Source organism: Sander vitreus, chromosome 7, assembly GCF_031162955.1.
Source record: "Sander vitreus isolate 19-12246 chromosome 7, sanVit1, whole genome shotgun sequence".
Lineage (NCBI taxonomy): Eukaryota > Metazoa > Chordata > Actinopteri > Perciformes > Percidae > Sander > Sander vitreus.
In genome coordinates, this window is record NC_135861.1 from 6317095 (window position 1) to 6371431 (window position 54337).

Genomic DNA, 54337 nt, shown 5'->3' on the forward strand with positions numbered 1-54337 from the left:
TTCATTTAGTCGCCCGTCAGTGGCGTCATATAACCTTTCACCCTCTAGTTACTCGTAACTTCCGTCAAAACAAGGCACCCAGATGATATGTTCAGGAGTAATTGTAAATCATACAATGTCACAGTAAAAAATACTTTAATACCATAATACTGCTTTTTCTGCCACAAGGCATCATTTTATGATTAATGTCATGCCACTTTGCAACACAGTAATACAACAGAAACCTTATTTATTGATACATATCAATATCGATTAACGTTACGTTAACGTTACTACAATGTGTTGGTTGACAAGTAGCTAACGTTAATGCTAATGCTTGGTGGATAACATTAGGGTTACAACATCGTTCAACATGCTCATAAAGTTATTTGTAGTATGATTGTTTTGACCACGGATAAAAGCAGCGCCGGGCTTACCTACGAATAAGTTCACTAGTAACATTAACGTTAGCTGTATAGATAGACGAATAACCTAATGCTAATTTAGCCAGCTAGCTAGCGCACCCTGGTCTGTCTGCCTCACTCCCCCCCGGCGCAAAGACACTTCATTCGGGATGAGTGCTGACAACACCCCCGGGACATAGGTAGTTACCGTTAGCCCCTAGCCAGCCAACAGCCACCCAATATTACAGCAATCCTTATCTGTCCAGCACTTAACTTCAGTGCCAGATGCTAACGATGCTAACGGCAGTTTAATGAAGCGTCGGGAAACAGGCCATATCAGAGCCAGACATCCAGTCACAACAGCAGCCATCCACAACGTTAGCTGCGTCTTCGTTAGCGCTACCGGGGTTGGTGCCAAAAATCTCCTCCCTGCCAAATTTCTCCTCCCTGCCAAATTTTTCCCCCCTTTGCGTTTAGCTGTCTTTACAGTTAGCTAAATTAACCCGACAAAAGGTGGGTTAAGCACCAAAACGAATAGTTAAGATTACAGAAACGTGAAGGGGGAGATCGTTCTGGGCAGCTTGGAGATGTTCTGCTGCTGGACTGCTGGCTAATGTTAGCTTACTGGCTCACTAGCTAACTGGTCAGCTAGCTACCAATACAGATCAAATCAATAAAAACGTAATTATGTTGGGGACAATGCAGCTATTTTCTTAGAATGACATGAATAAACATTACTAAACGTAATGTGAATAAACTTGAATGGGTGCACTCGCCCGTGAACAGCTGCATTCTAACCAGCGATGTGTTTAACAATAAAAACTACAACTCCCATAATTCCCATAAAACTTCCCAACGTCATCAAACGCCTGTGTTTACAATCCATTGTTTTGGTTGAGAGACCACTAGTGGCAGAAAGTTACATATTGTACGTTTAAGTCCTGTATGTCCTAATCTTAACCTAGGAAAAACTCTTCTTTCCTACATTTACCTCTATTACTTTTTACTTTGACAGACCTTTGGATTTTGAAATATTCTCTACCCTTATTGTCATTAATCCAGGATGTCATTCTTGCCAAGATGTCATTATTTCATGATGAAATATTGATTTTGCTTCTGACCTCCCAAAACTAATTTCTAAAATATCATTATAATTTTTGTTTAATGCACTTAAAAGCAAGCTTATCAGCAATCTAATTTCCCTCTACTCCAACATGTGCTGGTTTAAATGACAATGTACACTAAACATATAAGTCAAAAAATTCTAAATTGGACAATTTTAAACACAAATCTTAACTAATTAAGTTCAATAGCCTTATTCAAAATATTGTTGCTATGACATTTTCTTTTTCTCAGCTTTTTATTTTCCATAGTGCACGCACATACAGTACATGACAAACACACACACACACACACACACACACGCACACCTTGTGTCATTACAGCCACTGTGAGAACCTTCTTGTTACTTTTACTGTGTGTGCGTGTGTGTGTGTGTGTGTGTGTGTGTGTGTGTGTGTGTGTGTGTGTGTGTGTGTGTGTGTGTGTGTGTGTGACAGAGGGCGATAGAGCAGGTGAAGTGGGAGTATCACAAGGCCAACAGCTGCTGGTGTGACCAGCAACAGGTGCCCCAAGGTAAACCAGACATACAGGCCATCAGAGAGATACACATTTACTCAAATATCTCTTTGCTGATACTTTCACCTACACTATATCTGCCCACAGATATAGTGTAGGTCCCTCCAGTACAACTACTACAGTAATAAAGGCTGAGTAAAGAACTGGCATGGCAGCGTGGCTGGCAACAGGGGACAGGGACATTTATTTATAGTAACAGTACAAGTTTCCATGATATTTTCCACCACGCAGGCCAGAGAGCCTGGAAACACATCTATCATAGCTATCAACCACTGCGCTTATCATCACACAAGCACCAAAGCTACTCTGTCTGCAGCAGCTTATAAAACACTGCACGGACCCAGACTCTCACTGTCCTGAACAACGCCTCATTCATGTCTTTTTCCTGGTAAATAAAACCAGCAGTGTGGTGTGTGGTATGCATCAGTGTACAGCATGCTAATCGTATTATCTATTCTGAAAACAAAGTCAACAAGCTATTGGGAGAATATGCATTGTATGTGCAGTTAAATTAGTGAGTATAAAGACATAAAATTCTTCACTATTCCAAAATAGCTTCATCAAATGGTTCTATGCTCCTGGTTCTGCGACTCAGTATGTATGCTAAATGGAGCCCACCTCACTCCCATGTCATGCCATAGCATTGGCATGAAGCCTATAGTATAAGTCAGTATAATATATAATTTCTCATGAAATCAAAAGGAATATTTCATTAAGTTACAAGTGTGATACTTCTAACCTTAGGCTAAGAGATTCTGGCTTTTGGTAAACTCATATTTTAAACCCCACACTCCCAGTTTGTAAGGCAGGCTTTTTGGACTAATATATATATATATATATATATATATATATATATAATTATTATTATTATTATTATATATATATATAATTATTATTATTATATATATATACACACACACACACACACACACACACACACACACACACACACAGTGGGGAGAACAAGTATTTGATACACTGCCGATTTTGCAGGTTTTCCTACTTACAAAGCATGTAGAAGTCTGTAATGTTTATCATAGGTACACTTCAACTGTGAGAGACGGAATCTAAAACAAAAATCCAGAAAATCACATTGTATGATTTTTAAATAATTAATTAGCATTTTATTGCATGACATAAGTATTTGATCACCTACCAACCAGTAAGAATTCCAGCTCTCACAGACCTGTTAGTTTTTCTTAAGAAGCCCTCCTGTTCTCCACTCATTACCTGTATTAACTGCACATGTTTGAACTTGTTACCTGTATAAAAGACACCTGTCCACACACTCAATCAAACAGATTCCCACCTCTCTACAATGGCCAAGACCAGAGAGCTGTGTAAGGACATCAGGGATAAAATTGTAGACCTGCACAAGGCTGGGATGGGCTACAGGACAACAGGCAAGCAGCTTGGTGAGAAGGCAACAACTGTTGGCGCAATTATTAGAAAATGGAAGAAGTTCAAGATGACGGTCAATCTCCCTCGATCTGGGGCACCATGCAAGATCTCACCTCGTTTGGCATCAATGATCATGAGGAAGGTGAGGGATCAGCCCAGAACAGGACCTGGTCAATGACCTGAAAAGATCTGGGACCACAGTCTCAAAGAAAACCATTAGTAACACACTACGCCGTCATGGATTAAAATCCTGCAGCGCACGCAAGGTCCCCCTGCTCAAGCCAGCGCATGTCCAGGCCCGTCTGAAGTTTGCCAATGACCATCTGGATGATCCAGAGGAGGAATGGGAGAAGGTCATGTGGTCTGATGAGACAAAAATAGAGCGTTTTGGTCTAAACTCCACTCGCTGTGTTTGGAGGAAGAAGAAGGATGAGTACAACCCCAAGAACACCATCCCAACCGTGAAGCATGGAGGTGGAAACATCATTCTTTGGGGATGCTTTTCTGCAAAAGTGACAGGACGACTGCACCGTATTGAGGGGAGGATGGATGGGGCCATGTATTGCGAGATCTTGGCCAACAACCTCCTTCATTCAGTAAGAGCATTGAAGATGGGTCGTGGCTGGGTCTTGCAGCATACTCTCTCAAGAGTACCTATGATAAAAATTACAGACTTCTACATGCTTTGTAAGTGGGAAAACCTGCAAAATCGGCAGTGTATCAAATACTTGTTCTCCCCACTGTATATATATATATATATATATATATATATATATATATATGTATATATATATATATATATATATATATATATATATATAGACTCCAAACCTAAGCTGAGATAACCCTAATGACATCATTAGTGTTATTAAATCAAACTTGTCAAAGCTCCCTTCAGAGCCACAGAGGACATTAAGCAAGTGTTTTCAGAGTGTGAGTAGTGCTTCTCATTACGAGTAAACTGATCTATATGTGTAAGTGGAGTGGCTGTTTAAAATCCAGTTTCCTATTATTGCCTTTAAAGTAACTTTAACGTTGGAAAAATAATCCTATTACACACTATCTGGCAGTATCATATATATAATTATTTATCAGCTTGTTCCAGCCCATCACAGAAGCATTATGATGTTTAAGCAGACTGAAATACTCAAACCTAAAAGACTCCATGATTATTTTTTTTTAAGGCTGCACATTTCCATCCATTAAACACGTATCCCCAAAATTCGATGTGACATGGCATCTTTAGAAACTTTGGAATTTCCACTAGAATTTAGAAGGGCCAAGGCTGGTGATATTGATATTTATGGTTTTTAATTCCTCTTACATATGTACATCGTTAAAATGGGTCATAAATACAGTAGCCCCTACTCTATAGTTTCATTTTTAAAGGTAGCTCACTGAGCTTCCAAAAACAGGAGTGAAAAGTGCATGTGTTGGTTACTATTTTCATGCTGCACAGCAGTTTGTAATATTTGCCCTGCTGATGGGACCTGATCCTGAAGAGGCTAAATTCTCAGTTCTCAACTTACTATATTCACTTTTGGAAGTAAGTCCAATGCCCAACGCAAAATCCAGGTGAGTTAAGAGTTTCCCCTCACCTCTGCCATTTCGGTTGAGGTCATATCTCATAAATGTGTGCAACTACTAAAAGCATTTATATGGATGGGGAATATGCAGAAAAACTGCTTGACCTAAGTGTTATCACATTACAGTGGTGGAATGTTATGTGGACACTCTCTCAGCCAAGCACGTGCATTAGAGAGAGGTTCTACATGTAATGCCTTTTTCTACATAGACTGACAAGTGTGACCATGGTCTAGCTAAGCAATTTAAAAAGAGATCATGTTACAAAATAGCTATAAAACTATATATAAAACACTGCATGAGCTGGTGTTCCTTGTCTGTGATGCTTTGTTTGAAATAAATGTCTATTTTGATGATGTAACTACATGAAGTTCTGGCAAGTCTCTACCCACAGCACTGCTCAACAGTTCAGAGCAGCTCTGCAGTGTGTGTGTGTGTGTGTGTGTGTGTGTGTGTGTGTATGTGTGTGTACGCTCATATATATCTACTTATATATACAGTATATATGCCTGTGCATGCATGTGCACCATGTCTGCATGGAGGCGTTAATGAGGTGCTGAAAATGCCAGGGCTCACACAGCCATGGTGATCTGAAGCCAAAGAAAACCACAAAATACATACTGTCCACATTAAAAAAAAGGCAGAAATGTATAGGAAAACATAAGGAAAGGCAATCTTAGTCTTTCCTGGTTTTGATTATAGTTAATAAGAGTTGAAAATAAACAGTGAGGAGCTGTAAACACGATTTTCATAACCTCCTGGGGCTTTTGACCTGAATAGAAAGAAAAAGGAATCCATAACTATAACATGGATCATGTTACTAAAAACTTAAATAAGACCAGGACTTAAAGCCTGTTACAGACAGATCTTCCTAACAGACCACCATGCTGTTGATACCTCCAAGACTCACTGCACCTCTGCTTTCCTACTTTAAGATCTTGGAAAATTGCTCTTCATACTTGTCAACTCTAATATCTTGACATTTTTTACAAGCCTCTTTGTTTTGATTGCAGCAGTTAGGAGCACGTCTAACCTGTTCAAGTGTTCTTATAAAAACAAAGTCTCTCCACTGGGGTCTGCATTTAGCTTCAGTATAATGTTGCATGTAGGTGAAAATGTTGCCAAGCAATTGCCTGTTTTAGTAAAAGTCTTTCAATTAATAATAAAGACACAAACTGTACCTTTTCTGTCTCTTTAATCCATGCTACCACCTAGTGGAGTAATTGTGAACTGTCAATGAGTAACAACTGGTGGGTTTGGAGAGAGATAAAAATGTGTACTTGATTGTGATCAAAAACGTAGCTAGGTAGGCCTACAATACCTCAGTAAAAATAAAAAAAATAAAATAAAATAAATAGAAAATAGGCTATTGACGTTAAGAAATGCTGAGCAGTAAAAGTAGCCTACACAAAAACAATTTTAGTAACGTGAGTGAATGGAACTTGAAAACATTCGCTATATGAATATTGTGATGTATGATTGTGTCAGGGGTTGGGGCAGGAATTGGAGGCAAGATGACATTATTGACCTCAAAACAGGACAGTTTTAGTCACTTTCTGCCTTATGTTTGTAGTCTGAATGGTAAATGTATGGAGGTGTACAATATGGTTCTTCGCTAATTTGAAAAAGATTGAAGTGAGGGAGATGAGGGTGTAGTGGCGATCGCAAATGTGGGTGTTTGTGTAGGCTATTAGTGAATGATTAAAGAAATGTCCCTGTTTCCTATCTAAGACACGATACAGTTATGTGGTAGTGAAAGAGGGACTTCTCTGCTGTAAATAACAAGTTAACAACACCCTCCACCCACCCATGGCATGACCAATCTGCCCCAGTCTCTCAGTAATCACAGTCCGCAGCTCCTTTGCCCACAGCACGGGGTCCCTATCCCTTTCGGCTGCGAGCCACCAAATATCCTAAACTGGAGCGAGCCACTAAAGACGTATGCAAATGATATGCGATGACATCATCAATATGCAAACGAACGTATGGCTTCGTCTGTAAATCAGTGGATACATTTTTTTGGAGCGTCAGAACCATGGATGTATTAACCCCCGCGAAATTACTCGTTTCACTGGCAGAATTTGATCCACTCGGTCTGATAACATTGAGAAAGTCGAAGAGCCGCACGATTAAATTTAATTAAATCCCCATTCAAGTTAGGGAAGCGTCAAACCGGAAGTATCCATCCTCGGCCTATATATGTCTACGGCTTGGCCGGCGGACTTCTCTAGTGCACCTGCTCGGAAGCAATGCTGATTCTCTAGGTATTTTTTTTGGCGCCACTCACCAAGTCTCTTGTTGAACATTTCTTTATTAGGAGTAACCCCTTGAGATGCACCATCTCGTTTTCGAGGGGGTCCTTAACAATAATTGAATATACAGTACAATTATAATTGGACACAACAGTTAACAAAACAGAAACAGACAAGCAAAAGTACAATCATAATTGGACACAACAGTTAACAAAACAGAAACAGACAAGCAAAAATGAAACTGGATACTACTCATAATATTAGAAGAGGTGTTATGGTGTTGTAGAGGATTAAGGACAGGTACAGTTGGTACTGTAATAGGAAAACAGGGCATTTTTAAAGGATGGGAGAGATAGAATGGACCTAATATTTATAGGTAGATTATTCCAATCTGAGGGGGCTTTAAACCTAAAGGCTTTCTTAGCTGTTGAGAAACATACAGCAGGAACAGAAAATAAAAGTTGTGTAGAGTGTCTCAAGAGGTAGGTAGAGGAAAAGGGTACCATAAGCTGTTTAAGATAGCTAGGGTAATTGCAATGTATACATTTGTAAATAAACAGCAACCAATGCTGATGTCTTCTTATTGAGGGTGATGGAAGAGCAAGTTTTTCATACATAATACAATGATGAGTAGTAAAAGGACATCCAAGAACAAATCTACAGATTCTATTGTAAGCAACATTGAGAGGGAGCAGATTAGAGCTGGGTGCAACCTGATATACATCAGCATAGTCCATAATTGGTAAGATAAGTTGTTGCACAAGTTTCTTTCTAACAGTAAGAGAAAAACATTTTCTGGATCAGTAGAGAACACCAACACCAAAATTGATTCTTTTTAAAATATAATCAATATGATACTTAAATGAGAGCTCAGAGTCTAGCCAAAGTCCGAGGTATATGGTGTGTTCAGCTTTTTGCAGTGAACTACCATCATAACATGTAATTACACGTGTGACGTTTTAATTTGGATTTGATGGTCTGTGGAGTTCCAAAAATCATAATGTGAGATTTGGTTTTGTTAAGTAATAATTTATTTCTTATGAGCCAATGTTGTAGGCTATCAAAGTCAGACTGCAGAGCTGATTCGATTTGTAATAAATTAGTTTTGGAAGTGTATAATACTGTATCATCTGCATAAAGCTGAACACAACATTCACAGCAGATTGATGGAAGGTCATTAACAAAAATAGAAAAGAGAAGTGGACCAAGAGATGAACCTTGAGGGACACCTCATTGCTGAATAAATATATCGGATTTGCATCCTTGTATCATTACACATTGTTTTCTGTTATGGAGATAAGAATTGAACCAGAGTAGTGCGTTGCGTGACAGACCAGCAGAGAGCAATTTATCCAAGAGCAAGTAATGATCAACTAAGTTGAATGCTTTTGTTGAATCAATAAAAATTGCACCAGTTAGTTGACTGCTATTAGATGCAGAGCAAATATCATTTGTAAGCTTTAATAGTGCAGTGGTTGTTGAATGATTTGATCATTGAAACGGCGATAAGATATTGCACTTATCTAGATAATGGGACAGTTGATCATAAATAAGTTTTTCGAAAACTTTTGCAATAGAACAGATGATTGAAATTGGTCGATAATTATTGGGATCAAGTACATCACCGCCTTTATGAAGTGGAGTGATACGGGAACATTTCCATATGGCAGGTATTTCACGTGTATAAAGACATATTAAAGAGATCACATAGCGAATACATAATGATATGAGCTGATAATTTGAGAAATCTGGTTTCAATGCCATCCAACCCAGGACCACTGCTCATTTTTAGAGCATTGATTGCATTTTGTGTTATATGCTTGAAAGAGAAACTATTACTGGGCAGGATATTGTTTAAATAGTAATCAATAAAAAGAGTTTATTAGAGAGCAATTAGTAGTGGGTCTTGTAAAATGATTTTATAAAATTATATTTTTATTTTATTGACTGTTAGTTTTCATAACTGTGAGTTATTGACTGTAAGGATTTCTTGGATGTATTAATAATATCTTTAATTGTATTCCAGAACTGTTTAGGATTTTTAAAGTCATGTACAAGGGATTCCTTATAATAGTTAGATTTAGCATTTCTGGACATAGTTTTACTATGATTTTGCAATTGCCTATACCTTTCCCAGTCAGTCGGATCTTTGGTTTTATGAAAGTTAGCCCAGGCATTATCTCTCTGTCTAAATATACTTATAAGGTCAGATGTTATCCATGGAAGATGCGCACCCTAACTTTAGTGGTTTTCATGGGAGCATGTTTATCTACAACATTAATAAATTCAGAATATAGAAAGTCCCATGCATTATTTACATCTGGAATAAGATGAAACCTATCCCAATTAATTGAAATCAGGTCATTTATAAAATGGTTTATATTTAATTTCTTGTATTGCCTAATTCTAATTAATCTGGGTGGTAATTTTAGCAATTTAATTTTCCAGATGCAATATACAATGGCATGGTCACTGAAACAGTCGGACATAATCCCTGCTTTAATGAATCTGTTTGGATGAGAAACCAATATCCAGTCAAGAAGAGATTGACTGCGAGGGGTAACACGGGTGGGTTCTCTGATGAGCTGGGTTAGGTTTAAGTTTCCAAAAAGGTTTCTTTCTTTTGAGGATTTATCAGTCCAGTTCTTGTTAAAGTCTCCCTGTAAGATAATTTCATTTCTGCACTTAATTGAATTAATATTAGATATGATACAATCAAATGATTCCGCTTGTGCAGAGGGAGGTCTATATATGTTACCAATAGTTATGTATTTATTATCATGCAGGGTTATCTTTACAAAAATGCACTCAAAGTGAGATGGATCAACATCAGGGACAATTACCTCAGAGACCAAGTGAGAGGACATATATGTGGCTACACCACCACCCCTGGAAGCTCTATCAGCTCTGTAAATGACATAGTCTTTGAGATCTATTTCATTACTACCTATTTTATCGGTGAGCCAGGTTTCAGATAATGTAATAACATTTGGTTTGTACTGTTCAACCCATGCTTGAAGTAGGTTGATTTTTGGTAGGAGGCTTCTTATATTGAGATTAATTATTTTTAATCCTTTAACACTATCCAGTATGAAGTATAACATTTAGAGACTGACCAATGACAAGATATGTCAGAGCTAGGAAAATCCAAATAATCAGATTGGAGATTATGAGATAATAATAATCAGTAACATGTATATACATGGATAGAACACACAAACAAATAAAAATAAATAAATAAATAAAAAAGACGAGAGAAAACAAACAAACAACAAAGACCAACCCATGGCCACCTGAGCAAAACACTCAGAGAGAGGAATCACAATTTGCGATGTGAGCACAGGTCATAATGTAAGGATAAACTAAATATGCAGCAAGTGAAACAGAAAGAGAAAGAGTGACCATATCACTAAGGTGCCTGATAGACATCCATTAAAACAGCTGCTACATAAGGCTTCATTAGCAGAGAAAAAAAAAAAAAAAAATGAATCCATTGACAAGTCTCTGCATTAATATATAGTTTTAATAAAGAAAAAAAAAAGTAATTCATTTACCACCAGCCAAAACTAGTCAAAAGGGTGCCAATTTTCATTTATATTTTCATTCCTTCTTTTTTACGACATTAGGGCTCTTTACGGCAGCAAAACAAAACACGGCTCAGTGGCGATGCATGACCTGAGTGTAAACAATACTCAAAAATATCGGCATAGTAGCAAATTATAAGATATAACAAAAGCATGAACACCTATATTAATTCCAAGAGTCAGGCACTGTGACTGGTCATACATTGACATGGCTCTTTTTGCGACTTCTTACCAGGTTGTCGTAGCATCAATCTTGAGGAGGCTGATGAAAGGCTAGAATCTAGCCTACAGAGTTCATGGAGGAGTTAGCAGAGGACATAAAGACAGCTTCTGCAGCTTTGTGGTGAGTAAAAAGCTGCTCTCTGCCATCAGAAATCACACTCAGTGTGCAGGTGTTTCGGAGGGAGAACCTCAGTTGGAGTTCACGGAGCCTCCGCTTAACCGGGTCAAAGGAGCGACGCCTTTTCGTCAGGTCGGCACTGTAACAAACTGATAAAGATGTGACTCCCGTTAAATAGCAGCTCTTTTTTCTCTCGGGCAAGCCGTAGGATCTTCACCTTATCCTGGAAGTTTAGCAACTTGATCAATATTGGCCGCGGGCTGGGTTTAACCTGTTGGATGCCGTCAAACAGGGTTTTCATCTGGACTTGGTCCATGATTTGGTGATGTGCCTCTGGCATTTATCAGGATAAATAAGTTGAAAAGACGAAGACCTAGCCTCAAGAATAGACGTACTTGAACAAGTATTAGGTATATCAAAGTCTTATAAGTAGTAGGCATAAATATGTACTCATAGAGCCATGAAGTGCTACAAACATTTAAAGACAGCAGGACCTGCACTCACACAGCATGCTCACTAAGCGGCCATCTTGTTTGTTAACAAGACTTAACTTAGGATAGGAGCGGGGCTCCGACCGTTAATATAGGCCAATTATATTCATGGCTTCGATTTAGCTGTAGCCAATAGGCCTATATGTTATTAGAGGTGCGTGGGAAACTGACAACATCCGTTCGCAGTTTGAACAAAGTAACTCTGGATTATCCGCTAATGCTAACAGGCTAGCCGGGCGTTAGCTTGCAGGCTAATTGAATGGAAGTCTTCTCGGTTAGCTGTTTGCTCTGTTAGCTGTTAGCATGCAGTGTTCTGAAGAAAAGGAGTTTGAAATGGAAGTGGATCTGATGAGCGGTAAATGTGATGGAAATAGATTATGTCATCATGATTGATGAGAGTGATGTGACAAAAAGTCAACTCTTCCTGGTGTCAGAAATACAGCCCTGTTTTTAGCCTTGTTAAGATGCATTTTCCCAGATGACGTGTGGAAATTTTGTTCATTTACAGTTAGCTAAGCATTTTAACAGTATAAAGCTTGTGTTATAGTGCAAGCACAGGGATGAATATAATAATATAATAATTGTATTTGATATAGCACCTTTTACAGACAGAGTCACAAAGTGCTTCACACAAAAGACATTTGTTAAAATACAGTAGGATCCAAAACAGAAAATAAACAAGCAAAAACAAATACGATACCAATGAAAATTTAAAGACTAAAAGGAAGATAGCATACATAGCCTACAGTTCTCCCACAGAGATTGTTCCCCACTTGACGACCTCCCAGGGACTTGAGGTCAGGAACGGGAAGTCCCCAGGCCCTCGCCGTTCTTGACTGCAAGTCCCATGCCGTCCTTGAGTGGGGTCTCCTCTCTGTGGGAGAATTGGAGGCTATGTATGCTGTCTTACTCCCTTTGTTCAGTCCTCGTCCCATTAATCATGATGTGTGCGTCCTTCCAGTCCATTGCTAAACTTTAGTGACCAACTGATCACCTTGCTGTGGGTTGGACCTATTGGAGAGCCAGACAAGAGGCAGGCCACATGAAAGATGAGCGGTAGGCCGAGCAAAATGAACACAATGTGTCGAGATGACACGGTACCAGACTGGATTGTGCAAGAATGGATGAATTGGATTCAGGATCTGAATAAGCCTGACTTCAAGCTTGAAGAACTGTGACATTTTCTGAACTACATCAGTTTCCTGTTTTGTGTGAGAATAGTTGTTAAGGGAAAGCACTGTATTGGAAGGATGCACACATTGTTTAGGTGGAAAAAGAGAATTAACATTGGGAGGAAGCCAGCATACTGTACATAGCCTCTAATTATCCCACGAGATGGGACCCAAATTGAGAACGGACAGCGTACTGGACGTCAGGAACGGCAAGGGCCGGTAACCCTTTTTTTTTATAATCTCTATTTGGATAAGACACTATACGTCCTACGGTTTTTCACTGACAGAGACCCAAAATGTCAAACAAAAAAAACAAAAAACGAACTAAGGGATCTATTAAAATGTTTAGCTTTTTGCAATAAAAGTGAATGAATTTCTATTTTTGTCTTTAATGTCAGAGACCAGACGTCCCTTGTATGTTAGACTGTAACCGGGAACACTGGTCTCTCTCAGTGTCAGAGTGGCCTCACAGGTCACACAGCCCGCCTTCCTCCACTGGTCTGCAGGGTGCTGTAGTGGCTGTCCTTCTCCAGCATCTCGGGGCTCCTGCTTCTGTCCACCTTCCAGGCCAGACTCCAGTCTGAAGGGAAGCCCTTGTTGGCAAGGCACATGAGAGGGGCCTTCCCCCCTGCAGCAGCTCCTCACTGGAGGGGGGCAGCATCGTCAGGGTGGGGATGGCTTCACCCACTGCAGACAGAGAGAGAGAGAGAGAGAGAGAGAGAGAGAGAGAGAGAGAGAGAGAGAGAGAAATAAAGTGTATATTAGGTTAACTAAACTTCATCCTGTTGGTTGCAGCAGAAGAGGCTACCAGTTCTGCTGGTCTTCCTGGAAGACCAGCTCAGTAACCATGGCAACGGGCAGGCATCACTGCTGATTGCTGAACCATGACAACAGACATTTCAGTAGCCTACTAAAGATACAAAAGTTAAAACTGACACTCTTTTACTTAACTTACTGAGTTTCATAGTTTAAAATATTACACATAAAATGAAGATTGTGAGGCTTTTATTGTTTTAACTAGCCTTAAGTAGCGTATTTCTTGTCTCAAGCCAAAATCTCATGAATATTTCACTGTACAGCCAGGCTTCATTACTGAAAAAATCCAAATGAATATTAACTACTGAATTGATTTTATGATTGATTTTTTATTCATAAAATTCTATTTAATTTAAAGGGTGGGGCAATGAGTTATCTATTGAGTTGAAAAAATATATTATTTCCATGAATGAAAAAGTGAAGGTGTTGTCTCTGCCTGCTGCTGTCACCAGTCCACCAGAGATGGAAAGAGACAGGAGGGGGATATCGTTATCTGCCAATGCCATGAAATTTAAGACGGTGCCCCATGATGCATGCGTACTGGCTCACACACTGTACACTCACATACTGCGCGCACACACACACACACACACACACACACACACACTCTGAACTAAATACATAACATACTGTATGTACAAAAATGCCCGAGCAAACAGAAAACGGAACATAGGCTACACAGCTAGCCTTAATATAGACAGCCATTTACACTCAAACACATAACACAACATTGCAATCATTGTTTGCACAGTTATTCTTGGGAGATCGCATTCACCTCAGCTGTGCTCACACTCACCCTCAAAAGCTCTGGAGACAAAGGTAAGGACGATATACAAACGATTATAGAAACTTCTCTCCACTGTGTGTAAAGGCTTATTTCAGTTCACGGTAGCCCAAGAATGACTACAGCACAGCTAACGCTCTTTTCAACCATAAGTTAATGCTGAGCATGTGTCTTCATCATGAGCAATGCTTGACACAGATTTTTTTTCTTTTTCTTAAACTGTACTCTAAGTAGTCTAACAGAGCAGCCATGTGTAGTGTAGGCAGTTTTACTTCACTCATGTTTGTCTCAGTAATACCTACAACGGTTTCCCTAGTGGGGTCTGGTGACTACCAGGGGGTTCCTCCCGCAAAATAATTACCATGATTGTTTTTACATTTTACATTACGTTCTGATTCTGTCCTCCTCATTGTAACACAGTCTACAATACAGCTATCAAACTGTTAATATGATCATATGCTACGTTCTGTTTGGGCGTCTATGAAATTAACAGATTTAGGTTTTTAGGTTCATTATTTTTAAGTCCTAACATGGCAGAGTGAAAAAGTGCATCTATATTTTACTACTTAATCATAATAAAAACACAATACCTACGTGATGTAACATTTGAGATCCATTGATATTATTTCCCAAATTTCTGCAGCTGCTCACTTTCGTCACAGGGGGGCGGGGCTACACGTTGCCACTAGTTACTTTAGTGTTGTATCCAATCAGAAAGCGCCATGTTGTGTAACCGTGGTTACCGGGGCAGTGGTATTATGGTATGTAGACATGGCATCCAGCAGTCGAGGCATGGATGTCAACAGAAGATACTTGTATATTTTATTGTTCTGATGTGTATATCTAATGGACCTGCACATACATTTGGACATTTCGCGGGATTTCGGGGACTCTGTCGTCGATATTGTGTATATATATATTTTTGTATTTCTCGTTTTAAGCAGTATGCTAGCAGTCTCATTGGTTCGGATAGACTGAGTGGAGCGCACCAATCCATGATGTAAACAGGGTGGGTGCTGAATGGGCTTCTACCCATCGTTTTTTACAGCCACACATGGTCTCAGTGTGCAGAAGTCGTCTTTTGCATGCAAAATAAAACCAGCTTTCAAATGAGGGAATGCCATGCATATTAAAGAATACAGGCTTTCAAAGAGGATATTCTTTTATTGACTTTCTTAAGTGTAATTATTTGAAATGATAGATGATTAATTGTGATATTCATCCATTTATTGAACATAGATGATAGGCCGTTTGAGATTGACAGTTAATGCTACACAAGGCAAACTGGTGATTGTGTCAACGTAGACCTACATGTTCTGTTCTGCACCACAGTGTTGAGTGAGTTTAATCATTGAAAGCCCAGTACAGTAAACAATATACACATACACTCACAGATAGGTTGCCCAATGTTTCTAATAGCCTTAGTAAAAGTAACGACAAGTTATCATTTGCATTTAACACTGCTAAAGTCTTATAATTAACGTATTCTCAGAAATAAGCATCTGTATTTTGTATGTAAGGACTAGAGCTGGGCGATATGGAAAAAAATCAAATATCACGATATGTTTGAAAAAATACCTCAATTGGTGATATTGTAGTGTGTAGTGTGACTATTGGTGCTTTCACAAAATATTAACACAATGAGTTTTGATAAATAGTCACCAATAATGTGGATACGATGACTAAGTGGGTAAAGGCAAATAATAGAAAAGCTAGCAACAGTCTAGTAAGTTCAGAAAATGACATCACTTTACTATAATGCAGCCTCTAAAACCAGGAAAAGACAACACTTGTGTCATATCACGATATTACGATATCTAAAATGTATGACGATATCTAGTCTCATATATCGATGTCGATATAATATCAATATATTGCCCAGCCCTAGTAAGGACGGAACCCTTAAAAGCTATAAAGCTTTGTATTTCTTTTTACACTATTATTTCACAACTTTTTAACTGATTGTACCATATATCGATGTATATTAACCTTACTGCTAACTGTCAGTTTACGGGCTCCACACAGCACCCGACCCACCTAATGCCCAATTTTATTCTGTATCCCCAGATTAAGCCAACACCGCCCAAGTCGTCACAGCCACCAGCGCCATCATGCCCGGTGAGGATAAACCACCACAACAGACCCGCCAGAGGAAAAAGAACAAAAAGTCCCGCTCCAAGGGGAAGAGCCCAGGTGGGAGTCCCAGTGCCTGCCTGGGAAGCGCCATAGAAGGCCAAGATGACCTCATCTTACCCCCAGTGCTCCAGCTTCCTCCTAAAAAGCTGGCAGGGGAGAAGCCAAAAGTATCCGTCGCCAAAGTGGAAGAGGAGTCGTCCATTGCTATCTGTCTTCAGGTGCTTTTCCCCTACCTGCTGGCTGGGATGGGTATGGTGATGGCCGGCATGGTGCTGGACGGTGTACAGGTGAGTGCTCGGCCATGAGAATAGTTTTGAGATATTGAACTGACAGTGTGCACATTACACCCTTTTTATATATATATATATATATATATATACATCTTCAATAACTTCTGTGTCAAAGTTCTTATAATTCATGTTCAACCAGTAGTGATGCTTTTAGTGTGTTGTATTCAAAGCGTAACCTTTTGATATTAATGAACGTCCGTTACATTCAAGCTAAGTAAGACTCTCAGCTCCACAAAACTCTCTCTGTATTTCTCAGTATGGCTAGGTTCAGAAAATGGGTGTCGTCCGGTGACTTTCGCTCGCCAAAAATTGAGTGAAGATAATTACCTCTTCATGACTTCCGATCTCTATCATTGGCTATAGTAAACACAAGTCAAAGGTCTTTGTCCTGAGTGGTTCATGCTACTGTACATTTCTCAAAGTTGAGAGCGATTGACAAAGTCTTACAGCCTGACACCACAACATCCACCAACATTGTTTAATTAGCTCTGATTTAAAGGTACACTATGAGTTCCTGCATGGTTTCAGCGCGATTTCATTTTCGTCTCAAATCGTAGGCATCTCTCCTTGATCCGCTAGCTGACTGCCCCCTGAATACACTGTGAAAAAGCCCGGTCTCGGGAGACAACACAGGGGTCGTAAACGTCAAACAAACACTAGGGGCACAGGCTGTGCACCAAAATACAACAAACCACATTCCAGCCAATCACCGACAAGATGGTTGGGGGAGGGGGTGGGGGTTAGTGACAGTTAGTCATGACAGTTACGGAAACATGGGGGAGGGGCGAGCTTGCTCTATTTTGTTTGGTATTTACTTGGAACGTCATGCAGGAACTCATAGTGCACCTTTAATGTACCTCATGTACACAGACAGCACTGCTACGTTCACAGCTATAATGTTACTGCTAACTAGAGTGCGGATCGGGCCGCATTTTTCTGTCCGAGCCCGGCCCGCGTCTGACAGAGCAGTAACCGAACTCGACCCGAGCCAGCCAGGCATTAAGATATTTATGTCTGAGCCCGACCCGAACCCGACACAGTTAAAATCAAATTTTTTTCTCATACTAATGACACATGTACGTTTGTTTGTGTGGAAAGCCCGCTTTTATTAAGCAACTGTAGGAAGGCATTCGGAAATGTCACCAGATGAGCGTATCAGCGCACACGGGGCAACAAGCTCACGTTAATAATCTGTTTAATCTAAAATGTTCAATGTGTTAACCTTTCCTGATTGCTTCGTTTCCGACCTTGGTCAGAAAACCAGGCGCGAGTCATTACCTCCAGGGCCGACGTTATAAAATGACGTCGGGGGTTAAAATCCCGTTTCTGGTGAGCAAATTAATGAACTTGGCTTTCAGTCTGGGGTTTATCTCGGACACCGCACACACTGTGTACAAAACTAAAACTTATTCCACCAACTCTGCTCCGGTCGCATCTACACGTCTGCTTCCTCTTTCTCTATCTCTCTTCTGCCCACTTTCCACACACACACAGACACACACTCACATGCACTGAGCTCTCTTAAAGGAGCCGCAGCACCATTTTACAACAAATGCCTGATTGCGCTGATGTGACTGAGCCCGACCCGAACCCGACCATCATTTCTAAATATCTGTCCGAACCCGGCCCGGCCCGTTAGTATCCATCCTCTACTGCTAACTTTATCCTCGACCTAATATAATAGCTATATAATAACAGGGAAAACCCTGAAGTTGGATATTTAGAAAAACACCTTATCTCAGCTGCTGTTAAAGCTCAGGCACCCTTCTCTATTTGTGTGTGGTCCCGTTGTGTCTTTAACCCTCTGCCAGGCGTCCCTGGCATCTGGTCTGCACCTGAGGGAAATCAGACACACTGCTGTCTGCTTTATGATGTGCTGTTTCCTGTTTCTTCCTCTCTGTCCTCCACTAATAGACACACGTCTATCTTCACACGGCTTATTCCCTTCGCTCCATCCATTGCTCATCACTATTTCTTCCACTCTCTCCTCTACAGTATATGTTACCCTCCTGCATCTGATGGAGGACAATTAGTTTTGGTTCAGTGCCGTGTCGTAAAAGCACCGGGGACGGAGGGAAGGACATGGAGAGTAGCCTATCTGAATGGAAAGTAGATAACGACAAGAGCACTGCACTATCTGCAATTAGGACTGTTACTGTAGCCTGTAGTGGTTGTGGATCTTGTCTAAATAACCACTTCCTGTTCCTCATTAGGGTTGCACGATATTGACAAAATGTGATTGCGATATAGATTATGAATATTGCGATATCTATATTGATTCCATTATTTTTAAACGTGTAAAATTACAAAAGTTATGGGAAAACTCATCAAAATAGATTAATAACAAAAACAACACAAGGTTCATTTCAACTGACTCATATTGGACTGGTACAACATGAATAAATAAATGACCAGGAAATGTTTTACTGGTTGTACAGTATAAAATAAATAAATAAAGAGAACAGGACACAACTTTTTTTCGCTTCTCTGATTCGTTCCGTTTTGTTGTCTCTATTTCTTCGCTTACACTGTCACTCTGTCGAAATATGCACACACGTGGTACGCTCTATAGAGTTTGTCACGTACTGGACCCGTGCGCTGACATGCACTAACATGTGCAAGTGGCACGGTAACTGGCCAATGAAATGATGATCATTATAGCGTTTCAAGCGGGCTCTAAATCAAACACAACTAAGCCACACAGCCAACGGACTGGACGCAGCGCTCCACAAAATAAACAAAATATTGTATACTTATCACGACACTTGATATCGCGATAACGATATTGAGTCGATATATTATGCACCCCTAGTTGTCATAGCTTCAACTTATATCCCACATGTTACATCCTACATCCTTAGTTTGCCAATGGGTTTGTTCAGGGTTTTTGACCCCCCCAAACTGTTCATAGTTTGTCAGCCTCCCAGAAGCCCGGGGCGTTGTATGCTGTGAATGTTGTGACAAACAATGATTATGCCAAACTGTTACAACACAGACCAAGAGTGTGGGAGGGCCAAATATTATATTTAATTTATTGCATACACGTAATAAAGGAGAAGACTGTGTAGGTGAGAGAAAGATAGAAAAAAAAAAATAAAACACCATTTGCGTCTGCACATGTGCATCAACAGTGATACATACGGCTCTTCTTGTATAAAATCAGTGTGGAATGAACAGCTTCGGTGAAGATTACCTGCTCATATCAGTTCCACATGAACACTGGGGCTCTGCCCGCAGTTTAAAAGCTGGATGGGAAAGTTCTAGAAAGTTCTAAGCTTCTAGCTTGTAATTACAAATCAATCCATGATTTCTTGCAATGTTATCAGATTAAATACATCAAACACATTTGATGTGGAATTTCACCGATGGGATATGCAGAGCTGTATCTGGCACCAGCTAGCAAGAGATTCGCGGGAGACACCGGTTTTAGCCGTCCCTGGTCAGTCCTTAGTTGGCATGCTGCTTGAAATGTAAGGATTCAATGGAGTTGAATTTAAGTGAAATAGCAGAGGCTTGTGGATTTTGTGTGCTACATTATAGACTTTATTTCAACAGCATTTCAATGACCTTATTTACAACCTGTAACAGGTTCTACAGGATCCTTTGAACAGATATCTTGATCAATGCCATTATTGCTCAGGTTTAAAAGTGAGGTGCCACTGCAGTAATGGTGGCTTGTTTACTTCTTTGATTGACCTTTGATTCATCAAAGGTCTTGAATACAACCATTCACATCACATGATTCTGAAGTTAAGTGTACTCATGAGGAGCAGTAGTTAGTCATTGTTTAATATCTTCAATATTAAGTTGCATTGTGGGAAATGTAGGATCCAACGTTTTGACCCATACTAGGGACTAAAAGTCAGTACGTCTCGGCCTCTGCGGCTTCCATTTTGACCATTCTTTTTTTTAACCTGTCTCTTGTGAGTCCCCACACTTTACGAAAATGCAATACTAAAGTGCTGGAGTACCGTGGTTATTCGGAGTAAGAAAATGTATAATACAACCATATTTTAGGCAAATAAGATACACTCTGAGATAGAGAAATGGAAGTATTTTTTTGCCTGCATCACCATGCATTGATTTGATAAACACTAAGATTTGGAGTCAATACTTTTACAGAAATGAATTTGTCAAATGTTTCACTCCTAACCCCTATTTTCACCGGGCGCATCTGCGCTGCATTCCAGATGCGCCGCGAGCAATCGCTGCCATTCAAGTCAATGCTTGATAATCCACCAGCCGCGCCACGGCGCGTCCCAGAAGCGTGTGTGAAGCGGCTATGCGCTAAAGCGACAGGTCTATTTTCACGCGAGCCGCGGGCCGTTTGGACAGCCAGGCAGGAAGTGAAACAGCGAGACTATCCAGTCAGTTTACCAAAAGACACCCCCCCCCCCAATATAGTTTATGTCTCCTTTACAACACCACGGATGACGAGATATTCATCTTGGAGGTAGAAAAACATAATAGACATCACAGATCATTTTTATCAGGACAACACCAGAAAAGAGAAGGCACAGAGTTTAATTGCTTGAAGTGGAAGGTAGATACTAGTTTAATAAACACGCGATCGTTCTGTAAAGTACTTGTAGAGACAATAAACTCTGCGAGTCGGGCAGCAAGACGCTACACTTCTGAGATGCACCCGGTGTGGTATGGCGCATGGCGGAACACAATGTGGTGACATGGGAATCAAATTAATGACTTGAAAATAATAACCATGACCGCCATTCAAAAGAAAAAGTTACTGCATTGTAGAAGCACGTTTGTATGTAAGAGACAAGATATTTGTAGATTATGTGACCTGAAAAGTGCTCTGAAATAAATATTTTTAATCCTGGGAAGCTTCTTGAAAGCAGGGCAATGTTTTAGTCACACAGTACAGTACGTGTTTGTTTGGCCTTACAAGTTCAGTTACAGAACAGAAGGAGATACAGTACCGGGAACTATGGAACTAGGATCCCAGTGCAAACGTGCAAATATAGCAGGTGGACCCGAGCTAGAGATGGATGGAATGGAAACGGAGGGAGAGAATGAATGAGTCACGATGTAGAGAGATTAGAAAAAGAGGAATGAGAGAGAGGGAGAAACGCATCAAGACCGGCCGACAGAGGGATGTCACATGGAAAGAGGGAGGTAAGAGGCAGACACGCAGCAAGAAATAGAGGGTAAGCGTTAAGCCGGTTGTTTCCCCTCATGAGTTTGCTTGTCGGGCAGCGCAGACAGCCCTGCCTCTTTCTGTTCTACGTCACAGCAGAGCGGAGCGGGGGGAGCAGGACTACCCCGATGCTGACAGGAGGAAAGGAGCACTCCAGTCTGCCGGAAGCCGGCTGCTGCTGCATCTCGTCAGTGGACCCCTTGGATCTCTTATTGACATTACAGAGCTCTTTATTGTTTTCCTCTTCCCCCTCATTGTGATCCTGCCAAAACCGAGGAGCTGGATTGACAAATACATAAAGGGATCCTGCAGCTTCTAACTCTCGAGACCTTTTGGACTATTCTTCATCTTTTTGCTGCTTTCAATCATTCAGGTGTCAGGATACAAGCGGATATCAGACTGAATCAAATGGATTAAGGACTAGATCCAGTAAACACTAAACTCCAAAAGACTTTCAACTACATCAAAAAAAATTCTGGAGTAGATCAAAGAAACTGGACTAAATCAGATTTATTGTCAGCTCTTTAACATGTGTTCATGTTATAAGCCATTTTACTAATCTTTACTTAAAGAAGCAGATATGATAAAGGTAGACTTTGACTGCAGAAGTCGAGGATCTGAGCTATTGACAAAAATGATGACCTATGAGTAAGGAAATGGTGGTAATGATTGGGTTCCCCAGTGATACTGACAAATGGATACCTCATCGCTGCTGACTCACCACTGGCCCAAAGATGCCACGCTCTGTTGCCATCACGTCGGAGTTAAAGCCTTTAACTTAGATTTTGCCTGGGGGAAAAGACAATTGATCGGAACAAATAGAAAATGAAGTGACAATCTTTCACTTGTTTTACTCGATTTTCACTTTTGAACATCTGAAGACATGGCAGGAGCTGATTACCTTTTTTTCAATTTTCCTCAGAGGTAAAAAGGGTGAACATAAGCTCCTTGTTTTACTTGTTCTCTGTCACGATAGATTGAAGAAAAGCCATTTCTTTGTAATCCTTTGAAAGTGAATCAACTATGCATTCACAAATCCTGTCTTTCCGTTCTTCAAACATGTGCCCTTGCCCTTTTTAAACCAAGGACACCAACACTGATTGGTTTCTTCTTCAGCACTCGACCCTGCTCACTTCGCAGGACAGGTGAAACTCAAACCAAGTTTATGGACACATCAGAAACCGATTTTTCCTTTACGCTCGGATTGCAGATCCACTTACCATGGGATAACTGTACGTTGAACTAAGTGATTAAGTAACCCCTTGTTCAGCATGGTGGTGACTCATCTGGAGCTGGAGCTACGCTACCAGGGAAAGAAGTTACGTGGCGTGACATGGAAGTTGACTCGGTCAGAACATGGGTTCATACCAGAGAGCTCTTGGCTCATTGCTGCCCAGGTTATGGTGCCGTACCTGGTGTCAGGGCTCGGAATGGTCTCCGCCGGGATTGTTATGGACCTTATACAAGTATGAAAATCTAAGAAAAATCATTTGTGGAATTCCTTTTGAGAGACTGGTTGATTATTAGATGAAAATGGTTGGGTACCACCTGAATTGTTTCAATACTAGTGCTAATACGATAACCTGTTTTTTAACATTAAACAAAAAAAGCCAGAGTTCTCTATGTTAAATGCAGTCACACACCAATTACCAGACAAAACATAGATTTTGGACCATTCTGTAAAACCCTGGATTACATTCAGTGCCTTTTGTTAACATACTACAGTATCTGCGCATGGAAAATACAGTATGTTAAGGTTAGAGAAAGTACATGGTTATGGCACATTAGCCATGGCTAAGGCATTTATGGGACACCAAAAAGATTGTCATGTCATTCTTTTTTTAATCTTTGATTTTCTTCAGTTTCAACTTTCTGTCACTTTTTTTGGCATGGAGGGGAGCAGGGAAGGAGAGCGAGATTTACATATACTATGGAGAGAATGTCAGTCTTCTGGACCCACAGCCTGCTGCTCTGAAGGCTGGCATCACCACACAGCTAGCATTTTGGGAGTTCCAGGGGAACTTGTGAAAGCAGTTGCCGTAAATATACAGTAAAGCCAGAGGCTATTACAGTCAAGCCGTCAATGTGCAACGTAGGTGTTTATGGAGATGAGAAGCTATTGCTATATGCTGGTAGGCGTTCTTTTTTCAGCATTTAATGGCAGACTAGAACACTTGTAGGCGTATGCTGCCCCCGTCAGGTCTGGTAGAATTGCATCCTACGGTACCTGCGGTACTGTGGAAAAATGAGTACCGTCACATTTATACATCGACTTTGTACCAAAATATATCGGTTCTCAAGACATCCCTACTATGGACGCTTGTCAGTGGCTAACCTAGCCCTATGGATGAGTGAGTGGATGGATGGAGTGACTTTACACAAACAGTTTATCATAGTGGTATGGATGAATGAATGAATAATGTGGAGAGATGGGTGGTCGTGCACATACTGTATACAGACAGCTGTAGATGGTTGAATGGAGTCAATAGAGTGAGAGGCAGAGATCAAGTGTACGTGCTGCTCGGGTAAGAATGGTCTCATTTGGCATTGTTTTCATATCCAGGTGTATGAATTAGGGTCCGACCGACATTGGCCTTTTATTAAATATTGGACATTTTTCTATCTTTCTATCTTATATTATTATATCTTTATGACTTGACCAGCTCTTTCACCACAAGTCTTTTAAACACCTTTTACATGTGGGGCGAGTTACAAGAAAATTGTGGTTGATGATGGTTAAATTGGTGGACAGAATCCTTTCGGAATAATAGAGGGCAGTGTTTCCTTACAAGCAGACGGACGGATGGACGGATGGATGGATGGACGGATGGATGGATGGATGGATGGATGGATGCAGCTAAATGGAACAGCTACTGCTATATACAGAAGTTTGTCAGTCCTGCTTCCTGTTTTGATGGTGCTGTTGTTAATTCAACAGATGGAGCCTTGTGTTACATTCACCTTTCTGAGCTTTCCAAATCAGATTTAGATGTGCGGAGGAAAAGGAGACCTTTGGGATAAAAGTGGACAGTTAATTTAATAAGTGGTTGGAGGATGAAAGAACGTAGGTCAGAGAGATGCTATAGAAACTTTGATATCTTGGTGACATAGAAAAAAAAAGAAGTAGATTCTGTAGAAATGCAGTCAAAGAAAGCCAAACTGTTTGAAATAGGCCTATTTCTTACATTAGGCTATGGTCTTAGCCTAAAGTGTAGCTTGAACTGTTCTGAACATAAGTATGTGCACATGCTAATGATACAATAATGATGTCTCTAGTGAGTAGTATTAATATCAGTAATTATAATGACAATAAAAGGTTGCTGCTCTAGATTTCCAGAAATCTAGAGTCAAATGGCTTTTAGTTATCTTGGCTTCTTGCCCATCACACTCAAGCAGCGGCAGCAGCAGCAGTATCAGGGCAGAAGTGGGCCATGTCCCAAGATAGCCTCCCAACATGACAGCCTTCTGCAAGACCTATCAGTCCAGAATCTGAGAGCAATGTGTATAAATAGACAGACACAAGCACACACAAGAAGCACACCACTATACTCGTATTCATCCCTCTGTCCTTCATGGTGGCTTCATTTAAACCTCATCATCACTGTCCCTCCCTAGTTGCTGTTATATGATCAATTGAGGAGTCAGGAATGATCTCATTGGTTGTGTTTAATGTTTGTGGGTGGAGCTAAAGAACAAGGGCACAATAGATACCTGATCAAGCAGGGGCAAAATATTTAAAAAGATAAAAAGGACATTCGATACATTTTTTTCTACTCTCTGTCCAGTGCTTCTCAGGTGCAAGCATATCACTCCGCCCAAGTAGCAGAAGTAGCACTGCTTCGCCTTTCTGAGAATATAGTTCCCAGTTTATATACAGTTAGAAGATGGCTGTGTCTCATGTGACCTTGTTATTTGTACACACTGTGACTATACAAATCACAACATGTAAATAGGAACATTTTGGCGTTATTTTGTCACTTATTCGGAGCAGTAGGCTAGTTGGAACAGATTACCTTCAGAATCCGTGCTAGGTTAAAGCTACCGGTGGAGCCGTCGGAAAGCGTTACAACACGCACGGAGATGAGAAGGGTATGTATGGACTTATCTAACTCTGGGGGTTACGGTGAATAAGCTAAAGTCCCAATAAGTCGGCGTGTTCCTTTAAAGGCTAGCAAAAATGGAAATGTTAAACAATGTTATTTCATCATTTTGTTTGTTTCTTAACTGAATCACTTATAGTATTTGTGCTTCTATGAACCCCCTGAGAAATGTTTTGAAAACTTCTTATCTGACACAATTTCCTTTGTTTTACCTCTTTCCTTCGTCCATTTCTGACCTGCTCCGTCAGTTTCTCCTCTCATCTGTAATTATCTCCCTCCCTGCCCCTGCCCCTGCTCCTGCTCCGCATCCCTCTGCTCTTGGCAGCTGTGCTGTTCTTTTATATGTGCCTCTATTTAAAGATCTAAACCATCTCGGACCTGCCAACTGGAGTTGTAGTCAGAAAATATGAGGCAGACTCTGTGAACTGTGCGTTTTCAAAACCCACTGAGCCTTTGCAATATGGCATGGCATCAGCTGATGCTCAGAGCGGTGGAAACAGGAAAAGTAGGCTACTGGGTTAGTCTAGAATATGTGATGTGCTTATTTAACAGCATCAGTAAGAGACATGGTTCAGAGGGATCCATCTGTGGAGGTAGAGATGATTTCCTTATAGAACTGAATGAGTTGTAATTCAGTGTATTTATATTTGTCTGCAATGCGTTCTAAGTGTTTATACAATATTTTATTTGAAATGTGTGTGTGTGTGTGTGTGTGTGTGTGTGTGTGTGTGTGTCTGTGTGTTCCAGCATTGGGAGGTGTTTAAGGTGATAACAGAGGTGTTCATCCTGGTGCCTGCTCTGGTGGGACTCAAAGGAAACCTGGAGATGACCCTGGCTGCTCGACTCTCCACTGCTGTAAGAAGAGCTAGGTGTTAAATATTGTTAGGTCCTCATGCAATATATATATATATATATATATATATATATATATATATATATATATATATATATATCATATACTATAGCATATAGATTTGTATATAGATTTTTATATATATATATACAAACCCCAATTCCATGAAGTTGGGACGTTGTGTAAAATGGAACTAAAAACAGAATACAATGGTTTGCAAATCCTTTTCAACCTATATTCAATTGAATACACTACAAAGACAGGAACATGCCCCTGTCCCAGCTTTTTTTGGAACGGGTTGCAGGCATCAAATTCAAAATGATATAATATATGCAAATATTTGCAAAAAGAACTATAAAGTTTATCAGTTTGAACATCAAATATCTTGTCTTTGTAGTGTATTCAACTGAATATAGGTTGAAAAGGATTTGCAAATCATTATATTCTTTTTTTATTTACGTTGTACACAACATCCCAACTTCATTGGAATTATTGGAATTAGGGTTTGTGTGTGTATATATATATATATATCACTTTCATCAAGCCCTATATATTTGATATTATTCAAGAGAATATGTTTACTACTCCCTACAAATTAATCTTACCACCCTACAAACAATTTATCATGCACCACTGATTCTATACAAAGCCACACACACTTAGAAAAAAGTTTTTTTTTTGTTTTTTTTAATAAACCTTTTGATATCATATGATACCCTTAAAAACTATTATTATTGTTTGTTTTTCAGCTCAATCTAAGCTGAACATAGGTCCACCAGATTATATTCAACTCCCATGTGGTTTCTTGAAGTACAATTAGGCATGATCATATAATGCAAAAAGTAAAATTATTCAGAATGATATTGAGATAATTGTTTTTTTTCCATCGGTACCCTGTATGTACAAAATAATTGCACTATAATTTTTCATCTGTATTCTAAAGCGTTACCCAAACCCCAGGCTGTAAAAAAAAAAAAACTTGACTCGTAACTCTCACCCTATTTTAACGATCTGAAACGCAAGTATCAGGTGCAAAATAGGAATGATACATGCGTCGGTGTACATAGTCAATTGCGCTGAGTGCAAGATAGGGCCCATTGTCTACTTTTCTGCCTCCTTGAGATGACTATTTTTTTTTTTTCTGCACACAATGAGCTATAATATTCCACACCAACATGTAATTGTAACAGGTGCCTGGGTAGCTCACCTGGTGGAGCGCACGCCCATATTTAGAGGTTTACTCCTCAATGCAGCGGCCGCGGGTTCGATTCCAACCTGTGGCCGTTTGCTGCGTGTCATTCCCCCCTCTCTCTCCCCTTTAATGTCCTATAAAAATAAAGACCTAAAATGCCCTAAAAAAAAAACATGTAATTGTAACACTCAGTTTTGTCAACTCTATATAACTCAAATGATTGAAATTGCCTTTCCCCACACATTCTCATTAAAATGACTGGCGGTGTCTCCGTGTTTGTAGGCCAACACAGGCCAAATGGACGACCCTGATAAACAATGGACCATGGTGTGCAGCAATCTGGCACTGATACAGGTAACACACTTACTGTACACTCACATAGCTAACTATTGTCACCGGTGTAGGCAAAAAGAAGGATCAAAATAACCATTGAGATACTTTGTTTAGGTATGCGTAGTACACTGTGGTCTAATTTCTGATGTTTTATGGACCAAACGATTAACTGTTTAATATAGAAGCTAATCAGCAGATGAATCAGTAGTGAAAATATCCGTTAGTTGCAGCCATATGTAAAAGTCACCGCACTGTATGTCACATTCATTGCTGTACCCTAACTGTATCTTATGATAATGTCCCGTCTCATTTTCTGCAGGTTCAGGCGACAGTGGTGGGCTTCCTCGCGGCAGTGGCAGCTGTGTGTTTAGGGTCATTTTCTAGAGGGGGGATTGAACTGGACCAGGCAGCTGTTCTCTGTGCTAGCAGCATCACCACAGCCTTTGTAGCTGCTCTTTCCTTAGGTGAGTGACCAGGGATGCCATCATTGTTTTGCATCAGAAGTTGAATAAATCTACTGTATTACAGTATTTTCCAGGTTTGGCTCAATTTCTACACACAAGTTTCAATTTGTAAAACTCTTAAAACAAAACTGTTTACATAACTGAGCCAGTGCAGTTGTCTTGTCTGCATTAATGTTCTGGGTTTATTAGGAACTGCACAGAGAAAAATGTGTAAAATCAATGTGTATGGATGCAGTGATGATCCAGTCTCCCTGTATCCAGTGGCAGCATTGCAGCACACATATTTAGCAGAAAATGGTTGGAAAACAAACAGGTGGCCGGGTGCTCAGATAGTAAGACACTAAATTGAAGCAAACCAATACGATTGGTGTTTACATGCACAGCTACCTTGTCTTTTAAGGTGAGGTGTAAGGACTGCCTGCGTCGGCCGTCCAGCAAAAACGCAGGTCTTTCCATTCACTTTGAATGGGGGTAGTGTGTTTGGGCTGCGGTGGGGGTTGTTGCAGGGGGGACATAAAAAAAAAAAACGCCCCCACGTCACGCTGTAGGTGGCCAATCATGTAACCCGCGATCAGACTTGTCAGTGTGTTTTGAGGCGGTGTGAGAGTCCCGTACAGTAAACAGGAAACATCATTGCCTTCATCGCTGCCACAAGAAAGTTTTAATACACTCTGAGGGTAAAATACGAAACACAAGCACTGAACTGCCCGTGTGTAACAGCTAAATGTTTCCTGCAACAACAAAGCACTCGCTATGTCTCATTTGTCTCTTTCTTTCTCTCTCTCCTGTAATATAAGGCTGCCTTCAATTGCGGTCACAAACTTCGAAATCCATAAACGATCTGACGGAAAACAGTAATCGTGAAATATAAAGTCTACTTGTGCTTTGTTGGGGGGTTTAAGAACAAAACAGGGGATCACACAAATGGGCCGTTTCATTGACGCCCCCCACACTTTATTTGGTGTGAATGCCCCGCAATAGTCATTCAGCTGCTTTACACGTAGACGCAAAGACCGACAGGAGATGACGGCTGAATCACTTTTAACTTCCGTCATAGCTGCCCTGTTTATTGGCCAATCCTTATGTCTTTACTTCACTTTGTGTCCTGTAGACGATCCAATTTGTTGCTAAACTTTCTTTGAATGCATTAAAGGAATGCTTTGACATGTTGGGAAATACTCTTGTTCTATAGACCTTTTTCACAGCAGATATGTTGACATGTCATAGTAGGAAAAGCACAAGTGTATTCAAAACCATTAATGATGCCTTATTCCACTTAGGAGAGGCCCTGGTATTGTGCATGCTGACTCACTGAAATAGCTTACTGGGACACTTGAAGTCAAAATGTCTGCTGTGAAAAAGGTCCATTGCCGAGAGTTGGATGAGAAGATTGTTACCACTCATATATCAGGGGAAACTGCTAGCCTCTTTCTGTCCAAAAGTAACATCATCTGGCTATCACCACCCCTAAAGGTCGAGACACACCGACCAGACGGCCGACCCTCGGCAGAAAAGGCAGTTGGACTGATCAGTCTCCCCGAGTTGGTCAAAAAAAGTGCCTCGGAACACACCAAAACGACGAGACGTAATACGTCTCCATAACAGCAGGCGCCGCTAATCTGTATTGTCGCCCAAAAAATGAAAACCGGCAGCTGATTGGATGAATGCGTCACGTGGGTCTGGTTTCTCCGGAAATTCAAAGCCAGACTGTCATGGCGGCTTGTTCAGAATAGGATCTCATATTGTACTAAAATAGTTCACCGAAACGTGTTTCTGAAAACATTTTAAGCGAGAATTAGGCCGTGCAGTTGCTGAATCTGTCTTCATTTCAGATCAACAAAGGTCAGTTTAAAAGATTTTCGTCAGATTGTGAGAGACTCGCTCATTCCGCTCCCCATTACCGGGTTAGCACTCTACCAATCAGATGGGTCATTTGAGTCCGACTGCCGGCCGAAGGCCAACGGCCCCTCGGACGGACGACGGCACGGAACACACCAAACAGACTCGAGTCACTAACCTCGCCAGACTGTCCGATGGCCGATTATCGGCTTTGTGTGTCTGGACCTTAAAGCTCACTAGTCTTTATGCTAAGCTAAGCTAACTGTTTACCGGCTCCAGCTTCGTATTTAACGGACAGATTCAAGAGTGGTATCAATCTACTCATCTAACTCTCAGCTAGAAAGCAAATACATATATTTTTCCAAAATGTCGAACTATGTCTTCCGTAGTAAGTAAAAGATGCATGTTGCTTCTGTTGTATGTCTTTTTTACTCGTAATGTTAAACACCATCAATGTATCCAGTTCACCATACAGACCCATCAGGTTTTTCCCCTAGCAGCAGATGCATCCATCCCTGTATCACCCTTTCTCCTCATGTAATAACTGCATAATCCATAATGTATCTCCCCCCCCATAAATGTTCTAGTGTTTAGCAGGCTTGATGAGTGAGGGAACTCACTTTCCCTTGTTCTGTTCTGAGTAACCTCTTTCCAGTCTTCGTCTCCTTACTCTGCCATTTTTTTAATATTTCTCTATGATTCAGTTTTCTTACTCAGATCTAAATGCAGCTTTTTGAAGTCTTCTTTCCTCTTTTCTAGCAAGCTGTCACTCTGTGAGGCTGGTTGATGCATATATAATACAGGAAAAGCTAAATGTTTCTGCTGAAAGCTTTCGTCTGCGTTATGTTGTCTTGTAACCCCGATAAAAGCTCTCTCTCTCGGAACACACTGTATTATTAATATACTGTACATTTCGAATTTTCGTTCGCCTTGGTTGAAACCGATGACAGCTTTGCTTTTATTCTCCATCATCCTATTTTCTGTTTCTGTCCTTTCACACTAACTCATCTCTCTCCTCTTCCTGTCTGTCCGTGGTCCATCCCTCCCTCCGTAGGCCTGGTGATGGTCGGAGTGATCATCGGCTCCAGGAAGGTGGGGATCAACCCCGACAACGTGGCCACCCCCATCGCTGCCAGTCTGGGTGATTTGATCACCCTGTCCCTGCTGGCCGGGGTCAGCAGCACACTCTACAAATATAAAGGTGAGGAAACACGGTGACATGGAGTCAAGAGGGAGATGAGCTAAACCTCAGCTCGGATTTATGGCTCTGCGACACATCGTCTGTAGTCAGAGAAGTGCCTCCTTGTAGATTGTATTCACCCGTTGAATACAACAACAACAACTCACATCTGGATTTATTCCTTTTTTTTCACAATAAGTGGGAAATGTGAATGTCTTTATTTTGTAGTATGCACAATGTCTTTTTTTTGAGTTTGTCATGCTTGATAACCAAAACACAAGATGGCAGCAAAAGTCCGGTTCAATTTCTCAGACAGCTCGTCATGGTGTGTGTGTGTGTGTGTGTGTGTGTGTGTGCGTGTGCGTGCGTGCGCGCGTGTGTGTGTGTTTATGTTTTTTTTACTTATGCTACCTTCAGGGACGCATTTCAGACTAAAGACCAGTTAATTGGGGACAAAGCAGATTTTTGGTTCAGTGGTTAAGATTAGGTTAGCCTGTGTGTGTGTGTGTGTGTGTGTGTGTGTGTGTGTGTGTGTGTGTGTGTGTGTGTGTGTGTGTGTGTGTGCGCACGTTCCTACTGTCTTCTGTATTCACAGTACCTGTCTCAAAAAAATGTAAGCTGCTTTATGTAAGTGAACTTTCCCTCATCTGTTCCAGGGTCTGTTTTAATTTAATTTCACAGATTGTGAAAGTGTTTCTTCATGTGTGAGTGGGTGCATTTTAAATGTGTATCTTGCATTTATACTTTATAGTCCGGCGTAGGATAAAGCTTGATAAAACTTCACATAGATATGGATGACTTAAAGCTCATGAAATTAAATGGTTTGTTTGTAGTAATGAGGTGTTGCATTAACATTACAGTACTATTGTAATATAATGACACATATACAGTAAACCTGTTGTACATCATATGCATAGTTAAGTGTCAACTCTTGATAGGGCTGATTATTGCATAATTTAAGGCTTCTCTGAGAGTATAGTTGGGTTTTTTTTACATTCATTTTTGCTGACTATCACTATAAGTAGTATATCAGAGTGTGTGTGTTCCTGTCCCACAGATATATGGTACCTGTCGCCCGTGGTGATTCTGGTCTTCCTGGCTCTGATCCCGCTCTGGGTGGTGGTGGCCCGACAGAACCCTCAGATCAGCGAGGTTCTCCGCTCAGGCTGGCAGCCTGTTATAGTAGCCATGTCCATTAGCAGGTAAAATCTCTTTAATTATTTTATTGAACTATTAATGAATACATAATTGTACAGTGAACGTCATATTTCAATAGAGCCGTGATTAATACGAAGTAAGACACTTAAGGCTGTTTTATGCTTCTGCGTCAACTCGCTACGCCGTCGGCCGTCGCTCCTACGACGTTGTGACCCTTTCGGAGTTCTGCGTCGGGGGTTCCTTTGCATCGCGGTGCATTTCACCGCCATGACGCTAGGGGGCTGTAACGAGAAATTAAGTCTGAGGTTATTTGCGAGGTGTCTGGCAGCCAGTTAGCAAGCTAACTTTAGCACAACTGCCCACAAAGTACTGCTTGCTGGCGAAGTTCTGATTTCAAAACATTACTGACATATAGACACTTTATGTTTGAGTTTATTTGCAAAGCTTATGTCAGTGAACTAGCATGTTGCTACTCCCCACAGTAGGCTGCTTGAAACACCGACTATCAACACACAGGACGAGTTGACCAATCACAGTCCTTACCGTCGCCGCGAACCCCCCCTCCTAGCCCCCCGCCGTAGCTCGACGTGCACCTCCAAAAATGTGTAACTTTGCATCGAGGCGATGCAGAGGGGCCTGCGGGGATACACTGTCGATTCGACGCAGAAGCATAAAACAGCCTTTAGAAGCATGAAAAAAAACTAAATGGTGTTGTAAGAATCTTTTTAGAGAAACCTAATGAATTATCTAGCGGTACGTAATTATTAGATTAGATACAATTAGATTAGATAGACCTTATTGATCCCAATTTGGGAAATTACAAGAAATAAGTAATAGGATAGAATAAAAAAACAACTATTCAAAAATAAAGATTAAAAAAAAATACAAAGGACAGAATGTACAATCTTATATACAAGTGGTGAATAGAAATGTACAACCTTCTTAAATAGTATGTACAAAGATGCAAGTAAAACCCATGTTTGTGCAAGTTGCACAAACAATTATATATCTATGTCTTAAATGATATACAGTCTAATTTAAATGATGCATGCAGGTAAATCTGAACAGGTTGTAGGAGATGTTCACGTAGAAAAATAAGTCAGCCATCTGAACTGCTAGTGAGGTAGCTTAAAACAGGATTATCTTTTTTTTTTTTATCTGAATGGTTTCTTCCTTTCTGACATCAGGCTGGGAAACCCTGGCAGTGACTGCATGGGGTTGTGACTCCCTCTGTGTTTGTGATTTCCAGTTTTGGAGGCCTTATACTGGACAAGACAGTGAGTGATCCCAACTTTAAGGGCATGGCTGTCTTCACGCCCGTCATTAACGGTAAGCTGAAACGTCTTTAAAAGCTAAATGATGCCACAGGAAGAAATCAAACTGAGAGATAGCATTTTAAACATTTATTGGTTGTTGTCCAGAGTGACAATTCGGAAACATTATCAGCATTATCAGGATTAAGCCATTATTGCACGGATGTTTAGTGTGTGGCAGTACAGCTTCTACTGTTGGTACTGCTGAATGAATCCAAGCAGCATGCTAAAGATTTAGTGACTCCAAACAAACACATATTGAGAGATGCCATCACAATTTTATATTGACATTATTTTGAACTAGAAACAGGAGTGAATGCTGTCAGGGTGGTAAAGGGGAAGGCAGCAGCAGGTGCGAGTCATGCATGCATGGTCTATATAAAAGAGACTTCAGATACAGTATTAGGGGACCACTAAGGTCTATATAAAAGAGACTTCAGATACAGTATTAGGGGACCACTAAGGTCTATATAAAAGAGACTTCAGATACAGTATTAGAGGACCACTAAGGCCTATATAAAAGAGACTTCAGATACAGTATTAGGGGACCACTAAGGCCTATAGAAAAGAGACTTCAGATGCAGTATTAGGGGACCACTAAGGCCTATATAAAAGAGACTTCAGATACAGTATTAGGGGACCACTAAGGCCTATAGAAAAGCATCCAAAGAGCACCATGTCATGGGACCTTTAAATTAAAGCAAGCAAAATATGCGTGCTCACTGACAATCCTGTTCTTGCGTCATAAGTTATACAGTTCGATTTGAACACTTCTGATTTGTTCTGTTCTCTTGTGTACTTCTTTATTGTATGAATGTGAGCGGCATTAAAAACATTGAGTTGACAGCGCAGTCCAACTCTCAGAACAGAATATATATATATATATATATATAGTTCATTGTTATTCACTAATCCCCAACAACATACCTACAGTAGTAGGCTTCATGAAATGACTTTTTGGATTGATTTCCTTCTTCCAGGCAGCCACTGGCAGCTGCATGGTAGTTCACATTTTTATTCACAATGTTATAAAAAACCTCAAACTTCTTTCTTCACTCAGTTTTTTCTCCTCAAAGTTATATTGTGTTGTAGTTAAACGCTTACAGTAGGCGAGTTTAAAGGTCCCATGGCATGAAAATTTCACTTTATGAGGTTTTTTAAAATTAATATGAGTTCCCCTAGCCGGCCTATGGTCCCCCAGTGGCTAGAAATGTGCTCTGGGTATCCTGCTTTGCCTTTTGAGAAAATGAAAGCTCAGATGGGCTAATTTGGAATCTCCTCCTTATGATGCCATAAGGAGGAAGGTTACCTCCCGTTTCTCTGCTTTGCCCGCCCATGAGAAAGAGAGAGACATCATGGCTTGAAAACAAGCAAAGCATGGTAGTTGGTCAAAAAATGTCTTAAAATGAACAACAAAAGACAAACGTTCTCAAATGTTTAATGCTGCTGCGCACCTGGTTAGCTCACCTTGTTGAGCATGCCCCCATGTACAGGGGCTCAGTCCTTGCCGGGGCGGCCGCGGGTTAAATTCCGACCTGCGGCCCTTTTCTGCATTGCTGCATTCCCCTCTCTCGCCTCCTTCATGTCTACAGCAGTCCTATCAAATAAAGACCTAAAATGCCCAAACATTCTCTTAAAAAATAAAATTTGCAAATGTATAATTTAAACATGAATTATTGGAGTAAAATATAAGTAGAGGACTATTAATCTGTCCAGGCCAACTCTCTGTCCTTGACATATTTTGATACTCTGTGCTACGGACACATTTCAGTTTGTACCACAACAGTATTGATGTGTGATACAATACCGAGCCCTAGCAACAAGAGAGGGAAAATAACCGTCCTTGCTCAAAACTAATGGCCATGCATGGTCTAACCTACTCATTTTGTCATTTTCATTTTTTTTTGATTGCCATTGTGAAATGAACTGAAACCAGTGGCAGCCTGGAAAACTATGAGACCAGTCTAAAAACATATGGGAGGCTTCGGAAAAGGTCTGGTATACATGATTTACAGTTAATGGGCTGAAACATGTGAAACTGCCAACATGTCCAGTAAAATGAAGCCTTAAAACCACTGCAGCACCCGCTTCAGAAGCACCAGCTATTTCAGATGCACAGACTGCGGTCAAACCGTGCATCCAGGCCGCCATGCAGAGCATCAAACTGCTTTGATGCATCTCTATGAAGTTCCATTTTAACAGTCTCAACAGCAGATGTTCAGAACAGTTATACAGAGTTTCTTCATACTATTATTTGGCTTGGTTACAGGTTACGTAAGAAAAAAAGACTTCTCAATTGCACATCCACTGTGTAGCTTTAAAGAGGTGCTATGCAGTTTTGGCCATTTCTTTGCTGTTTTCTCGCTTTTTGCTCGCAGGTTTCTCTATAGAGCTCCCCCTACAGCTTCGGAATAGATATTTGGCAGCTCCTATGTTTACTTGTGTCTGACTCCTCGCTCGGTCAGTCCATCGCTACCTTGTTGTATGTGTTACATCGCGAGACCTGATATCACGCAATACTTCCTGATGCTGAGGCTGGCGGCTAACTCTAACCTCCGTCTTATTTGTCCAAGTATATATGCTAAGCAGCTAAATGGTTATGTTAGAATGAAACACATGTCTGATCTTACATTCTTAATTATTATACTTGTAATACTAGGAATTAGCTTAGCACTGCAATAAAAGATGAATGCTGTTTCTTTATTTACTAGTTTCTACCCAGATCATCAGCTGGTGAGGATGCTAACTTTTTGCCTGGTGCATTTAGCATTAGCCTCAGTCTTTTAAGCATTAGTTCATGTATGTAGCCATCAAGTGCATATCTAATCCCTTTAACAGGATTTTAAAACAAGTCATCAAAAAGTCAGCAGAAGACAGCGTGTGCAACTCATGGAGCTAATGTTAGCTTTAACTGCTACAGCTGATCAATTCTGCCAGCGGCAGTTTGCCATTTCACCTTTGTCTGAAATCATTGTTTTAAAAAATTCCAAAAACTTTTCGGTTGTGAAGTGTAGCAACAGTTACTGAGGGTGGATTAACAATCAGTTCAATAAATTTCATCACATTTTTTAGCCGTCACAGTGGTGCAAATGCAGCTACGATACTGTCATGGTAATGCATGGTGCTCTGCTTGAAGTGAAGTGCACCGTAGAAGTGTCAAATGATGTGTGTCAAACGTCACAATATGTGCATTAAGTAAGAGAAGAGCGATCATCTTACTGCTAAATGGAGGGCTAGATGGCGCAGAAGAAATAATCGGGAGCAGAGGGAAGGAGAAAGAGGAGAGAAAACATTTTTCCTTGTGCATTGATTTTGCAAACTCAGCCAAATACAGTCCCCAACAGCTTGATTTGAGATTTTGGATTTGCATGCAGCTCTTTTCTGCATGATAACCCCCCTATCAACTGTGGAGAGCACTGGAACTATGTCTGAAGGTTTAGAGTTACTTCATACACAGAAAACGGATTTTCACCCCATAAAGCTGTTTTAGAAATGATGGAAAATGCACTAAGGCAGAGAAGTGGAGGCAAAAAAGAAGCAGCTTTCAGAATAAGTGGTTTGGCAATGAGGTGATCCACTGACAGGAGAGAACTCAATAGAAACCACTAATGGTCTACACCCAGTGTCCTGGCACAGCTGACAGGGCCTTTCATAACTATCTACTCTCACTGTTTCTCATTTCGGCTCTGCCCATCTTCCCACTGTTTCTCAATCTCCCTCTTTTTCTCTCTCTTTGCATCAGTCTCTGAAAAATCCGCCAATCTGGTTTGAATTTCCCATTTTTCCTCACTGGCTTGCACATAAACCAGTATTATGTTTGACTAAAAGTTCCCTCAAGTATTTCCCAACTCACAAAAGAACATCTGTGCCATGTTTGAGGGGTATATACTTGGAAAGGTGTTTGAACTGAATTAGGCACAGAAACCATTGTCAACAGCAAATTAAACTAGATTTTGAAAAGTTTGAAAAGATCTGGAAAATGTGTTTTGCACTCAGCAGAAACGCTGGCTTTGATGGAGTCAATAAAAAGCCTCAACTCACGCCTGAATGAAAGGATACAATCTTATCTCAGATCTCTTTGGTGAGCCTTTTGGTTGCTCTGAAGCACGTCCCATCTGTGGCCAGTTTAGAATTCGGCAAATGACTTGTCAAACAGATCAGACATCTTGACACAAAGTCAGTCAGAAACACGTTATCTATCAGAGTTTCAGAAAAGCCACATAATAGTTTTCCCATTTCACTGTCAGAACCATACGGCCACACAGCGTTTAATTTCTTTCCATACGGACGCGCTGCTGCCCTCTGAGATATCCGGGGGGAGCTTTTGTTTGTGTTCATCGCTTTAATTTTTTTCAAATGCTGTGACTCCGCTGGCCAGATTTTAGCTGTGCTTTGGTCTGTGTGGCTTATTGAGATGGACTCTGCTTTCCGTAAACCCTGGCCAGATCAAGTTTGTGTCATTACTTGGCTTAATTGGTGTGCTGGCAACGCGGAAAGAGATTAAGCGTTACTGATTACTGAAAGCTGTGCACTGTCCCTTGTGGGAAAGATCTTTCTGTTTCAGTTGATTATAAGGATACAAAATCAGTATCATCTTTTTAACTGAATCTGTTTGGGGAAACAACATGTCTTTGTCTGACATGAAATTCAAGTCGTTGCACCTTCATTCATATATTGGCTTATTCAGTCACTTACTCAATCAGTCTGCCTTGTGTCTTTCCCTTCCCCTGTGTAGGTGTGGGTGGTAACTTGGTGGCCATCCAGGCCAGTCGGATCTCTACCTACTTGCACTTCTGGAGCATCCCAGGGGTGCTGCCCTACAAGATGAGGCAGCACTGGCCCAATCCTTGCATCACCTTCTTCTCCTCAGGTAACACTGCCATGCTGAATCCTTGGCATCTAAATACACAGGCCCGAAGGCCGAGATATCTGACTCCAATTACTCTAATTCCCGCGTATTCGTTGATAGGACTTATGGATACCAAAACTCAAGGATCAACTCGATAGAGTTGATCGACTCGACGATAGATTCAGGTTAAGAAAAGTTTACTGAGTCCAGCAGTTAAGTTGCAATCACATATGTGGGTTCACAAAAGACACTAAGTGTCCCTAGCTACAGACAAAAGAGTCGGAGCTCAGATTAGCAAAGTCACTGTCCAATTGTGAGCCCCGTTCTGCAATATCCCTCAACCTTTATCCTTTTCCTTGATGGGGTGTCGTCCTCCTGTCTCTGGGCAGATTCTTCTGTTGCCACATACACACACACACTCACAGGGTTGGGTCCTCTGTCTGGTGCAAATTCCTCTTCTTGTTCTTGTAACCTTTAAACAATTCACTCTTATGCCATATAAGGTCTAAACTATTTTTATGACTTAAGCATAACATTTTGTGCATCAACAGCTCACCCGGAGTACTTTTAACCACTTCCTCAATTTGACTGCACACAGCTCTTTTGCATCTAGCACATACACACTCTTAAAAATATTCCTACAATACATAAAATATTAGGTATTTAACCAAAGTGGTTACCCAGGGTGCCTTAAAATAAGAGCGACAGTAGAACACATTTAAATTCCTAGATAGCAGGTGTTAAAAGCAACCGACAGTAAGATGTTAAAATGTAATTTCTAAAGCAAATTTACAGCCTTAAATTCATCAGGTGGCCAGAAAGACAGATAAATGTTGATCCATGTCTGGATGTGTGAATAGGTAAATAGGCAACAGTTTGCCAAAACATTAGCTTAAACAGCTATCTAAGTTCAAAATATGACAGAATTTGTGCTTTTGGCTTGTTCTGCTGCTAACCCTAACCAAAAAATAAAAGAATGCACATTTACTGTTATTAGATAGATGATTATAAGAAAGTAGTTAGTTTGGAGAACACATATACATTTTCACTATCATGGTTTAATCATGCCTTGAAGATAGCATATGAATAATAATACATGTTATGTGTATAGCGCTTTAGTAGAATATCCTGAGGATATCCTTTTAAAATAGGAGCTGGGCTGGCTCTTGACAGTGTGAAACACCTGGAAATTGAACAATCTTTGAACACCAAAACACAGCAGACAGGATTGAGGTAACAGCGAGGAATAAAACCGAGTACCCTGACTGCGAAGTGCACACTTCTCTGTCTCCCAGGAGTGAACTCCAAGTCAGCGCGGGTGCTTCTGATGCTGGTTGTCCCCGGTCACCTGGTCTTCCTCTACGCCATCTCTCTGCTGCAGGGAGATGAGGTGCCTATCAGCGTAACCTTCACAATCTGCTACCTGTGTGCTGCTCTGCTGCAGGTAAACTGACACAGTTTCTTTCTTTCTATCTTTTTTACATTGTTTTTTTTTACTGAACTATTAAGTCAGTACCATATATTGTACACTTTTTATAGATATTTATATATATTGTTTTAAATAATTAGCACAATACAGTTCAAGTTAATCGTACAAAGAAGAAAAAAAAAAAGCAAGAGAAAAAGGTGTGTGGCAAAGGAACAGTGGGGGTTGTGTTACAGTAAATGTTCCATTATTACCCCGAATCTGATCTATGTGGTCTAATAAAATCAATCCATCCTTTCCAACATTTATCAGATATGGACACAGTTTCATACACACGTTCCCTGAGTTGTCTTCACAGACCCTATTAACTACAAGAAACAGAAGAAAATATATATTTTTTATATTCCTGTCAATTAGGGATGCACCGAAATGAAAATTCTTGGCCAAAGCCGAAGCCGAATACAATGAAAAACTTGGCCGAACGTGTTTTTTTCTTTTAGTGTGTTATATATATTTTTTGTGCATGTTATAGGTTTACAAAGTGAAAAAGCCCAAAGCCCAAAGTCCACCCCAAAGGGACTTACCATCTCCAACAGAAAACACTGTTCACAAACTGCTCCAAACAGGTCTGTTGTAGTCCAGCCTTTACTTCCGTGATGAACGTGCGTCACTTTGTAACACACGTTATAATGCTCACCTAGCTGCTAGCGTGGCACGTCCTCATACTCTGCTTCTGACTGGCTAGTAGTCTTACCTAGCTACTGCGCATGTGCGGCTCCCAACAAAGATGGAACAGAAGTGAGATGTCTCACTCTGTAGCTAAAACAGAGAGCTCAACACACAGGGTGAAAAGAGGAGCTGCAGCAATGTGCAGTACAACAAAAATATGGTGTTTATTGAAAATTAAATCATGTAAACCTATTCTGGTACAACCTCAAAATACAATTATGAACCTGAAAATGAGCATAATATGAGACACTTTAAAAAGTAGCTACGGTGCATTCCTACTGTCAAAAGCAGTTATTACTAGTCACTGAATGGTTTCTAATGAACTCGTTGGCCCTACAGTTTGACATGACACTCTGATACTAACTGTGGAAACCAGTCATCAGAAAGTAAGACTTTGTACAGTCTGATAAAAAAGGGCTGCTGCCACCTGTTACCTAACTGTGAAATGAGCCATGCCAGGTGTTGGTGCTTCAGCAGCTCAGTGAGATGAAGATTTGTTCCAGGACAGAACCAAAAGTACACCGCACTCCTGCCCCGGTCGCCTTTCTGACCTCCTCAACATAACGTCATCTCTGCTGTGTACAAGTGTTTGTAAAAACCTGAGACACATTAAACATGCAGTGTTTCCCGTATTGATAGTATTATTGCAGGAAATTAGACGTTGTGTCCTTTGGTACCAAGTCAACGGCTGACTGGCAATCTCCATAATCTCATGCAGGTTCAAATAAATCTCCGATTTCATATTTGCCCGAGTCCAGAAAAGCTGAACTTCCTTCCTTCAATCGCAGCCTTTTTCAGCTCATTTTTCTTGTCCCTCTAGGTGGCCATCCTCCTTTACTTTGCCGACCTCATCATCCGTGTGATGTGGAGACGGAGCCTGGACCCTGACAACTTCTCCATCCCCTACCTGACCGCCCTGGGGGACCTGCTGGGCACCGGCTTTCTAGCCCTCTGCTTCCGCGGCGTCTCACTGTTTCAGAGCCTCGGCCTCTGAATGTTTACCCCTGAACTCTTAGCCAGCCACGGTCTCGCTGCACCATTTTTCTTTCTTTTTTTTTTACATTTACGCAGAGATGCTTTTAAATTGGACAATAAAGCATTTTCTTATGGTTATCACCGCGCCAGTTCATACCGAGGAATCTGTCTGTGTCACTAATTCAAACCTCGACAATGACGGGGAGACGGCACAGGTGACACCCACCCATTTAAACCCATACATGTGCGTGAAGGGTTTGCTGCATGAACACGTCCAGCCAATCTAATTATTTGTATTTGAGGGCAAAAGAATTTAAAGTATGTAGTGTAGTTTTAGATATCTGTCCCGTCAGTATAATGAACTTTGTTTTATCATCATTCCTCTATATGTCTTTTAGTTTTCCTGCATTAACTAAACGTGTTTGGTGGCTCTGTCCTGCCTCGTCTTTTTGGCTTCATCCGAGAAATATTTAGCAACTTCATAGCAGTGAGACTGAACAGTTGGTCTGTTTGTGGACATCTGTTTAAATGTGGATAGATCAAACAGACTGTCCGAGCTGTCCGTGATTGGATAGCCTGTACTATGCATTAATGCTAGAGGTTGATGTATGTTGCACACCAACTGGAATTTTCATGGATGTACAGTATGTCTAAATATGTTATGTGGAATGAATTTAGATGAAAGGGACTGATTTAGTTTTCACAGAATCAGGTCACATACCGTTAACACACTGGGGAATGTTTCTGTATATTGTACTTTATGAATCTTTTCTTAACATTTTCTGCAAATGTATTTTTTGAGCTATAGCGTAACAGAAGCAAACAGAATGGGGTAATTGGTATATTCATGGCCAAAGGCAAATGGCATGGCTGCACAGTGGGAACAGTATGATTAGGAGGAAGGCACTATCAGTAGGTGTGGTGGGAGTTATGCAATGGAATCACCTCTGTTCAGACAGTGTCATGATTCCAAAGCACTGTGAAGCCCTGGAAACGTGTCTACACCTCTCACTATTTGTATAGAAATCTTAGCATTAAAAAAAAATAATAAATAAAAAAAAATATGATTGTGAATTTTCACTTATTCAATGTAAAAAAAAAAAAAGACAGCAGTGAATTGATGCAGGAGACTATAAGTATTTGTTTTCACTCATCAGTTCAGGTGTATGTGTTGACATCTACTGTAAAGCTGCAGAGGATCTTGGGTATTTCCTGACTACTTGATATTAACAGCCCCTTTAATGGAAGGTCCACAAAGCCTTACTGTTCAGTATGACATTGTCAGAACTATCAAACCTCATCATTACAGCAGTGAATGCATATACATGAACACGTTACTCTCAAAGGTGTGTTCAGACAGAAAGCAAACCCGATTTTGGCCTTGTATCATTCACATGAATTTCACCGCTGGATTCTAAATTCAGAACTCACCTTTAACTCCAGATTTTGTATTATTTTACCTCCAATCTCCGTCCTTGTTCTTCTCATCTCTGTACTTTTATGAAACAAATTCATAAAGCCCTGGAATGCGCTCATATTTTTTGGTGCCGTTCATACATTTTCAACTCGCGCCAACGTGTATCTATTGACTTTGTATTCAATTGTCTAAAATTTGATTCACATTCTGTCTGAACACACAGTAACACATTCATTTAACATTTAAAGTTATTAAAAAAAAAAAGAAAAAAGCATTATTTCAGCTTACACGAACACACAAACTATTACAATTAGTTTGGATGAAAACCTTAAACTGCAAAAGCCACAGTATTTAGAGATTATAATCTGAAGTACACTGGCTATCTCTCTATCGTTGCTATGTGAGCTTAAAATAGCGTGTATAAATGCACTCATGAAGTCACGTGCAGCATTTCTGCAGTTTGCTGTTACTAGTAGTAATACCTATTTTAGAGACAAACCTCGTAAACACTGAAATCTGAGGCCTTTCTAAAAACAGCCTGTCGTTTCAGTAATTGATCTCTTACATAAGGTATTTCAGTGTTAATAGTGCTTTGCTAAAAGCTTTTATTGTGACACTGTCACAGAGTACTTTCTACACTAGAAGGTAATGAAATATAGATACGTACTATTTGAATCACAGTTTATTTCACTCAAGCTTACTGAAATATATGTGTTAACTATACTGTGAGAACTAGACCACAGCTAAGGTTGTGTTGTACCAGCACATACTGTAAGTGTGTCTTAATCAGTAGGGCTGGACGATATATCATACATCTTTATTATTATAAAATGTCACTGTTATTAATATTTATTGTGTTGTCTCACTTCTGATGTTTGTCTTAATTACAGTCTGACCAGTGAAAGATTTTAGACTTATTGGTTGGTTTAATGTCTGGTTAGCTGACATTTGGTTTCGGTGGCCAGTGTAAGCCAGATATTGTTTTTATATTTTTGATCATGACTAAATTTAGGTTGGTTATAATAACAGTCATTCAAAGGAATAGTTCAGTGTTTTGGGAAATACGTTTATTCGCTTTATTGCCAAAACTTAAATGAGAATATTGATAAAGAGCCGAAGTGAGAGGTTGGTATCAATCTTCTTATCTAATTCTTGGCAAGAACATTTCCCAAAAATGTTGGAACTATTTCCCTAAAAACTGTGGTTTATCGTCCAGCCCTATTAAGTATTTAAAAGATTTTAATAGTAGTCTAAGGTTGCCTTGAAAACAAAGTTAATGTCAACTGTCTTGTGTAAAATCTCCTCACCCCTCACCATGTCGGCCAAACAATTGTAGCTTTATTTAAATGTTGCAACAGTCTTTACTCTTTTGCTGTCTATTGGCACGACTTTGTACTGTACTTCAATGTTGACACTGCCACATTATGACTTTAGGGGCTTTTAAAATGCCTTCATTTTCTAATCCTGTTGTGTTCACTGTCACCTGAGCTTCCATGTATGCTATGTCTTATGTGTGCATTAAGATGGTGTGGAAGTGTGGATTCAAAAATGTGACAAATGCTTGGTGAGCGTTTATGTGATTTTGTGGCTATGAACAGTTATATTTTAATAAAAACCAACAGTGTAATAATGTATGTGTGACGTTGGCACCATCACCTACTGTAAATGAACCAAAAAAAATGATGATTTCTTACTTCGGTGCCATCAGGTGGAAGCATCAATAATGACACCAGCTAGGTTTCCTTCCAAATTTAGCACAAGTTTTTAACCAAAATTTTGGTAAATGTGTGAAGAAATTTGCCTGGAAATCCAGACCCAAATCCAAAAGATTAAGGGTCTGGCTATGAGAAATTACAATAACTGCACGCAATTGGATAACACTACGACCAATGTTTACTGACTGATTCCGGACTTCGACGTTGCAGCGCTGTCGTCATCTGTTTAGCTCGCCTCTGGCAATTGGTGCAGCTCGGCTCCAAGGGCATGAGTAATGAGCGTCATTACTCAATGCCAGAGTGACTCGCTGAGCAAATTCAAATTGTGCTCTCGCGAGAACTCTGGATTTCCAGGGTATGAAGAAATGCTAACTTAAACACATTTAATTTACTATACTACTAAACCATACTATAACATAGTATAGTATGTCATTAAAAATGTCATAGTATAGCATGTCATATAAAAGTCATACGTCATTAAACAATATGTCATAGTATAGTACGTCATCAAAAATGCCATTGTATAGTATACCATCAAAAATGTCTTGGTATAGTATGTCATAAAAATGTCATAGTATAGTATGTCATAAAAATGTCATAGTATAGTATGTCATAAAAGTGTCATAGTATAATATGAAGACAAAAAATGTTTTATTATAGTATGACATAAAAAAGTCATTGTATAGTATGTCATGGAAAGTTATAGTATAGTATGTCATCAAAAATATCATTGTAAAGTATGCCACAACAATGTCCTAGTATAGTATGAAGACATAAAAAGTCATAGTATAGTAAAGTATGTCATACAAAATGTCATAGTATAGTATGTCATAAAAGTCATAGGATAGCATGTTATAAAAAAGTCATAGTATAGTATGTCAGTCAAAAAAGTCATAGTATAGTATGTCGAAAAAGTCATAAAAAAGTCACAGTATAGTCTGTTAAAAAAGTCATGGTATAGTATGTCGAAAAAAAGTCATGAAAAGTGCAAACCCACACCAGAAATTCAACCTAGGTCAGAATCTGCAGAGCCTACTTGCCTGTTGGAGTGCAAACACCATGCCACTGTGACACCAAAGAAACTTTGTTGAAAACAGTGATAGCATGGTATGTCGGAAAAAGTGAAGAAAAAGTCATGGTAAAGTATGTCGAAAAAAAAGTCATAGTATAGTATGTCATAAAAAAGTCATGGTATAGTTTCTTGAAAAAAGTCATAGTATAGTATGTCGAAAAAAGTGATAAAAAAAAGTCATAGTATAGTATGTCGAAAAAAGTGATAAAAAAAAGTCATAGTATAGTATGTTGAAAAAAGTCATAGTATAGCATGTTGAAAAAAGTGATATAAAAAAGTCATAGTATAGTATGTCGAAAAAAGTCATAGTATAGTATGTTTAAAAAAGTCATAAAAAGTCATAGCATAGTATATCGAAAAAAGTCATAGTATAGCATGTCGAAAAAAGTGATATAAAAAAGTCATAGTATAGTATGTTGAAAAAAGTGATAAAAAAAAGTTATAGTATAGTATGTCGAAAACAGTTATAGTATAGTATGTCGAAAGAAATTATTAAAAAAAGTCATAGTATAGTATGTCGAAAAAAGTGATAAAAAAAAGTCATAGTATAGTATGTTGAAAAAAGTGATAAAAAAGTCATAGTATAGTATGTTGAAAAAAGTGATAAAATCGCAGTGATAAACAGTAAAAAAGTCATGGTATAGTATTTTGAAAAAGTGATAAAAAAGTCATGGTATAGTCTGTTAAAAAATTTATGGTATAGTATGTCGAAAAAAAGTCATGAAAAGTGCCAACCCACACCAGAAATTCAACCTAGGTCAGAGTCTGCAGTGCCTACTTGCCTGTTGGAGTGCAAACACCATGCCACTGTGACACCAAAGAAACTTTGTTGAAAACAGTGATAGCATGGTATGTCGGAAAAAGTGAAGAAAAAGTCATGGTAAAGTATGTCAAAAAAAGTCACGGTATAGTTTCTTGAGAAAAGTCATAGTATAGTATGTTGAAAAAAGTGATAAAAAAAAGTCATAGTATAGTATGTCGAAAAAGTCAAAAAGTCATGGTATAGTATGTCGAAAAAAGTCATAGTATAGTATGTTGAAAAAAGTGATAAAAAAAAGTTATAGTATAGTATGTCGAAAAAAAGTGATGAATAAAGTTATAGTATAGTATGTCGAAAGAAATTATTAAAAAAAAGTCATAGTATAGCATGTTTAAAAAAGTCATAGCATAGTATATCGAATAAAGTCATAGTATAGTATGTCTAAAAAAGTCATAAAAAGTCATAGTATAGTATGTCGAAAAAAGTGATAAAAAAAAGTCATAGTATAGTATGTTGAAAAAAGTCATAGTATAGTATGTTGAAAAAAGTGATTAAAAAAAAGTCATAGTATAGTATGTCGAAAAAAGTCATAGTATAGTATGTCGAAAAAAGTGATAAAAAAAAGTCATAGTATAGTATGTCGAAAAAAGTCATAAAAAAGTCATAGTATAGTCGATAAAAAGTGATAAAGTCATGGTATAGTATGTCGAAAAAGTCATAAAAAAGTCACAGTATAGTCTGTTAAAAAAGTCATGGTATAGTATGTCGAAAAAAAGTCATGAAAAGTGCCAACCCACACCAGAAATTCAACCTAGGTGAGAGTCTACAGTGCGTACTTGCCTGTTGGAGTGCAAACACCATGCCACTGTGACACCAAAGAAACTTTGTTGAAAACAGTGATAGCATAGTATGTCGAAAAAAGTGAAGAAAAAGTCATAGTATAGTATGTTGAGAAAAGTCATAGTATAGTATGTCGAAAAAAGTCATGGTATAGTTTCTTGAAAAAAGTCTTAGTATAGTATGTTGAAAAAAGTGATAAAAAAAAGTCATAGTATAGTATGTTGAAAAAAGTGATAAAAAAAAGTCATAGTATAGTATGTTGAAAAAAGTGATAAAAAAAAGTCATAGTATAGTATGTCGAAAACAGTTATAGTATAGTATGTCGAAAGAAATTATTAAAAAAGTCATAGTATAGTATGTTTAAAAAAGTCATAAAAAGTCATAGCATATTATATCGAAAAAAGTCATAGTATAGTATGTCGAAAAAAGTGATAAAAAAAGTCATAGTATAGTATGTCGAAAAAAGTGATAAAAAAGTCATAGTATAGTATGTTGAAAAAAGTGATAAAAAAAAGTCATAGTATAGTATGTCGAAAAAAGTGATAAAAAAAAGTCATAGTATAGTATGTCGAAAAAAGTGATAAAAAAAAAGTCATAGTATAGTATGTTGAAAAAAGTCATAAAGTCATGGTATAGTATGTCGAAAAAGTCGTACAAAAGTCACAGTATAGTCTCTTAAAAAAGTCATGGTATAGTATGTCGAAAAAAAGTCATGAAAAGTGCCAACCCACACCAGAAATTCAACCTAGGTCAGAGTCTGCAGTGCCTACTTGCCTGTTGGAGTGCAAACACCATGCCACTGTGATACCAAAGAAACTTTGTTGAAAACAGTGATAGCATGGTATGTCGGTAAAAAGCAAAGAAAAAGTCATGGTAAAGTATGTCGAAAAAAGTCAGAAAAAAGTCATAGTATAGTATGTTGAGAAAAGCCATAGTATAGTATGTCGAAAAAAGTCATGGTATAGTTTCTTGAAAAAAGTCATAGTATAGTATGTTGAAAAAAGTGAAGAAAAAGTCATGGTAAAGTATGTCGAAAAAAGTCATGGTATAGTTTCTTGAAAAAGTCACAAAAAAGTCATGGTATAGTCTGTTAAAAAAGTCATGGTATAGTATGTCGAAAAAAAGTCATGAAAAGTGCCAACCCACACCAGGAATTCAACCTAGGTCAGAGTCTGCAGTGCCTACTTGCCTGTTGGAGAGCAAACACCATGCCACTGCGACACCAAAGAAACTTTGTTGAAAACAGTGATAGCATGGTATGTCGGAAAAAAAGTGTATTAAAAAAGTCATAGTATAGTATGTCGAAAAAAGTGATAAAAAAGTCATAGTATAGTATGTTGAAAAAAGTGATAAAAAAAAGTCATAGTATAGTATGTAGAAAAAAGTGATGAAAAAAAGTGATTATATAGTATGTCGAAAAAAGTGATAAAGTCATGGTATAGTATGTCGAAAAAGTCATAAAAAGTCACAGTATATTCTGTTAAAAAAGTCATGGTATAGTATGTCGAAAAAAAGTCATGAAAAGTGCCAACCCACACCAGGAATTCAACCTAGGTCAGAGTCTGCAGTGCCTACTTGCCTGTTGGAGTGCAAACACCATGCCACTGTGACACCAAAGAAACTTTGTTGAAAACAGTGATAGAATGGTATGTCGGAAAAAGTGAAGAAAAATTCATGGTAAAGTATGTCGAAAAAAGTCAGAAAAAAGTCATGGTATAGTATGTTGAGAAAAGTCATAGTATAGTATGTCGAAAAAAAAGTCATAAAAGAAAAAGTCATAGTATAGTATGTGAAAAAAAGTCATGGTATAGTATGTTGAAAAAAGTCATAAAAAAAGTCACAGTATAGTCTGTTAAAAAAGTCATGGTATAGTATGTCGAAAAAAAGTCATGAAAAGTGCCAACCCACACCTGGAATTCAATCTAGGTCAGAGTCTGCAGTGCCTACTTGCCTGTTGGAGTGCAACACCATGCCACTGTGATACCAAAGAAACTTTGTTGAAAACAGCGATAGCATGGTATGTCGAAAAAGTGAAGAAAAAGTCATGGTAAAGTATGTCGAAAAAAGTCATGGTATAGTATGTCTTGAAAAAAAGTCATGGTATAGTATGTTGAAAAAAGTCAGAAAAAAGTCATAGTATAGTATGTTGAAAAAAGTGATTAAAAAAAGTCATAGTATAGTATGTTGAAAAAAGTGATAAAAAAAGTCATAGTATAGAATGTCGAAAACACTTATAGTATAGTATGTCGAAAGAAATGTTTAAAAAAGTCATAGCATATTATATCGAAAAAAGTCATAGTATAGCATGTCGAAAAAAGTGATTAAAAAAGTCATAGTATAGTATGTTGCAAAAAGTGATAAAAAAAAGTCATAGTATAGTATGTTGAAAAAAGTGATAAAAAAAGTCATAGTATAGTATGTCGAAAACAGTTATAGTATAGTATGTCGAAAGAAATTATAAAAAAGTCATAGTATAGTATGTCGAAAAAAGTATATCGAAAAAAAAAGTCATAGTATAGTATGTCGAAAAAAGTGATAAAAAAAAGTCATAGTATAGAATGTTGAATAAAGTCATATTATTGTATGTCGAAAAAAGTGATAAAGTCATGGTATAGTATGTCGAAAAAAGTCAGAAAAATGTCATAGTATAGTATGTTGAAAAAAGTCATTGTATAGTATGTCGAAATAAAGTCATGAAAAGTGCCAACCCACACCAGAAATTCAACGTAGGTCAGAGTCTGCAGTGCCTACTTGCCTGTTGGAGTGCAAACACCATGCCACTGTGACACCAAAGAAACTTTGTTGAAAACAGTGATAGCATGGTATGTCGGAAAAAGTGAAGAAAAAGTCATGGTAAAGTATGTCGAAAAAAGTCAGAAAAAAGTCATAGTATAGTATGTTGAGAAAAGTCATAGTATAGTATGTCGAAAAAAGTCATGGTATAGTTTCTTGAAAAAAGTCATAGTATAGTATGTTGAAAAAAGTGATAAAAAAAAGTCATAGTATAGTATGTCGAAAACAGTTATAGTATAGTATGTCGAAAGAAATTATTAAAAAAGTCATAATATAGTATGTTTAAAAAAGTCATAAAATGTCATAACATAGTATATCGAAAAAAAAAAGTCATAGTATAGTATGTCGAAAAAAGTGATAAAAAAAAGTCATAGTATAGTATGTCGAAAAAAGTGATTAAAAAAAAGTCAAAGTATAGTATGTCGAAAAAAGTGATAAAAAAAAGTCATAGTATAGTATGTTGAAAAAAGTGATAAAAAAAAGTCATAGTATAGTATGTTGAAAAAAGTCATATTATTGTATGTCGAAAAAAGTGATAAAGTCATGGTATAGTATGTCGAAAAAAGTCAGAAAAAAGTCATAGCATAGTATGTTGAAAAAAGTCATGGTATAGTATGTCGAAAAAAAGTCATGAAAAGTGCCAACCCACACCAGGAATTCAACCTAGGTCAGAGTCTGCAGTGCCTACATGCCTGTTGGAGAGCAAACACCATGCCACTGTGACACCAAAGAAACTTTGTTGAAAACAGTGATAGCATGGTATGTCGTAAAAAGCAAAGAAAAAGTCATGGTAAAGTATGTCGAAAAAAGTCAGAAAAAAGTCATAGTATAGTATGTTGAGAAAAGTCATAGTATAGTATGTCGAAAAAAGTCATGGTATAGTTTCTTGAAAAAAGTCATAGTATAGTATGTTGAAAAAAGTGATTAAAAAAAGTCATAGTATAGTATGTTGAAAAAAGTCATAGTATAGTATGTCGAAAAAAGTCATGGTATAGTATGTGGAAAAAAGTCATGAAAAGTGCCAACCCACACCAGGAATTCAACCTAGGTCAGAGTCTGCAGTGCCTACTTGCCTGTTGGAGTGCAAACACCATGCCACTGTGACACCAAAGAAACTTTGTTGAAAACAGTGATAGCATGGTATGTCAAAAAATGTATTAAAAAGTCATGGTATAGTGTGTCAACAAAGTGATGAAAAGTCATGGTATAGTATGTCGAAAAAATTCATAAAAAAGTCTAAGAAATGATTACAAAAAGAGATTAATAGTATAGAATGTTGAACAAAGTCTTAAAATAGTCATAGTATAGTATGTTGAAATTTTTTTTAGTATATCTGTGTGTACATAGTATACATAGTATAAAGTGATAAAAAAAAAAGAAGTGGTATAGTATGTCGAAAAAAATTATAAAATAGTCATAGTTATTATGTCGAAAAAAGTCATAGTATGGTAAGTCGGAAAAAGTGATAAAATAGCGATAGTATGTAAGTCAAAAAAGTCATAGTATGGTATGTCATAAAAAATGTATATCATCAGAAATGTCATAATATATTATGTCATCAAAAATGTCATACTATAGTTTGTCATAAAAGTCATAGAAATGTCATAGTACAGTGTTTCATAAAAGGTCATGGTATAGTCTGTCATAAAAAAATGTCATAGTATAGTATGCCATGAACAATATCATGAAAAATGTCATAGTATAGTATGCCATGAACAATATCATGAAAAATGTCATAGTATAGTATGCCATGAACAATATCATGAAAAATGTCATAGTATAGTATGCCATGAACAATATCATGAAAAATGTCATAGTATAGTATGCCATAAAAAACGTAACATTAGCTGTATTGTTACTTGACTAATTTAATGCTAAGTTAGCCATCTAGTGGATCCCCTGGTCCGTGTGCCTTACTCCCCTTAGGGCGTTTTCACACATGAAAGTCCGAACCAAGGTCCGGACCAAGCTTCATGTTTTTGTTACATTGTAACATCTGATCCGGTTAAGTTTTGGTTTCACACTGCAGTTATGCAAGCGCACTAAAGATATGTACGTGACAAAACGACATCCTGCCGTCATCACATACGTGCGCTGCGTCTTCAGATACTTATAATTGATTGGTTTGTAGACGGGCTTCCTCGTCCTCTCGTATCCTCTCTCTGTGTCGGAGTTTTTTCAGCTGACTGATGCTCTCCCCTACTGCCGCGGCTCTTTTGGTTTTGTTGTGATGTTGAGAAGCAAGACACGGGAACTTTCTTTCTGGAGAATTCATTCAGAGACAAACGGAAACCTACACTGTACATTTACTACCACTTAACCAATAAACTGCTGATGTATTCTCAGCTCTGATAGCCGACAGCTGTCTGCTCTGAGCGCATTCACCGTCACACACTCTCTCATGTAGCCTACACACTAAGCACCGAGCTATTCTTTAAAGTGAGGTATGTGTGAAAACACCTTTACTTTGTCAGGAGGAGAGCGGACAACAGCCCAGTGTTTTTTTAAAGTCTACCTTTAAAGCATACAACCTCTTTGGACAAATATGTAAAACAAGCTATGGCATTGAATACATCGGAAAATAGCATTTAAGACTTTTTAAAACATGTAAAGGCCTTTTTATTTGATCTGTCACATGAGTCTTTCTTTATCCTTTTTGGCCCCTGTACCGCACCTTAAAAGACATGCATCAAAATTCAAATGACAAACTTGAACACAGTTCATACCATGAATGAAGAAGAACTGCCCTTGGGAGAATATCTCAGAGTTACACTTAAACGTTGTTTGAACACAAAACACATACTCAGTGCTGCTGTTAAGGGATTTTATTTGTAGACACGTCAAGGTAACCAGCCACTCAATCAACACACATATACAGCAAGTGCACTTCAGTTATCAAGTCATCACATTCACAGTTTTGTGGCACAAGTAAACTGGTGCATGAGAGATTCTTTCAGATTGTGCTGTTCACTATTTCACAATGCACTCACAAAGTCACAGGTCTGACTAAAGGAGCATTTCTACAAAAATGGCTGGAGATGTCTGACTAGCTGTGTTCATTCACAGCAGCGTCTGTGCATTTGAGATGGATATACGCTATGTTTTATCCCTTTGAAAGAAGAAGCTACTTGTATTCTGTATTTTCCAGTAAAAAAAAAAAGAAAGAAATTAAACGGTAAAACATATATTTTGCGTGGCATGTCATCTCGTCAGTAGGAAGTAGAAACAGGAAGGCTGTGATTGGGTTTTGGCAAGTCACATCTTGCAAATGATGGCTTAAATCACACACTGCTACAAAGG

At 39.0% G+C, this 54337-nt stretch overlaps 1 protein-coding gene across 2 annotated transcripts; it reads left to right on the forward strand.

Annotated features, from left to right (window-relative positions):
- Window positions 1-10904: 10904 nt before the first annotated feature.
- LOC144520562 (solute carrier family 41 member 1-like) lies at window positions 10905-45501 on the forward strand. Of its 2 annotated transcripts, none has more exons than XM_078254345.1 (11): window positions 10905-11185; window positions 16513-16868; window positions 26877-26984; window positions 28457-28528; window positions 28827-28971; window positions 31865-32011; window positions 33048-33192; window positions 34398-34477; window positions 39197-39331; window positions 40606-40754; window positions 42286-45501. In XM_078254345.1, exons 2-11 carry the CDS (start codon window positions 16557-16559, stop codon window positions 42457-42459), a joined length of 1467 nt encoding a protein of 488 aa, XP_078110471.1. In that variant the 5' UTR covers window positions 10905-11185; window positions 16513-16556; the 3' UTR covers window positions 42460-45501. The 2 variants fall into 2 exon arrangements, with proteins under 2 accessions (XP_078110471.1, XP_078110472.1); XM_078254346.1 differs by lacking the exon at window positions 10905-11185 and adding an exon at window positions 15223-15454.
- Window positions 45502-54337: the final 8836 nt, after the last annotated feature.

What these genes read in the sequence shown, in the direction of transcription:
- LOC144520562 (XM_078254345.1), top strand. Translation starts at nt 16,557, where the DNA reads ATGCCCGGTGAGGATAAACCACCACAACAGACCCGCCAGAGGAAAAAG. An exon ending in GCAATCTGGCACTGATACAG is followed by an intron (nt 28,529 to 28,826) that starts GTAACACACTTA and finishes CATTTTCTGCAG; the next exon opens with GTTCAGGCGACAGTGGTGGG. An exon ending in CTTCACGCCCGTCATTAACG is followed by an intron (nt 34,478 to 39,196) that starts GTAAGCTGAAAC and finishes TCCCCTGTGTAG; the next exon opens with GTGTGGGTGGTAACTTGGTG.